Raw genomic sequence first — 72089 nt, forward strand, 5'->3', positions numbered from 1 at the left:
TTCTCTTTGCTATGTCAGGTCGCATGTCGCTCTCATAGGACATTACACTTTAGAAATGAGTCAGAACACTTTTTATTTCACCGGGTGATGAGGCAGTCTTGAGATTTGGTTTATTTGGAACAGGTGTTATTTAAGTAGGGATTGTGATCAAATATGTCATATTATATTTGTTATCCATTTTGGGCAATTGAGTCAATTGTAGATGTGATATGTCAAATGTCTTGAATAATGTTTCATTGTGAAGAGTGTCTGACAGATGGATTTCTATGATCCCAGAGCCCTCGTACTCCCTAGAGCTGGCTTGAATTGACAACTTTCTCCTGAATGAGCATGAACTGATTTGGGATATTCCCAGTGTTTGCTTGCAGTGGGCAAGCCTCAACAGGCCTGATATGTATGCAAGTACTCACAGGATGGCTGCTGTCTCAGCCCCTGCACCCTCCCACCCCCGTCTGGAGTCTAGAACCATCATTGTACACTATTTCAGCCAGGGCTTGAGGTCCAAATAATGCTGTGTATCTCAAAACATTCTGCTAGCTTTTCAGCATCCTCTGAGTCAGTCAGTTTGATATGTGATACAACTCAAAAAAGCAGGTTTATTGAACGTTCATGAAATGAAATCAAATGTGAGGCATGTTGCTTAAATAAAACCAGATACATAAACTTAGTTTAAATAAAATCAACACGAAGATCAATAAAGATTGATAAAGAAGATCAATAAAATCCAAGCTAGAATATCATTGTTTAGTGTTAGGCATGTTTGAAGAATACTTTTTCATCAAACACTCAACTTTTAAATAAAACAACATGAATAAACTTAGTTTAAACAAAACAAACTGAAATTAAATAAAATCAACACACAATGAAGATCAATAAAATCCAAGCTAGAATATCATTGTTTAGTATTGGCATGTTTGAAGAATAATTTTTCATCAAACACTAAACCTTTATATAAGACAATTATATGCAATGCTCATAATTCTACTCTTTAGTTCAGACTTTAGAGATAATATTCATGCTAATAATTGTCATATGATGTTAAAACTGACAATACTAATATGATAAAATATATATAAAAATAAATGTTAAACGGACAGTAAAAATGATTATATCTTCCAAATAAATCATATATATCCAAATAAATAAATGTTAAAAACAATGTTGACAATGCGTTCACACGAAAATGTCTTGTTTTTCTAAATAGCTAAATATGATAGGAAACATAGGATGAATTGTAATATATATTTTTTTTTAACCAGTCGTAGTTATATATATATATATATATATATATATATATATATATATATATATATATATATATATATATATATATAGTTAATATATATATATATATAGTTAATATATATATATATATATATATATATATATATATATATAGTTAATATATATATATATATATATATATATATATATATATATATATATATATATATATATATATATATAGTTAATATATATATATATATATATATATAGTTAATATATATATATATATATATATATATATATATATATATATATATATATATATATATATATATATATATATATATATATATTAACGGGCACTTAAAAGTATTATATCTTATTTTGTTTAATGAGTTATTGAATGGATTAATGAATATTAGGTACACACTTGATATGAATGATTTTATACAGTTATCTAAAGTCTAAACTAGGGAGTAGGAGGAGGAGGGGAGGGTCCAGACAGCGCTGCGTCTAGCTGGATTTCATCTCTACTGTTGACTTTCCACAGACCTGAAGAGCTGAGCAACGTCCGGCAATGTGCCTCTAATGGGCATTAAAAAACAACTTTTTCTTTTTGATCTGGGCATTTAATAAAATCCTTCGACGCTACGTCTTGAAAAGCACAGGACTTTGATAAGGAATATTTTTTTTCGAGTTGCTGTTGATTTACCAAAGATGTCTATATTGCCTTTCACTCCTCCGATTGTGAAGAGACTGCTGGGCTGGAAAAAGGGCGAGCAGAACGGACAGGAGGAGAAATGGTGTGAGAAGGCAGTGAAGAGTCTGGTGAAGAAGCTGAAGAAGACAGGACAGTTGGAGGAGTTGGAGAAAGCCATCACCACCCAGAATATCAACACCAAATGCCTCACTATACCGAGGTAACGTTACATGCTGTAGGACGTGTCTCAAAACACAGTGGGCTGCCTACCTGGATGGCGTTTTGGGCATCAAATGCGCGTTCTGAAGGCAAACTCGGTTTCTAAACAGGGTGTCTAGGTAGACTGCACACTAGTTTTTTTGAGACACACACATTTACAACCAAGAACCGTGAAGCTAACGCTGCTAACTAGCGAAAGCCAGCAGATATTCTCATTCTAACAAGCTTTTCTACCACTGGTTAAATTGCTAATGTGTTATTTAATACTCTAACAGCTGTTTATTTTGTTTTATTAGTCAGTTAACCACCCATTTTTTTTGACAGTTAATGTTACAGTTAAGTGCGCGCATACGTTGACTAACGTTAGCTTGCTAAAGCCATTATTGCTTTGCATTGTTGATTTTCAGTGTCGTATCAATTGTCCTACCGTCAGTTATTTGGAGAAGAAAAACATGTGTTGGTTCTTAATATTATAATATCAAGTTTGCGTTACGTGTTTAACAGTCTCGGTATGTCAGCTTGCCGGACTATGATTACAGCTAACATGGTGAAAAATACTCGTTTCTTTTAACTGTTGAGTTGGTTTTGAAAGCTTATATGGTTGACCATAAAATTCACCTATCTAAGTTATATTCATTACAGACAGACAGTTAAAACGGCTGCGATAAAGTTAAATGGCCAGGCTCGTATAAGTGAATAAAATGCCAAACACCACTGTGTGCCAAGCAAAGCTGTTGTTATATAACAGTATGTGATATCTGGGGCAGACTGGGGCTGTTTTGACAAATATCAATTTTGATAGCTGGATTGCGCATTCATTTCAACACCATTCAGTGTTATTCGATTAGTCAGTGAGTGCAGTGGTTGGGTTAAAGTGCATCTAAACAATTGCAACCAGTGGATGTGATGGCATGATATTGGGTAAATTACATGTTGTTTTGTGTTTTTTAGTGTTCCCTCTAAGGTGCATTGTCCCTAAACTGTCTTGGTAGTGTTATTAAATTTGTCTGAATCAGTGTAAGTGCCCTGTGTCCTAGATGATGGTGATGTTGGAGAGTAAAGCTGGTTATATCATAACCACTGTGGCAGTTATATCCAATTGTACTCCAGACATCTGGTAATTTGGTAAAAGCATTTGGAGAATAAGTAGCCCTACAAATAAAAACGCAAAGCCTCTGTGGGTTTTTTTTTTTTTTTTTTTTTTTTTTTACAGCATATGCTTATTTTACTTGATCATATCAAGTATTATGAGTAGAGTACAGGTCATTTTCATTTAATAATTTGGATACATTAATGGCAAGATACAATTGAGGAAACATATTGAGATCACGTTTGCAGTATAATAATAATTTGATGTCTAAATAATAATTGAAAATTAAATTTGATTATTTGCCCAGCAGCATTACTAATGATGTTTAGTACTGCATTGCATGTCTTTGATGAGAAGTGGAAGGGGTTGTTGCTGGTTACTGTATGATGACTGAAATCGCGAAAAATGCCCTTGAACAACTAAATAAACTGAAAAGCGTTGTGTTTTCTAATACATCAACGAATTGCATGTATTCAAACAGCTCTGCATGAGCTTGCGGCACCAGGGTTAAAAGTCCAAATAAAATCTTATTATTTGCCCAGCAGCATTACTAATGATGTCAAAAAGTCATGCTAAGAATGCTTCCAGTCCATACGGGTCTGTTTAAACAGAAAAATGGGTGAGAAACAGGTCAATCTCAGTGGGAATCCCCTGGTGACTAACATAGTGTTAATAAATAGCTGTGATATCAGCAAGCGGCATTTGAGCATGGGGTTACATACTTCAGCACGTAAGTGCATACCTTACCTTCTGTGTAGTCATGGGTGGAAAATTTATTTTTTGAAAAATATGTATCAGTTTGTATCTTATCTCGTCTTCCAGCTGTTACACACACACACACACACACACACACACACACACATATATATATATATATATATATAGATCACAGGTTATGACAGGTCAGCAGGAACTTCATAATCATTTCACTGTGCTTGCTTTGAGACCTGTATGTATTTTGCATAGCGGGTGCGCATTTGGACCTCAAAGTGCGCTGGTACGATTTGTCACTCTTAACTATGCAAAAACCTGCTGACGCCTCTGTCCACGCACAGTACTCAAATCAAGCAACAGCAAAAGAAGAAGAGTTCGACCAATAAGAGCAATTAAAAAATTTATTTATTTTTTTTAAAGCTGCAGTAGGGAACTTTTGACGCTCTAGCGGTTAATAAACAGAACTGCTTGCGTCTTGCGGAAGAACATCGTAGCCGGAACTACTTCTCTCTGTTTATGTCTATGAAGAATCACAAAGGTACTGGGTTACTCCGCCGTGGTACCCCCGAAGCAATCAAAAATAGTCTGAATATAAACACTTATTATAGGTGCACCCTAGTGATTCAGGACAAGCCAAAAACAAGGTTTGGAAAATGGATTCATGGTGTACTCGCTTATTATATACATTTTTCTACATTTTGAACACAAACAAAGTTACGGACCGCAGCTCTGATTGGTTATTTTTTTACCGGGAGCGATGGAGTTTCTGCAAATGGCAATAGGACCACTGGGAGGAGCAAGAGGAGCTTGATTTTTTTCACAGATTATCTGTCTCATATTCTACTGTCGGGACATAATGACAGGTTTAATAAATAAATAAATATTTTTTTTACAAAAGTTCCCTACAGCACCTTTAAGTGCTGAGTTGTAAAGCTATCAGAACCAAACCTAACATGTTTACATGTGTGTGTGACTGAGTGCAGACCTGCTAAACTTTGGAAAATATTTAATATTAAATCTTGCACAATATATAACCCCCCCCCCCCAATATCCTTGAAAAAATTTCCAAGGTCTAAAATTAAAATAATTGTTCACCTGGAAATTATTTGCTAGATGAAGTGTTTGATTTGTGCATATTTCTCTCCTGATTCAGATGAGATTACTTCTTCCCTGTAGAAAGTAATAATGTGGATAGAAGACTAGCTAGAAGTAACAGTTAAAAAAAATTATAATGTTTTTATAATGATTTATTTATTACAAACACACAGTTTGACATCAAAAGACATCAATTGATGGATTGGAGTCATGTTTTTTATCAGCTGTTTAGACTCTCATTCTGATGGCATGCATTTGTTTTTATGAACCATTTCATAAAAAAATATTAGCCAAAATATTTTAAATTAATAATAAAATATTAATAAAAAATTACTTACAGATGTTTTCGAATTCAATTAAGATACCATTTTTAAGAGTGTATTGAGACTGCTAACAAGGAGAAAACTCGAAAGTGTGTAGCTTTTACAAGTCACTTGTGCAAAAATGACTTGCATTTGGCTAGTTGCAGGTGTTCAACACCGTGTGATAGTATCAGAAGTATATGCATCATTGTTGTACCTCTCTTGAACATTGGGACTTGTCTAGGGATGCACAATTGCATGTATTCAAACGATGCTGCATGAGCTCGTGGCGCCAGGGTTCAAAGTCCAAAGCACTGAAATAGTGTTATTCATCAGTTGCTTAGTAAAATGTATGAATTTTTACAAGTCATGTGACAATGCAATAGGTGCAACAAATGTCTTCCCGAATTCGTAATGAGAATCATTTATAAATCTGCTGTTGTCAACAAAAAGAAGCACTGAAGTCTTCCTGCGGGTTTCTGCCAAAATGAAAGCTGAGAAAAAACAAGAACTCCAACATCATTAATAAATTTTATTATTGTAATTTCACTGTTGTTCTGTAAAATGAAATAAAAAAGACAATTATAGGAATAATAATATTTACAGCAGCTCTATTAATACATTTATAATAGCGTTCACACATAGTGTTCAGACTGGGATCTGTAATATTTTCTAATGCATTAAAAGAAGTCTATTCTGCTCAGGAAGGCTGCATTTGATTTGACTGATTCAAGAAGGGGGTCTCAAAAATGGACAAAAATATTACTTAACTAACTTAATTTTAAGTGAAATTGTGTTTTATTGGTATAATGTCTGCTATAATGTAAAAAAAAAAAAATCAGCTTTAAATAAATATTTTTAAAAGCACATTTTGACTATTTAATTTATGCAGTGGTGAAAAAAACATTGCCAAAATGGGGGAAAAAATGCCAAAAACTGTGTTTTGGTATTCTGCCTTCGTCCAAGTGTTTCATTTTGTTCAGCTTCGGCTTTCGGCCAATCATTTCCATTTCAGTGCATCCCCTAGACTTGACTTGTATTCTTTGCTATCTCTGTTCTGGTAATTGTGATTTGGGCAGCATGTACTGTACATTGTCAGTATTGAGCATCTTGGGTTGTTGAGTTTTGGCATTCTACAGTTTGACCACATACATCCTGCCCCTTTTAAAGGAGCTTTCACACAGGAAATTAATGTTTATGTTTCTTTACTGCATCTCTTGTCTTTACTGCGCTGTCAAGCAACTCCTTTTGATGAAATTGTGGTTGAGTGTAAAAGGTCAGCATTAGTTTGGTTTGATGTCATGCTCTATAAGGTCCTAATGCTCCCTATACTGATTTGTTCCCTCTTCTTCTTGTTGAAATTGTCTCTGCATTACTGGTTATCTGGGTGTAAAAGGGAAGACTACATATGTGCAACGGAACCAGGGCAGGTTCATCTGCTCACAGGCTCTGAGTTTCTGAGGTTACACTACTTCCTGCTCAACACGCTTATTCAGATAGAGCACATGTATGTGAGAGCCTCTAACAGAAGCAAGACATGCTAACCACTGAAAATGTCTTGTAATAAAGGGCTATTACGTGAGTATATGTTTAAAACATAGAAAACACCTTCATTAAATATGTAAAAAAGTTAACATTTTATGATGATATTTAATCTTGATAAATAATGTTTAATTATATAAATATTTTAATTTAAGCACGTTTACTTATTTGATCAAACATATCTGAAATATTATAACAGTTTTCTATTTGAATATATTTTAATATGGAAAATTCCTTTGATGGCAAAGGTACATTTTCAGCAGCCATGTCTCCAGTCTTGTCACATTTGCATACTGAATAAAAATATTTATAAAAAAAATTAAGTTGTTCTGAGGGGTTTTAATGTGTTTAATTAGAGATTGTTAGTATTAGCTGATAGATATGACTATTTGACAGATTAGTGTATATATGTGTGTGTGTTTATGAACAAGGTATGCTCCGAAGTTTAATATTATGGGATAGGGAATCTCTAAATGTATTAATAACGATACATAATTGAATATTTTATTTGTGTAATTTCTGATTTGTCTCTTAGGTATTTTAGCACAATGATAATTATGGAACAATTTCCCTAAATGGATTAGTCAACAGCATAAATATTCAGTGGCAAAACTGGTTAGAAGTGAGGTCAGGGGCTTTTTAGGGCCCATGATGATGCCTAATGTAGGAGAGAAGACAACAAACACTGCTGCTCAAATAGGTTATTGGTTATTATTCATCATATCTCGCCTAGTATAGACCCAGCTCTCAACCCAACTTTGAGAAAAGATTAATGACAATGTTTTTTTTATCGCCCGATAAGAGTCTCCCATTAATGCAGCATATTAACGCCAATAACGGCTCACCACTAATAATAATAGAGTTACAATTTGACTTGAACAGAAGGAATTGAAATTGTGCGTATTGTTTTCAGCTGAGCTGTGACTTTAGGAGACTCAAGTACATTTCTTTGTCTCCTTGAACTGAGTCAGACAGTGGGATAGTCTGTCTTCTCTTTGTCAGGTTGCAAAACTCACAGAGGGTCTGGTTAACAGCATTTTGTGTCTTGTCTGATCGTGGATTTAACTTCTTTATAACATTTAGTCATTTAGCAGGCGCATATTTCCAAAGCGACTTACAAATGACAACCCTCTACATTGTGAGTAAATCACTCGCATATGCGACTGAATTTTACTCTAAATGATAAAACTAATAAATTATTTGATTTTGCTCTCCAGTGTGTGTTTGAGGCTGTTATAAGATTTGCACAGATACATTTTCACTTGCTGAGGCCATCATTAAAAATATTCTTGTTTGCCATAACCCGACCGACCCTGTCAATTTAGGACCGACTCAATTGTTTTTTCTTTTTTTTCTTTTAGTCCGACCGACTTGTACATTTGCGTTAAAACCGACCATTTTTTTTTTTTTACTCTTCAAACAACTAATATAAAATCAATAAAATAATATTAATTATATTTTATATTTAAGTATTGTAAATATATAAATTGCCTAGGCCTACATACAAATGAAGGCTACATTCTTTCTTAAAAAAAAAAAACCTGTGACGTCATCTATTTTTACACTGATGTCACACTATGGCCTGTGCGTTAGCTTTGTCTCCTCTTTCACTGTCAGAGTCAACGGTTCGCGCTTGGTAATGATGGCTGCGGCTGCAGTAAACAAAATGTTCAAAATTGTTCAAAGTCATACGGGCAATAGGAATAGGAATAGGAAATGAATAGAGCAAGCTAGTGTTAGAGGTCTTTTTTTATAATTGTAAAATAAATAAAAATAAAATAGAATACAAAAAGGTTAGAAAGGAACCGTATTTTTCGGACTATAAGACGCACCTGAGTATAAGTCACATCAGTCCAAAAATACGTCATGATGAGAAAAAAAACATATATAAGTCACATTGGACTATAAGTCGCATTTATTTAGAACCAAGAAGAAGTTCATTTATTTCAGTTCATGTCAAGTTAATTTTGATAAATAAGTCGCACCTGACCTTAAGTCGCAGGACCAGCCAAACTATGAAAAAAAGTGTGACTTATAGTCCGGAAAATACGGTAGTTAGAATTAGATTTTTTTTTTTTTTTTTTTTATTAGAATAGAAATAGAATAGTGAGTGCTAAGTTAGTGGGTCAAATAAAGATGGAAGAAATGTGTTAAGCTGATTCTTGAAGATTGCTAAGGACTCAATCCACCAGGAGGGAACATTTAATTTTAAAGTCCGCAAAAGTGACTTTGTGCTTCTTTGGGATGGCACAATCAAGCAACTTTCACTTGCAGAATGCAAGCTTCTAGAGGGCACATGAGTCTGAAGTAACAAATTTAGGTAAATGGGTGCAGAGCCAGTGCTGGTTTTGTAGGCAAACATCAATGCCTTGAATTTCATGCGAGCAGCTATTGGTAGCCAGTGTCAGTGCAATTGATAAACAGAGGTGTGATGTGTATTCTTTTCGGCTCATTAAAAATGTATCTTTCTGCCACGTTCAATAGTCCAGCCTGGACAGAACAAGAGCTTGAACAAGGAGTTGTGCAGCATGTTCCGAAAGAAAGGGCCTGATCTTCTTGATGTTGAATGAAGAAAATCTGCAGGACCGGACAGTTTTAGCAATGTGGTCTGAGAAAGTCAGCTGATCATCAATCATAATTCTAAGGTTTCTGGCTGTTTTTATTATTGTGATTGATGTGACTAACTTGATGGTGAAATTGTGATAAGATGATGAGTTTGCTGGAACCACGAACAGTTCTGTCTTGGCAAGGTTGAGTTGAAGGTGATGGTCCTTTATCCAGCAAGAAATGTCTGTTAGACAAGCTGAGATGCGAGTAGCTACCGTCGGATCATCAAGATGGAATTGGAGGTAGAGTTGAGTGTTATCAGCATAGCAATGGTATGAAAAGCCATGTTTCTGAATGAAAGTACCTAATGATGCCATGTGGACAGAGAAGAGAAGTGGTCTAAGAACTGAGCCCTGAGGCACCCCATTAGTTAAATGTTGTGACTTGCATACCTCACCTCTCCAAGATAATTTGAAGGACCTATCTGATAGGTAAGACTCAGACTCTTGTATTCCGCTCTTGCCAGTCTTAGGGCTTCAACAACTGAGAGCAAGGCAGTCTTAGTTGAATGTCCACTTCTGAAGCCAGATTTGTTGATGTCAAGGAGGTTGTTCTGTGTGAGAAATGCAGAGACTTGGTTGAACACAGCTCGTTCAAGTGTTTTTGCAATAAAAGGAAGAAGGGAAACTGGTCTGTAGTTCTCTAAAAGAGATGAGTTGAGTGTGGGTTTCTTAAGTAGTGGAGTTATACATGCCTGTCTAAATGATGAGGGAAAAACACCAGTGTGGAGGGATGTGTTAATGATGTGAGTGAGTGCAGGTACAACTGCAGGAGAAATGGCTTGAAGGAGACAAGATGGAATAGGATCAAGCGGACAAGTAGTAGGATGATTAGAAAGGATTTGTTTGGAGAAGAGAGTGCCTCATAGAGTGAAGAGAAGGATGTGAATGAGTGTATGTTTGCTGATGATAGGAGCTTGACGGATTGTGGTGTGGAAAATTGTGCACTGATATTTTTTTATTATTAATGAAAAATGTGGCAAAGTCGTCAGCTATTAGAGATGAAGCAGGAGGGAGAGGAGGAGGACAAATGAGCGAGGGAAATGTTTTAAAAAGCATGCGAGAGTTAGATTAATTGTTAATTTTGTTAAGTTATTATGTAATATTAGCTGTGGAGACATTAGCAGAGAAGGAAGAGAGGAGTGACTGATACACAATAAGGTCAGTAGTATTTTTGGTTTTGCGCCACACCCTTTCAGCAGCTCTAAGCTTAGAACGGTGTTCGCGTAGAACATCAGATAACCAAGGTGTGGAAGGGGTGGTACGAGCTGGCCTGGAAAACAAGGGGCAAACAGTGTCTAAACAAGATGTAAGAGTGGAGCAGAAAGTTATCAGTAGCACTGTTAGCATTAAAAGATGCTAACACTTTAGGGGAAGGAAGTGAAGATGAAACCATTGCAGAAAGCTGGGAGGGTGAGAGTGTGCGTACACTCTTAGAAAAAATGTGTTAAAAATGACACAACCTGTGTTAAACACATTAATGGGTGAGTTCTGGGACAATATTTTTTGTGTACATTTTTACTCATTCATTGTGTTGATGATTTTAACACAGTTATTGTGTCAGAAATGTTTGCACAAAGGTGTGTAAACGTAAAATTTAACACATTATTTGCTGTCCTTCAATTTAACACATTATGTGCTGTCCTTCACTACATACATTATATTAAAAACCATTCATGAAAACCTAAACAAAATGTTTGTGGTTGACAAAATGAATGGAAAAATCATTGTCAAAATATTTATTATGATGAAATTTCAAGAATTACATTCATAGAACTGCAGAATATGTAAAATTTGAAGCAGTCAAAAGGGAAATGTCCAACACAGGCCAAAACAGTTGTATTCATCTCATTAGATAAAATGACATAACTTCACCTTCATAATCATTACACTTGTGGCCAAAAGTATTTTTAAATAAGTATTTTTGATGCTTAAAAAACATTTCTTATTATCAATGTCTGTACTCCTATCTTTTCCACAGTATACGAGTAAAATTCATTATCAAAATAGCATTTTAAAAGCCAACACAACATTTTGGTCCATCTGTGGGAAAAAATGAACTTCTACGAAGATTGGCTCCTGATCAGAACTTGACTGACAACATCAGAATGTTCCCTGGTCTGTATGCGTGTCCACAAACACAAAGGTCCTTCAGTGGAGATCCCGGGTTTCAACACTATATTAAAACAGAGGAGAGAGGAGAAAATCACACATTAGTGTCAATTTATTTTTAACCTACATTTTTAAACCTTTCTTCTCTAACATAAGAATATATATTTGTAAGTGACAGCTTGTCAATAACATATACAAACATTTCAGCTGAACCGTAAACTAAATTATACCAGATTTAATTTTAATACTTACATATCCTAAATTCTGTCCAAAGATGATGAGATCCAGAAAGACTCCAAATGAGGATTTAGCCTTCAGCTTGTCTGCAGTGAAGGGGTAGCTATTTGAGACAAAATAATTGAGACATCTCCTTTTTATAGTAGTTATCCCACCTGTGCGCTGATATCAGGTATAATGTTAGACTTCACATATTTGATGTAATGTTAATGTTAGCAAGTTTATACCGTAAGTTAACGTTACCTGGTCTGCACCAGTGGCTCACTTATAACATATTGCTAATCATGTCTGCAACTTTTAAATACTTTAGACATAATTAATAAATAGCATTGCTAGCACCATTTCTTATTGACAGTCAATAAAGTGAAGTGCGGTCACACTAATTAACCATGCTTGGCAAAATTCCGCATACTAAATTCAGTCATTTGTAAAGATCTCTTCACTCTCGGGAAGTTTAAGTGAAAGTGAGAAAAGATTGTCTATTTGAAAACAGTTTTCAACACGTTTTTACCACACTAAACAATAGAAAGCTGATTGATTTACTGTAACGTACAGTTACATGACTTATGTGCTTCAGCTAACGTTATGGACACAAAATTTCACAAAATGTGCCTGCAGTATTAAAAAGACGGCTGCAGGAAACATTGCTTTTGTTAATAAATGTAAGCAAAAAGATTTAAAGAGCCAGTAAGATGAAAATTCTAAGCTTCCTATCACTATTTATAAGTCCTGTACAATAGGTTTAAATCCATCCGAGGTTAAAAAACATTGTCATTTTGTCAACATATCATTTTAAAATTACCTCAATTCTCAGAGATCCCCAAACGGTTCGTGCGAAGCTGTTCAAAAGATTCAGTTTCCTTAAACCACACCTTTCGATAGCATACTGTGTTCTGATTGGTCATCTGACATAGTCAGGTTTGATTGGTTGTTCCGCACACAACTTCATGGTAAACAATGCGTTAGCATCTTTTTGGGGTGAATTATGTCTTATTCCTCTCATCGTGAAGCAAACAGTAAAATAAAAAACTTGAACAGTCTCGCTGCTTTTTCTTCTGTGTGTGTGTATTCAAGCTCGCGCGCTTCAGTTTGAATCTGAATAGCGTGTTCAGCGCGGGGGCGTGGTCACATTAGATATAATGAAGGGAGACGTGAAAAACGGACATCGTGTTGTTTTCATATGTATTACTTTATCACAGAATATCTGTTAGCAGCACTTATTTAGTTTTAAAGTAGACATGTCAAGCTTTCTATAGATCTCTCTCTCATGTCTCTTTGTTGAGTATTCACGGAGTTACAATTCATTTTAATGACGTGTTTGTAAATGAAGATCAGCCCAGAGAAAGGCTGCAAACAGCACACATACGGATAAGACGCTCGGGAGAAAACAAACACATAACTTCATAATCATACTTCGCGTTGTGATTCGGAGATGCTTGTTGGTCTAAATAAAGTTAGAAATGAACCCTCTTCTATGGCCAAACGCTTTGAAAATCCCGCCTTGTACTCACCGAGATTAGAAAAGCAGTCATCAGTGAAATGTTGTGAACACAACAAAAGGGATTTGTTGTACTGCTCTGGTATTGTGGTAAAAATGGGCAAAAAAAAAGCGGGCAGGTCAGAGTTCCGTTTCTCCCAACACGGTAGGCGGAGATTATTATGCAAAGTGTTCCTAGTGACGTACATAGAGATGGGCAAAAGATTTGAAATCTATAACGACTCGTTTCAGCGATTCAGAGTCGACTCCTTACTTCAGAAGCCAATAACTTTATACATCGTGTACTTTTTGGTTTAATTACTTTGCACATTGTTTAAACTGATGGACAGCTACATCATACACTGTAATACAGGTAATTTTTGATTTCCCATCTGTGTGCCTCATCTTACATCTTACCTCAGGAATCTTGCTTGCAGTCCAATCGGCGGGAAATGGCGATAGTCTCCTCCGTAGTAAAAAGGGTATAATTTTGGACATGATTCCTATAACAGGAATATGATACATTTGACAAATAACTGATGGTCAGGAATGTTTCAAGACAGATTCAAACACATACATACTAATCATGAATATGAATCCTTAAGCTATCCAATAGTTATTAAAAGACATACACAATAAGTGATTATAAACATGGTAGTCAAATGTGTGGGTTACATATAAATGAATATGGAGTTAAGCAATGGACTGATATTCATTAATACGTCTTTTTGAGTTCATTTTGGTGAATCTCCATCTATAAAAGACAGTTTCTGTGCCATTCTCTGACATAAAGATGTTCTATGGAGACTAGAGGTTAAAAGGTCCCCTTAGGAATTTCAGTGTGGTTCTGCTAGGTGGGGTGGGGTGGGGGAAGTCAATCCAAGGATCTTGTTTACTCTCATGGGTTGACATTTGATGGTCGGATGCGCATCTCTTTGACCATCAATCTTGATTACTTGCCCCAAATTTGACAATCTCTTCTCCGAAATGAATTTGTCAATAATTGTTCTAATGCTGTTAATGTTGAAAGCTGTTCTGTGAAAAAGTTGGTTGGTTGGTTATCTTGCTTCTGACTTGTGGCACTAGGAATTGATTCACAACATCCTTTTGCCTTTCTGAGGAATTCGGCTCCTCATGTTTCAACCGTGGTCCTGATTGAATCTTTAATTTGTCTGGTTCGGGTCTGATACGCTACAAAGTTCATGACCTCTTTAAAGGAATAGTTCTTTAGGTAGTTAAAATCTCTTCTCTTCTATGGCACTCAAATCCAGTAGTTTGATGATGTCATTGACATTCAACCTGATTTGGTGCATTGAAAGATGCAATATTTTGAAGCTGCAGTCAAGGGCGAGATTTGTAGTGACTAGGGATGTCAACGATTAATCGATGATCGATTAATTGTCGATAAGAGATGCAATCGATTAAGGCTATCGATGGTCGGTTAACCGATTCAATGTTGGGCTGCGTGCGGCTCATGCGCACTCAACACGTGCGAGCGGCTGTGAGTGACGGTGACGATATATAGAAGCATCATCATTCATTCACAATGTACAAATTAGGCTTTTAATGTGATTTAAACTTTAAAGTACATTAAAATAGAAACAACATAAAAGTTCTTCAACATTAAATGCAATAGAAATGTAGTTACTAATCATTTCATCAGATAACTGTTTTATATCGTGCGCTTTGCAGGGCTGCGGGACACAGTGACAGGACAGGTAGTCTATTCATTCCTACAACTTGTTAATTCATTCCTACGAATTATTAATGTGGCAATTGTCCATGTTTCATTAATTTTGTTCCCTAAATAACCCATGATTTAAGTGAAATAAGGGAACAAATTAATAAATCGAACAAATTCTTAATTCATGAAATCTTTAATTTCCCTTCCCATGTTTACCACAGTAAGAGATGCGAAAACAGTTATTAAAAGCGAAAGATAATAAAATAAACCTGGGAAATTAGAGGGTTAGACTATGAAGATTTAGGAAAAGAAACAATGCCTAAATATACTGAATTTGTGGAAATTCGTGACCAACCGGCAAACCAGAACAAAGCCGCGTAAATGAAGACTATGGGGTCCAAAAGCATGGTCACGATCTAACATTTTCCAGTTAACCTATTATTCCTCTAATAAACAAAGCTTTTATACCACACTTGTCATAATCAGATCTTACCATTTCTAAATAAATAATTGCTGGATTCAAAACAGCGATTAATAGGCGCTGTGACCGACACATTCCTGGAGCATTCACTGCTGTCACTAAACGGTGACGCCGAGCATCGTTCACAAGTTTCTGCATGGACCTGACTAGGGCACAGGTTCTAAGCCCTGGGACAAAATGGGATGTTTTAAGGAAATTTTATAGCCTACTAAGTAATAGGCCCAAAATAAAAATAACAATTTGTTTTCATGTTTTTTTTTTTTTTTTTTTTTTTTTTTTAAATCGGCTATGCGAAATATATCCGACTTAAATAGGCTAATTAAGATTAATGGATTTAAAACAGAAGTGTGGGCACGTTTTTGCTCATATGAAGAGGATCATCTTTTCCGTCTATATGCGAATGCGTGTTAAGTACAAGCCTAGTTTACATTATAAATAATAGTTTAACATTCAAATACATTGCGAATATGGAAACATTTCGATTTGTGCCGAATGAGACCTGATCAATAACCTCCAAATAAATCTAGCCAAAGCCGCGCTCGCTCATCCTCGTCTGCACGCATGCACTGTCACGATCTAATGCGCTGTATGCCGGATTTTTAAAAATCTGACATTTTCTAGGACAGAATCCAGCAGGATCAAATTAATGTGAGCAACTGTGTTTTGGTGCAGCAGCGCCGATGTAGTTCACTTTATGTGCAGCGCAGTCACACGCGCTCCACATTTCGATAATTTTATACAATAATGTCAGTTGAAAACATTGCAATTGTGCTTTAAAATAAAACAACGAGCACCACAAAACCGTTTAAAGAGGCACGTTCAGCGTTCTCCGTGCGGGATTGGAAATTGTCAACAAAGTAAAATGACCTCAAAAGCATGGCGCGCTTTCTTCATTTTATCAAATGATCATAATCGCATCTATTCATTTTATAATCCTGCTACTAGCATTTTATTCAGACTAAAACCTCTTTAATTCAAGTGAGAAAGCGTTGTGTGTGTGTGTGGCTTTTGCACATCCTGTCATACCGCTGACTGCGTGCCTGCAATAGACGCATTTTGCAGTATTATGGTTAACGATTAATCGATTAATTGATCGTTAATTTAAACGACGATCGATCATGGAAATAATCGAAATTTGACATCCCTAGTAGTGACTGAAATTTTACACAAAACTAAGTATGTTTTCACACCTGGCTCATTTAGTTTGGTTGAATCGTACTAGAGTTCGTTATCCCCTTTGTTGTGGTTCGTTTGGGCAGGTGTGAATGCAGCAATCTCACTCGAGTGCACACCAAAAGTGGGATCAAACAAGCGTACAAAGTGGTTTAGGGTAAGCTTTCAAACGAACTCTGGAGCGGTTAATTTGTGGTGAGAACGTGATCCGACCTCGAACAGACCCAACTGCAAAAAGTAATGATCATTTTGGAACTAAACCAGCTGCCATAGTCAGCTGCGCTGTGCATTATGTGACGAGGAAGTTTTTGTTGACAGTTTGCACTTGAGCATGGGAGCTCTCGGACAAACTTGGAATTGTGAGGAGGTGCGGAGCCTAATAGAAAATTGGCCTAATGACCATATTAGGTCCAAACCTTCAAAAACTCATAAGAACAGTGCAATCTTCTCATTGTTATGCAGCAGTACATACAAATGCGGAATGCACTTAATAAAACAGGCAGCTCGGGTAAGGAGAAAGACAAGTTCCCCTGGTATGATGACTGCTGGAATTTCCCCTGACCAAGTGAAAAGCAGTTTAGAAAATATGCCATGGCCAGTGAGTGATGTGGATGTTGTCACATGGCTGCATTGGTTCATTTCAACTGGCTCAGACCACAGCAATCAGCATGGTGTGAAAATAAAACCAAAAAAAGCTGAAAAATGCTACAATGTATAATAGTTTGCCCTTGGTTCGGACCAAATGAACTGAACTACAGATGTGAAAGCACCCTAACATGTGGCTTCAGTCTGCTTCAGACTGCTTTTGTGATGCTTATTTTGTTATGCATTTGTTGTAATTCCTAGAGTTTGACAGATATATTCATTGTGCACTTTTATTTTCAACCACTACTTTTAAGTGCTATTTGTTAAAGCTGAATTTAAAAAACATATTATATAAAATATTATATGGCAGCACATTAATTTCTGTGTTATTTTTTTTGTTCTGACTGGCGAATACGGATGTCATCTGTATTTCTAGGGCAGAATGCTGGTATTCATACATCTGGTGCATAGCTGAATGAATAGGTAAACATCAGACTGGAAAAGTGTCTGCACTGCCTCGCCGTCTTTCCCCTCCTTCTGAACCCAAGTCTGGTATTTCCTCTAGATTCGCTCACCCGCTTTCTCTGTTCCTCTTGAGTCTGAGCTTATTTTTAAAGAATTAGGATAATCCAGATATAGGGTGAAAATGAATTAATACGTTGAAATTCGTTAGCACTGGCTGTCATTATGCATAGACCACAATAGCATGAGGATGATTCATGTTTTGTCTGTGGCTTTTTCTTCTCACAGCCGGTGACGTCTCCCCCCGTATAAAAATAAGGCCCAATTCACTTTCCACTAAATTAGGCTTTTGCACCATTTGAATACCCCAACTTGAGATCAGCAAAATGAATGATCAACCTAGTGCAAGCCTTATAAAAAGACTCCCAGGGCAAGACTTACTGGGCTTTCAAATTAATTCCATTGTTTTAGAAAGAGTGTGGTTGTAACATTTTCACTTATTATTAACATATTCTACAGTTTAATATATTTGTATAACATTAACTCAGTGTTTTGTAATGCCAATTTTATTTAATAAAAAAAAAAGAATGATTGTTAACATTTCTCAATGTTTATTTTCCACTGTTATGTATAGAAATAAGGAATTGAATTAATCTGTTTCAGGTTCTGTTCTACAAAAAAATACCATTAACAATTACTTACAATAACGTAATTACGCTGATTTAGTAGATACACCAGGGGTCTCCAAATTTGGTCCTGAAGGGCCGGTGTCCTGCAGAGTCTAGCTCCAACTTGCCTTAACACAACTGCTTGGAAGTTTCTAGTATGCCTATTGCCTAATAAGACCTTGATTATCTTGTTCAGGTGTGTTTAATTAGGGTTGGAGCTAAATTCTGCTGGACACCTGCCCTTCAGGACCGAGTAGTGTTGTCAAAAGAAAGTCAATACTAAAAAAGTGAAAATGTCACTGTACCAGGTTTCTTTAAGTACCGGTGGTACTGAGTACCCAGTCAACCCGGTTCTTGACGCATACAGTGCTATGATTTCCGCGAAGCAGAAAACGCGGATGGAATCTCAAAATCCAGTCATTAAAATGAAACTTACATTTTAATACGTGACCATAGGTCACGGAATTTGTCAAAGTTAGCATAAATTAATCAAATCAAATCTCCATATGGACCAGTATCTGTAAATGTTAAGCCGCAAAGGTTGGTTGAAATATGAAACCCGAATGTTCTGCGCATCTCTATGTGAATGAATGAATGGCAGAGACGTGCGGGTTTGTTTACTACATAGACTGAAGCGCGAGACGCGTGCAGTAGTTTCAGCATCTGCCGTCTCAATGAGGACATAAATGTATAAACAACATCACCAGAACTGTTCTGAGTCACTTCACAAGCATTTTACCATTTGATTTCAGTAAAACCAGTGTCAATTTAAAGGTATTCACGGCAACCCGTCAAAATTTAAGTTAATTATAAGTTAATTAAAAAAGGGATTGTGCTAGAAATATTACTATTATTTAGTAGAATGTATGTGATACTGCTACTACTGTTAAAAAAATTATGAAAACCTTATTTTTTTAAGAAATAGATCACACACTATTTCTTCCATGTTTTAATTTTAATAGCAAATCCCCTTTATTTACCAAAAAATAAAAAGTGTTTAAATTTAATTAATTAAAAGACAAATTAAATTTGGGTGAAACTTGTTTACCGTTTTTAATAATTATAATACACATATAAAAACTTTAAACACAATTGTAAGTAAGTATAAAGAATAGCATTGTTTTTTTTTTAGTGATAAAAAGTGTGTGTTTTTTTTTTTATTACTGTAGCATATTTTTGTGTTTTGGTACCAAAATTGGTACAGAGAACTGTGGATTTTCACTGGTATCGGTACCGAATACTGAAATGTTGGTACCGTGACAACACTAGGACCGAATTTAGAGACCCTTTTAGTTACACGGATTCTAATAAGCCCTAAGTAAAAAGTAATGCTTACTAGCTGTTGTTTTGAATTGGACTTTGCTTCAATTTAGTGTTTCAATGAGCATATGAATCACTCAACTGATTCAAACCAATAATATGAATCTTTATAAATATTAAGAAGCCAATAAGAGTCATTCATTCTTGAATGGGACTTTCCTTGTCATGCTGTATGTTTACTGTTCTAATATGTACATTTTTATTTACATATTAATCATCAACTATTTTTTTTCAATGGCCTTATTATAAAGAAGGTAGGATGGTTCTTGCATTAATTGGTAACTTTTTTTTGACCAGTTGTTTCATTGTCTACTTGAACGATTTGTACAGGTCTCTGGATGGCCGACTGCAGGTATCTCATAGAAAAGGGCTTCCCCATGTGATCTACTGCCGGCTGTGGCGCTGGCCTGACCTGCAGTCCCACCACGAGCTGCGTGCTGTAGACTTTTGTGAGTTTGCCTTCCATACGAAGAAGGACGAGGTGTGTGTGAACCCTTACCACTACCAGCGTGTAGAGACACCAGGTAAGCCTAACAGGTGTTTTACCTCTAGTTATTCAAAGACTGTTTTCTTCCATAAGCAGTTTTGTGAATAAAACTTATTTGAAGGATTTTTTGGGAGATAAACTAAGTTTTTTTTCCTTGTGTGCATGTTCAGTTTTGCCTCCAGTCCTGGTTCCTCGGCATGCTGACATTTCCACAGACTTCCTTCCGCTGGATGATTTCATCCCTGAAAACACCATATTCCCCGCGGGCATTGAGCCTCCGAGCAACTATATACCGGGTGAAAACATGTTTTCTGTTCTCTCTCCGAAAATCACACATGAACTTTCACCCAGACATGCCCTCAATACAACACCTCAGGCATTACTCACTCTAACACACACACAGGTTCACAGACACACTTCAGAAATACAAGCACATACTACAAAGAAAGTTTTAACTCATTCAGGTTTTAATTCTGTGACTAGGGTTGGATCTAGGGCTGGGTGGTATGACAGTATATATTGTGATGATGGAATAAAGTGTCATTCATTATAGATTTTGCTATATCGTTTATTTTGTGGTATGTGAATATATCAGCGTAGCGCAGTACTACTTAAGAGTGAAACTAATGAGCAGAACGTTATTTGATGTTAAATATAGATTTTAATACATAAAAATAAACCTACTATAGCTAAAAAACTTTAAATTGTATCTTTGTTCTGTTGTATGTCATATTGTTTGTAATTTGTGAATATCGCCCATCACTAGTTGGATCTAAATGATTTGGCTTTGATACGGTTTCAGCCTCAGGCTATAAATAAATGGCCAACTCACAAGTATGTGTTCTGCAGGGAGAGAAAACTGTCTTGTGTGTTTCATAATAATAAAGGTCTGATTCATGTTTCAGAGACCCCTCCTCCAGGTTACCTGAGTGAGGATGGGGAAACCAGCGACCACCAAATGAACCACAGCATGGACACAGGTTAGAGACCTGAGATCACAAACATGTTGTTTCTATTATATACCCAATTATATTTGTTTATACATTTCTAATTCTTTTTTTAGGCTCCCCAAACCTTTCACCCAACCCTGTCTCTCCTGCAAACAACAACCTAGGTAAGAACAGGCATTTATTCATAATGTTTCACAGCCAAATATATAAAAATAGTGCATTCATAAAAATTCCAGATTGTCCGAGGGCTATAGATTACCAAATGTTTGTACACATCTACTCATTCTTTACTATTTTTCTAACTAGAGGTTGACCGATAGTGGATTTTACCGAGACCAGAAGCTAGGGAGGACTTTATCTGCTGATACAATTAATCAAATATTTTTACTGATAGCCGAAAGTTCCGGCAGTCAACGATCAGTGCAACTATCGGTCGACGTCTAATTCTAACGTGGAAAATAGTATTAGTAAAGTTGTCAAATTGATAAAATAACACTGAAATTAATATAGGAATTATACTTTAAAAGTTCAACAAAATCTTGTCGAAGATGTCTCATGTTTAAAATGTTTCAAAATTGCCACCTTTTGTGAAAACTTCGGCTTTCCTGTCAGCACCTTTTGTTTTTAATGCGTGGCTGTAGATTTTGTGAAAACGGTCATTACTAAAAGTGTTTGTTGTGATGGAAACCCTGCAGAGTCAGTCTGATTTCTGTAAGTACTCCACCCCACTGTGAGTTTAATCTGGCTGGATTATCTCTGATTTATTACCTCTGGAACGCTGGTCTGCCTGCCTGGTCCTGTGTGAGGTGATTTAGTGTGAACGGAAGTCCGCTTCAGTGAGCCCATGAGAAAACCCTAGGATGAGTCACTGCCAGTAAAACACATGAGCAGAACGCCACAAGCATTCTGTACTATCCTCATTAAGTGAGTCCATCTATGATAGAGAAGGCCTGGCAGAAAAAAAAAAAATATTTTATATTTTCAAAACCATTTAGTTCGGATGTTTGTCTGAACAACTAGTCACACTACCACCATATCTACATCGGATGTGAGTGGTGCAATGTGGAGCGAAAAAATACAATATAAACCCATTTATAATCAGTGATGCTAAGTAGGATAAAAAAATGTTTTATTTAATTACTAAGTATAACAAATAACCAAATTTTGTTGTAAAAAGAAATTATCACAGTCCTCACAACACATAATTAACAATACTGAATAAAATATTAATACAGACACATTAACCCAAAAGTGTTAGCCTCTTAGCTGTACAAGAGGAAACCTCATATAAAAGGGATCTTTGTCTCTGTCCTCTCAGTCAGCCCAGATTAATGTAATAATAATAATAATATTAATATCCTGTCACTGGGTTGTTCTATCTCTGCAGAGACACCAGGAGGCCCTGTAGTAAAAATAACAAGTAACCAATTTCACATGGACAGCCTGCTGTTTTCAAAGGGCCACATTCTGTCACAATGTGACAAACTACACACTGATTTTACACCAGAATCCAAAGTCCAGGGCTTTTCCTGTTCTTTCTTTCTTTGTTCTGCACTTGTTTTGTAACTGATTCTTTCTCTTGCTCATTTATGTGTGTGTGTGTGTGTTAGATCTGCAGCCGGTAACTTATTGTGAATCAGCATTTTGGTGCTCAATTTCCTACTATGAATTGAATCAGCGTGTGGGCGAGACTTTCCATGCCTCGCAACCGTCTCTGACTGTAGACGGCTTTACAGATCCCTCTAACGCAGAGCGCTTCTGCCTGGGCCTGCTGTCCAATGTCAACCGCAATGCAGCTGTGGAGCTGACGCGCAGACACATCGGTACATTAAGATCTTATTTATAGTATTTATTTAAAATCTACTGTACAGTATTGGAATCAGACTTTCTGAAATGAACTGAATATGTTTACCCTCACAACTTTCTTCAGGCCGAGGTGTGCGTTTGTATTACATCGGCGGTGAGGTGTTTGCTGAGTGTCTGAGCGACAGTGCTATTTTTGTGCAGAGTCCGAACTGTAACCAGCGGTATGGCTGGCACCCCGCCACAGTATGTAAGATTCCTCCAGGTGAGTCAGACCATTTGTATACTGATTGGATGAATGTGCAACTATGTACATCCTATGAGTCACTCAAGCATGTACTAGTGTCATACTTCCTGATTCTGTTTCATGGAAGCACTTCTTAGTTTGCTTCTGACTTTGTCTCAGGCTGTAATCTGAAGATCTTCAATAATCAGGAGTTTGCAGCTCTGTTGGCCCAATCAGTGAATCAGGGATTTGAGGCTGTTTACCAGCTAACCCGTATGTGCACCATTCGCATGAGTTTTGTCAAAGGCTGGGGGGCAGAATACAGGTAAGCCAAGACACTCATCTTAAGCCCCTTTCACACTGCCATTCCGGCAATTACAGGGGTAAAGTGTTCCAGCAATTGTTCCCGGGTCGCTAGATTTTGCACTTTCACACTGCCAGTAATGACCCGGGATATGTGCATGCTTTCACACACAACCCGTAAAGATCCCATAACGACACGTGACATCAGCGCGTGACGTGTAATGTATGAGTCGAAAACATTAGGCACGTTATACTTTCACTGAAGCAAGCGAACGATCTCGGCGTCAGCGCGGAAAGTGAGGAACTAACTGATCTCTGCTTCATTACAGTTTGCATATATTTTTTCGTCGCGAACGTTGATCTTCCTTCAAAACAGCCGGTAAAAGAGTCACACAGCGCTTGTCCCGGGTTGAATCCGGCAATGTTACTAGGTCCCCGACCCGGGTTCAATGTGGGAATCGATCCCGGGACGTGGTTGCTTTCACACAGAAGGCAACCCGACAATGTTCCGGCAATATGCAGGGTCCGACGTGCAGTGTGAAAGAGAGCACTTACATTACCATTCACATATATATATATATATATATATATATATATATATATATATATATATATATATATATATATATATATATATATATATATATATATATATATATAATATACATTCCTATTGTTATAGTATATATTCTATACTATAATAATTTACTCATCACAGGTAGCACATACACTACTGTTCAAATGTTTGGGATCTATACGTTTTGTTTCATTTTGAAAGAAATTAACACTTTTTCTTATATTCAGTTGTATATTACTTATATATACTCTACCATTTAAAAGTTTGGGGTCAAGATTTTTTATTTTTTATTTTGAAAGAAATATACTAGAAACATACTTTTGATCAGCAATGACACATTTAATTGATGAAAATTCATCCCGTCGCATCACATCTGTATCATGGATTCCACAAAAATATTAATCAGCACAACATTGATAATAAGCATATTAGAAGGATTTCTGAAGGATCATGCATCAAATTGATTAAAATAGAAAACTTAAAGTTTTTTAAATTGTAATATTTCACAATTTTAATAAATTACACAATTAAAGTTTCAACTTATGCAAAGATAGAACCTGCTTGGAGATGTTCTAAATCTGTTCTTCATAACTGCATCACTTTCACAAGTGCTTTATAGTCATAGGTGCTGAGTATTAAACAAACAAATGTACAGATTGCATTTAATCACTTTTTATTTATGTGACCGTAATAAAAAAGCTAATGGCTGCCCTTCCTGGCCGGTCTGTAGTTAGTTAAATATGCTGGGCAGGCATGGAAGCACATTAGTGACTCCGATTCTCCTTCCTGCAGGCGGCAGACAGTGACCAGCACCCCCTGCTGGATAGAGCTGCATCTCAATGGGCCCCTGCAGTGGCTGGACAAGGTGCTCACTCAGATGGGCTCTCCGAACCTCCGCTGCTCCAGTGTGTCATAGGACAAACCCTCAGCCCGTTTCATGTAACCATACCCTTCTAATGACATCATCTATTGCTGCTGAAAGCCAAGCAAACAAACAGAGCAAAACCAAGAACGGGGGAGACAAACACCTGCTGGACTACTCAGTGTCACTTTATCATTTACAGATCATTATATTTTGCCGTGGGCAAAAATAGGCACGTACAGTTGAAGCACTTTGAACAATGACACTCGAGGAGTGGATGATAATCCACAGTGTGATGAGTTTAAAATGAGGCACTTTCCTCATTCTGAATTTAAATGTGATAATGAAATTATGATTTTGTCTGTTTTTGTTTTGATCAAGAAGTGTGTCATGAATTTAATTTGATCTGAAGGTATTCGAATTATAGGCTCGGAATATGATTGCTTAAAGGGGGGGTGAAATGCTCGTTTTCACTCAATCTCCTGTTAATCTTGAGTACCTATAGAGTAGTACTGCATCCTTCATATCTCCAAAAAGTCTTTAGTTTTATTATATTTATAAGAGAAATGACGTGTGTGCGGAGCTAAAGAATCACCAGCGAGAGTAGGCTTTTGCGTTGAGCGTGTCTGGGAGCTGTGACATTACCGTGAGGAAAAACCCATCATCCAAAACAAACCATGGCTAACAGTCAGATTCAGCCGTTTATTTATGATCCAGAATCAGATCCCGAGGCTGAAACTGAACAAGAGCGGCAGCATCAACGACTACAGCAGGACGTCTCTATGTGGTATGTATTTAAACTGTATATATTTGCTTAGCGGTTTTGGAAAATGACTAAGTTCCACTTTATGTCGTCTTTTTTTTTCTTTAAAGGTGTACAAGGTTTACTTGATGTGCTTATGTACCGATAGCTAAGTTAACAACGCAGAGATATTTGAAGCAGTTTTACTCACCCCCTGCGGTTCCAACACACGATCGTGACCCATTTTCGGTGGGACTGCATTATCCTTAAGAAATAAACGATGTGCAAATCCGGCGTCAAACTGGGCCTTGTTTGTAAAACAAGCATCTTCGAAATGCAGGGAACAAACACAAACACTTGCACAACTCCGTTGATGCTCTGTAAAAATAAACTCCATCCACTGGTCCCTTAATGTTTTTTTTTTGGTAATCTGTGCAGGGTTGTCTTGCCCTCGCACACTCCTTTTGTGACATTTCGCTCTCGCTCTGATCAGTGAATGTCTCTGCTCTGCTATACGGGAGCGCGCGCTCTTTTCCGGCAGAAGTGCCCTTAGGACCCATATAAGGAAATTCCGCTCCATCTAACGTCACACAGAGCCATACTCGAAAAAAAACTTTCCGAAACTTATGACAAACTGGAAGGAGTATTTTTGAAACTAAATATTTGAAACTTTGTCCATGTTTAGCATGGGAATCCAACTTTTTAACAGCATAAAAAACTCAGTATGCATGAAATAGCATTTCACCCCCCCCCCCCCCTTTTAAAATCATAAACATCCTCATAGGGGGCCTCAAAGAGTGCTTTGTTTCCACCACCTTCAGTGAAGGGGTCTTGTGTCAACTTTTACAGCGTGTTAGCCTGAAGCTAGAGCTTCAGGAATCTGTTTGTGTAGGTTTGCTCGAGTAAACTGCACTGCACTGGACAGGTCAGTATACGGTGTGATTGCCATTGGTCTCATGCACAGTCGACCATGTTTGTATACTTCTGACAGGAACCGTGTGTGTCGAATTATAACAGAGGTACTTAGCCTTGATTATGAAAAGCACTTATTTTTTTACAACCAAGTGATGGTGTGAACTGCAAAATAGCATTGGAAATTTGTTAGTGACAAATGCTAGTAGCTAATACTGCCATTTTATTTCTTTAACTTGATGGTAACTGTTCAAATTTTCCTCAGCAAAGACATTTTTGTATTAAGTATTTTTGCATTATAAGCAGAATGGAGATCGTGGAAGTATATTTTTACTGCTGCCCTAGGGTATTCACCGTCATGTTACACATAGATATAAAACAAAAAATGCTCCAGGGCTTTTGAAACTACATTTCAAAGATAAAGATTTCTACAGAATTTTGACTGTTGTCAGTAATTTAGTGATGATTTATAGCATCAGATTTTCAGCGAACTGCACCAGGTTTTATCGAAATGACAGGATTTTGCCTGTGAAAAATTCACAGAACCATTCATGTGACCACACCATGTCATAATGATATATATATATATATATATATATATATATATATATATATATTTTTTTTTTCATTTCAGCAATCGCTTGATTTCATTGTCCTTTTGTTGAATCTGTTCAGTGTATGATTGGCGCATCAAAGGGATATCTCCAACTCAGGACTATCAATCCATTCTCAAAACTCATGAAACAACTAACAGCATTTCATATCTCTACATTCTACAATATTTTACTGTCAGTGATTTCGGAGAAGTTATTGATGGGGTTTAGTTTTTTTTTTTTTTACAGAAAAATTGAGTGCAAAGTACTGCTGGCAGCTCTTGGAATGCTTGTATTTTTATGTAAAAATGTATTTCACAAGACAATAATGTAAATGACTAGACTTTTATGTGGACCCTTTGCTCATCGGGGTAATTCTGATTCCTTGATTTGTTAGTACTGACATTTAACAACTCAGTGCACGGCCTGGCTTTTAACAACATAAATCAGCAATCAAAAGCATGTTCCTCATTTTTATTGGGTGATGTCTGGTCTCAAGAAAAAAAGCTCTGAATCACCAATCATAAAGATCCTGACAATCTCTGCTTGATTTTCGAAAATCATATTGATGTTTCACTGAACAACTTACGCTTGTGTTTGATTCCCCCAAGCTGATTTTACTATGAATCTTACCGGCTCTTCATCTGTGACTCAACAGGGCCAAAGCACACAGTGGACTGTTGATATTTTATTGAAATTTGTATGGAATATTGCTTCTATACTGCTTATTTTCTTGCACTCTTGATTTGGAAGCAAAATGAAACATTCTTTGTCTTATAGTGTCAGTAATTTCATTCATATTCTGAAACTGGTACTTCGTTCTTGTTTGCCCTGAATTTCCCTTTTGCTTTTCTGTAACATACACTCGCATTATCTTGCATTCATGATCATATTGACTTTTATGTAAGTTTTAATAATAAAAGAACATAATTTCAGACTTTTTCTTATAGTATGTAAAGGATCATTTCATCATGTCAAAGAAATTTGACAAAACGTATTTCCAAAACAAAAGAACATTAAAACTGATTTGACAGATCATTCTTTTAAGTGATGAAGAGCTAATCCTTGTATGTGGCTGCAGACTTGCACCACCACAGAGCAGACAAGATTATCTTGCCCTCTGCAACCTGTCCCATGGTTCTTGAGAATACAACGTTTGAGGCTGAAAGCCCATAATGACTCTGTACTGCCTGATTGAGGTGTTGGACACTGATATTATGATAACAGCAGTATCATGAAAATCTCTTGCTTTTTTGCCCACATTCTTCCATGTTATTTGAGTGGGACAGGACTGGGCTGGGCAGATTTGGAATGACTTGGGGTTCAAAGGGTGGGCTGAGTATCAGCAGTGGAAGCTGGTTAAGAGTCACTAGGGCCTAACTCTCCTCCCCTGATGACAAGCCGTCAATCTCATCCTGGTCTCCACCAATAGCCATCCAGAATGCTTTAGCAACCTGATTAAGGGTAATTCAATTGTCAGTGCAAAATTTAGATCGAAAAATATTACCATTAGTGTGAACATTTTAAAGGTATATCACCTTTTCTGCATGTACTTTCCTCTGTTCATGTGGTAACGAAGAAGCCTTGTCTACAAATAAAAAGGAGTAATTAATATATATATATATATATATATATATATATATATATATATATATATATATATATATATATACACTGAATATAAGAATATAACATTTGTTTGTTTAAAAAAAAAAAAAAACAGGGCTTTACTTAAATTGGCCAGTTCTGAGTTTCAGTAAAGTATTGTATACAGGTGCATCTCAAATTAGAATGTCGTGGAAAAGTTATTTTATTTCAGTAATTCAACTCAAATTGTGAAACTCGTGTATTAAATAAATTCAATGCACACAGACTGAAGTAGTTTAAATCTTTGGTTCTTTTAATTGTGATGATTTTGATCTCAACAAATGAGAATATGGTGGCATGCCAATCAAATAATCAACTCAAAACACCTGCAAAGGTTTCCTGAACCTTCAAAATGGTCTCTCAGTTTGGTTCACTAGGCTACATAATCATGGGGAAGACTGCTGATTTGACAGTGGTTTCACAATTTGAGTTGAATTACTGAAATAAATGAACTTTTCCACGACATTCAAATTTATTGAGATGCACCTGTATATCTTCATATAATAAAAAAGAAAAAATAAATTAGACAAGAACAATTAAAGTTGATTGACAGTGACCGTAAAGATACATTAAATAAAATGTATACCGGTACAAAAAATATTAAGCAGCAACTTTCAACATTAATAATAATTTACACTGCAATGATATTTGACAATATGACTGTTTTTACTGTATTTCTGATCAAATAAATGCAACCTTGGTGAACATTAAGGTATTTTCAAAGACATTAAAAATGGATATATAGGTCGTATACCTTTCATCTCTTTCAATTTTGTAAAGAGTCGTTCGAAATTCTCCACATCTGCATCCCCAGATGTTAGATTAGCCAACTCTTGTATGTCGAAGTCAATCATGGGATCTGTGACAGATTAGCAAATATCTCATCAAATACAGAACTGTAGAAGTACCTTCAAAATATATAAAAAATAGCTCTCATTACACTTTGTGATAATATCCTATTTTATCATATTAATTTACCTCCAAAATAAGTATAAATATATTGCCCTTAAAAAAAAAAGCACTTACCGACTGCTGCATCTACTGCATTATTCTGGTTATTCTCTGCTCTCTGCCTCTCAGTGCCTTCATCTGTACTGTTGGAAGGGGAATGAGAAGCCTTATAACGAGAAAAACAATAGTCTGTTACAACGAGATGAGTTTAAGACTCTACTGTAAATAATGTTAATCTACAAACATTAAAGAGCAGCCAATTAGAAAAGACTAACCAGTGTCTCTTGACTGGGTCGTGGGTTGTTGTGATGAGAAGCCACCAGACTGCTCATTAGCCCAAATCCCTGATTGTGTTCTGAGAAGAGTAAATGACAATTAAAGGGAAAGTTCATTAACATAACTTAGAATGAAACTGTGAATATTATTTGTTGTGGATGCCATTGTAGATTTCGCATTAGGGCAGTACAGTCTCACCATCTTTCATCTCAACGCTGGACCACACATTGGCATTGAGGGCCTGCACGATTCTTTTTACTCCAGTGGACTCTGGGAAGTCATCTATGGGGCACACAACATAAACAAAAGACTGTAATCAAAATTATTAATGTACATAACTGCGACTAGACTTTGTTTTCTCTCTCACCATCTTCATCAGGTAGATCTTGAGGGTTGAGCTCTACTAATTCAAATGCGTGGGCCAGACACCACTGCTGGGCCTCCTGTTTGCTAACACCTGCAACGGCATATTTACACCAAACTTAGCCAAAAACTGCATGCGTTGCACCCAAACCACTGAAAAAGTAGTACCAAACACACACTCACCACTGTCACCCGCATGGTCACACACTAGGATCAGCACTTCTGGAGCCAGATCCTCCACTACTGATAACCAGGAGTTGACACTGTTAAGGCTGTCTTTCTGAAATACAAAAAGAGTTGAATCAAGGCACAAACACTGAATGGGGAATTTGTAAAATGATCGTAATTATCATAAACTCACAGTTTTGCTGTCAAAGTAAACGATGAACGCTTGCATAGACCGGGCAATCTCTGTATTCATGTCAAATGGACTTGAAACAACACATAAGCTGACGTTTGCTGTGTAGTACTTGTTATTGATTGTCCATGGATACCAAGAAACACTTTCTTCTATTTTGGAAGCTTGAGGTAGTGATTCTAAGCCCAAGATCTCTGAAATAAAACACATAAAACTGTTAACGGTCAAGTGTGTATCTGATATCAATAAAAACACTGTCAGTGACAACAAAATCTAAAATAAACCAAAAAAGTGTAAATGAACCGAAGCTCAACACTGCCGCCTGCTGGACACAAAGAATCTCTAGCTATAAAGAATTACTACTTTTTTTATGCATAAGGATTAAAAATGGATGTACCAAATTGTTAGGCTATATTTCACACTTATTATGTATTGTATCCCTGGATCAAGAATACATGTAAAAATAACAGCACCACGATTCACATTTATTATCCAGCTGGATGATGTTTTATCAATAACTTAAAATTGATGCGATCAGAAAACCAAAATATAAGAGACAAACGTGTAAAGAAAGCACTTTAAGCACTATTACGAAACACTGCATGTAACATGAAATGAGCAAAAAGCCAGATTAAGATTCATAAATTGACAGTCTGGCAATCTCTACAAAAAAAAATGTTGCTTTTATCAATGCCCAGTATACTTTATGCAGTTAATAATTAAAACGTTATTCCGATCGACACATTTTAATCTGTAAATAATAGACTGCACGATGAATGTTTCTTGTTGACAGCTAACGTTAGCATAGCAGCAAGGCTAACGACTATAGAATAGATTCCCCCCTTTTACTCACGTCTAATGAGCTCCTCTTCTTTAAAGCCGGGATCACAGCTTGTGACTAGGATACAAGGCAGGATAGGTACTTCATCTGCTTGGTCATCTGCCATTTTAAGCTTTTGGATACTTAAAACCAGCTCCTAATGAAAGTTAGCACGTTAGCAACAGCTGTCCACCACCTCCAGGAAACCTTTCACCTCTAACCTTATTTTACTTCCGTGGCTGCGCGCGCGCGCGTGTTTTAGAATATCTCAAGCATACCTGTCAAGTATCCCGTTTTGGCCGGGAAAGTCACGTATTTTACCCTTCTTTCCCGCCGTCCTCCCGTATTAGTATTTTCCCGTAAATCTCCCGTATTTTTATTTATTTATTTTTTTTACCTGCGTTATTAATTAATAAAATAATAATAATAAAAACATTCCCAATCTGAGCTCTGTCACTAGTCTCGTGATAACTCCCACCTGTAGTAGCCTGTCGCGAGGGGTGTGTGAGGTCAGATGACATGAGTTATAACGTGGGAAAAACAACAACAACAAAAGAAAAAACAGAGACGGATGATGGATGCTACGATAGAGAGTGAAGGCACACCTGCCAAAAAACCAAAACCCATGTGTAAATACCGTGATAAATGGGACAGCGAATTTACTTTTTTTAAAGAATGCAAAGTCTGCAACAAATTGGTACAACAACTCACTAAAAGAGTAAAAGAAAAGTTATGTGAAATGAAAAGAAAAACTGTTAAAGAAAAGCAATATGAAATGAAAAGAATGTGTGGAATTAAAATAAAATGTAAGTAAAGACATCAATGTTAAATTAACAGAAAATATGCAAATAAGCCTTTAAATAAATGCTCTTCATATATACCCTTTTGTGTTTTAATTTGGGCTATAACACCTGTCTTAAAATGTAAGGGATACTGGAGCTTTGTTGGGGTGGTGGGACTGCTCGCAATGGGCGCTGGAAAATTTCCCTTATTTTCAAATCCAAAACTTGACAGGTATGATCTCAAGTTTAAGCGTTTAGGCAAAACACTCAGCTTTCTAGTGAATAGCTATAGAAATAGCGCCAGTCAGTCAGTGATACACCCTGATTATTAATGAAATGGTAATAATAGCTAATAATACTGGGCTGACTGTGTTTATTGGCAGGGACTGTACTGCCATACGCGTCGTGTTGCCATAGTTACGGACAGACCTTTGTTTGCAAAACATAAGACTTGGAAGCGAGAACGCGCAATTAGAAAAAAATATTAAATGTAATCTGAATTATTTAGTAGAAAAATGTCCGACGTCCTTAAAAATAAGGATGAAGTTGGGCATATTTTAGTACAGATAATGTGCTCAAGAGCAAAATAATATAAAAGAAAGCTTGACAGCTACTGTTGAAGTTTTAATTGTTTGTAAATAATTTTGTACTATCAGTTACTTTGAAACTAAAATGGTTACATTATATAAATGAATATGATATAATGTAACTATTGTAGTTTCAAAGTAACTGATAGTAAAAAATTTAACAAAGTAATTAAAACTTAAAAATATGCCCAACTTCATCCTTATTTTTAAGGACGTCGGACATTTTTCTACTAAATAAATCAGATTACATTTAATATTTTGATTGTGTCTTAAGGTGCAGGATTATTTAAGACAATTAAAAAAGAATCTTGTTCGACTGACTGTGCTGTTATGGACATTCAAGCGTTGGATGCAGCCATCAGCAGGACAGAAAATGGAATAAAGGTAAGTTATCTAAAGCAAACTTTATGATAAAACTGACTTGAATATTTCTTTATAGTTGATTACATAAATCTATCAATCTCTCTCTCTCTCTCTCTCTCTCTCTCTCTCTCTATTGTATATATATAATTAAAATAATCTGAGGTCATCTAGCAGTCCCTGGCTTGCAAGATTTATGGATTCATGCAATGAAAATACAAATATGTGAAATGTGGATCATGGAAGAATGATGCTTGTAAACATTTGTTTCCTAATTCACAGAGACATGCAGACGATTATCTGAAACTATAATTAGGTTTTGACTCTTCCCTGTATTGAAGAGTCTGAAAAGAAGCCTGCCCCGCCAAGCTTGTGAAATGGTATTTAAAAGGAAACTCTGATACTGATATAAATAAGCAAATAACCTCTTAAACATCAGCAGGATTTCCATTAGAGTATGTAAAATCATATTAAATCTAAATTATTTTCATAACATTTTCGTAGGCACCCACCATATGAGACCCAATACATGTCCTCTGAGATGCCGGATTGCTGGTACATCACCAGGGGAAAATGTTTCCATCTTTACACTTATTCATAATATTTGTTAAGACAAAAAAAATCTGTTTTCTGTTATCTGTCGCTCCAACAGCACAAGTCAGTATTTATCATGCATCTACTGTATAACCTCTTTCTCCAAAAGAACAAGGAGATTGTGCAACAAAATTATGGGATTCAGCTTCCTCACCTGCACAAGAGAGCTTTTATTATCATTAAAGAAGGTAAATTAAAGGGACAGTTCACCCAAAAATGAAAATTCGGGACATCGTTGACTCATCATCATGTTGTTCCAAACTTGTATGACTTTATTTGTTCTGCAAAACACAAAGAAAATATTTTGAAGAATGCTGGTTAGCCAAACAATTATATGTGACATTTCTCAGAATATCTTCTGTTATGATCCATAGAAGAAATAAAGTCATACAGGTTTGGAATGACATGAGGATGAGTAAATAATGACAGAATTGACCAGCAGCTTTTATGATTAAGGCTTATTGATAGTGTTGATTATATGGTGGCCAGCTCTGACTGTTGTCTTAACACCAGCATCTGTCACCTGAACCTCATGAAAAGAAATGATTTGACTGGCATGTAATAATAGATGACTCCGGTCACTTTGCTTTCAAACAGGAGGTGTGGATTTGAAGGTCGCCTGGTTTGGCAGAGACAGCTAAATCTGTCTGTTGGTAAACAAATTAATCTTTCTAAAGGTCACCATTTGATTTGGTGCTCTGTTTCCCCCCTTCTGCTTTCCGCTGGGTTCTTCCATTATCTCCTGCATCCTCTGCCTGTCACTTGTGAGGAGGCTGTCATGTTGTTGAGAAGAAGGTATGAGACTTGGCTGCCGAAAGCAGACAGACGCAGATTGCGGCACATCAGCATTCTTCAGAGGACGGCCACTGCCTGATTGCAGTTGTATGGGCTGCTGCTTTACAGCTGTCTCAGGACAGGCACTGGTACCTGTTCTCGCATGCCAATAAGACAGTCGTAGCTTACCTGGTGCTCTGCCAGCTGCGTCTATACCTCTGTGCTGTCGGCTAGTTCTCCACTGAGTCTGAAGGAGCTCACACTGTTTTTTTTTTTTTCTTTTAAATGCCCTCTTGTACCACTTAAACAGCTGCCTGCCTCCAAAAACCGCTTCCAAACACCTGGCCGGTGCTTGTGGTTTGTCAGGAAGCTCAGTGGTGTGACAACAGACAGGCCAGAGAACATCAAGGGGAGAATCCAGAACAGCAGGATGAGAAGAGTATACAGAAGGGCTCTGTCTGGCATGTGCCCACAACTTGACAAACTTGCAATGTACTCTAAATTATGGGTTTTTCGGCACTGAGGAAATTACCTTCTCTGAGTCGTTCTTTGATGCTGTTTTGTGTGCTATCATTAATGCATGTCCTACACTTTGCATTTTTCTGCACCAAAAAAGTTTATCTTGTCATTTAGCCAACTGGCTTTTAATTGACTATAAATTGTCTGTAGATAACATGTTTTTATTGGGCTTTTTGTCTTTTGAAGCATCTTTGGGAGTGATTTCTGGGGCTTGTTTTTACCAAAATGATTGTAAAAATTAATGATGAATTATATTAGTCGCTATATGACTACCAACGAAGAATCCTAATTATTGCAACACATCCTTTTTATGGTGGAATGTGGAGCATGACTTTCTTTTGATTTATGAACTATTATATGATAATGAGGAGGTGCAAGCATTTTAGGCATTGGTCTGATGGAATTTAATTCTAGAAGATTTCAAGCAGCTGTTCACTTGAGAGAAGGTGCGAGACAAATAAACCGGGCCGTGCTCAAAATATCCAGAAAGCATTGCCAGCATATGATTGATTGCTTCAGGGAAGGGGGCTTATTGGCCAGTTTACAATGTCATTAACTGTGTATTTTAGCTCCAGCTTTATTTTAATGAATGCGGAAAATCTGTCGGTTATAATCACACAACATCACAGTGCTCTCTCTCACAAATGTGCACGCACTTGTGATTCACTACAGCGAATGGAACTGAGAGAAAGAGAAACCATATTTCTTGACATCTACAAGCTGCCACCAGCCTGATTAATGGATAGTCGACTCCCAGCCTTTTACAACAAAGTTTTGTTTGGAGGGAAAAATTAGATCGGTGACCCAAAGCTAATAGCATTCTCCATGAGCAAGTTATTGAGCGAAGTATGTTCCCCCTCTCTCTTTTTCTAGTATTGTGTGAATGGTGGCTTTCTTGACCCAGTGAGACATTGAGTAGGTTAATACCCTTTGTTCTGTCACTTTCAATACCTCTGACCTTTGACCACAGATCTATCCTTTGGGGCTCAGTTATTCCTCCATGTTTGTTTAACAATGTTTTCTTGCCTTTTTAAGAAAAGCCCATTTCTTAGTTCAAGGTTAAAGGGATAGTTCTGCCAAAAATGTAAATTTCATTTTCCCTGTCACTGAAAGTGAATGGTGACCATGTTTCTCTTTCACATCAAAAAGGAGTATACTCATATTTAAATCATTCAAATGAGATTTCAGTGCTACAGTAAACGTTTATCTAAAATTATGAATAAAAGTATGAAGTGTGTGCTTTTAAAAATAAATATAATAACTATTATAATAACTGTTCCAACTTAGTTGAACCACAGTGGTTAGAAACGGTATAGTGTTCATTAATGCAATGAAAACAACATTTGTTTGGCTTGGTTTTCCAGGTTGGGACTCAAAGGGTGATCACTGGCCCTGCTTTGGGGAGTTTAACTACAGCGCGTGAAGGTCTGCCTAAAAACCTTCAACCCAAACCACCACCCGAATGTAGAGACATGAATGCAGGTATAAACCTCTTCTAACAACTAATACAGTATTTCTTTGTTCATTATATACACTACTGTTCAAGAGTTTTGAGTTTGTAAGACTTTTTAATGTTTCTTAAAGTCTTCTATGTTGACCAAGGCTGAATTTATTTGATCAAAAATAAAGTAAAAACAGTAACATTGTAAAAAATCTCCTAACAATTTTAAAGAACTGTCTTCTATTTTAATAGATTTTAATCATTTATTTCTGTACTGGCAATTTTCAGTAGTCCTTAATCAAGTCTTCATTAAGTAACATGATCCTTCAGAAATCATTAGAATATGCTAATTTGGTGCTCAAGAAAGATTTATTTTTATTTTCACTGTTAAAACAGATGTACTGCTTAATATTGCTATCCTCAGCAGCTGACCTCTATCTTCCTTGCAAACCAGCCCAAAGCTGTCCATGTGCTCCAGAGAGAGGACAGTGGCCAAAGTTAGATGAGCCAGTCTGTTTCCACAATGTCATCACACACTTGCAGCCTACATATAAAGTTAAAAAGTCTATTGTATCTATAAATAGATACAATATTTGTTTTGTATTCGATACCAACATGTACATAGGAAGAGTAAACTGAATTACTGTGGAAAAAACGGTAGCACTTTATTTTACAGTCCTGTTCCTCATGTACATACTATGTACTTATTATAGTAATTACAATAACTAGGTACTAACCCTGAACCTACCCCTAAACCTAACCCTACCCCATGTAGTTACCTTGTATTACCAGAACTTTCTTAGATAAATACACTGTAAGTACACTATAAGAACATGTTAGTACATGCACTGTAAAATAAAGTGCAACCGAAAAAACAAGTAGATAAGAGTATTGCATTTTATTTTCAGCAGATAATTTTGTTGTCTGTGATATTTTAAGTCTCAGATATATTTGTATTAATATCATTAATGTAGCAAGAAATGTTCACTTCTGATACAAAATGTCAATCAAATAACTAGAGAAATATTACACATACTGTATTTATATTTATTTTTTCTTATCCTTTTAATATATCGGTTGCGTATATTATACAGTCTTTGATTGTAGTATATACTTCTTATCTGATGATAGATGAGTTAGAAAAGGCTTCAGCTTTCTGAGGTAACATTTTAAATGATTTGGACACTCTGTCTTGTTTCTAATACGTTTTATTTTATGATGTGAACACATACTAAATATGCAATCTGGTCATGAGAGCTTTAGAACTAGCTGAAAATAAACTGTATTTTTCTGTGTAAAGTGCACTGCTCTATATAGTGACCTTTTACCCCGACATAATGTTAAATGTGTCAGGAATAGCTTCAGGGCAGATATAGGGAATGATTTGAAATAGTCACCTTCTGTCACCTTTTGTATTTATGACTTGTTGCCAAAAATACAAGCTTCTACACTAGTTTCCTGATCGCTTTTAGCAGTTTTAACTGTTTGTTTATTTAGGTTACTAAAGCAGCTTTCAAGGACAAAATGGGGGGGGGGGGGGTGACATAACAATATGAGCCATAATAATTTTTTAAAGGGATAGTTTAAAAGGGACCCAAAATTTGAATTTGGTCATCATTTACACGTCGTTTCAAATCTGTATGAATTTCTTGTCTTCTGTGGAACACAAAAAAGATATTTTGAAGAATGTTGGTAATTAAACACTGGTTGCACTTTATTGTACAGTACGTGTACTAACATGTACTTATAGTGTACTTACAGTGTATTTATCTAAGAAAGTTCTGGTAACACAAGGTAACTACATGGGGTAGGGTTTAGGGGTAGGTTCAGGGTTAGTACCTACACTTAAAGTGCTACACTTTTGGTCCCATTACATTTGCCTTAATTATAATATGCATTTTTCTCTTCTTAGAGTATTCCAGTGCCAGCTGCTATCAGCAAATATCCTTTCACAGTAGTCGATGGTCAGATTGACCTGGGCGATCCTGACTACTGTAGGTTTAAAAAGCAATACTTGTCTGTATTGGGGTGCAGTGGTGGAGGCTCTGGACCAGCTGCAGTGGATGCTATAGGACTTTGCGGTGCCACAGGCGTGGGTGTGTGGGGAGAGGCTGGCTGTGTGTGTGCAGAGTGGGGAGCTCAACTGGAGAGACGGCAGGGTCCTGGGCACCCATGTGGAGAAGCTGCTCTCAGTGCTGGAGAACAGGGATGAGGTATGGCATCGAGAGGCATTGAGGGACATCAGACGGCAGCTGTGTGCATCCAGACCTGCTGGAGGCATTGCTCTGCTTATACCGCCTACCTGCTCCAACTCCGGCACAAATGGGCGGCGCAAATTATGTCTTTACTGAAACATGAAAAAACTAGGCCATGTGAAGAGGAATCTGCAGGCCTAACGTCTCTCTCTGCCAACTAGAAAACCACTGCATCAGGGCAGAGGTGAATAAAATACACATTTATCTAACTGGTCTTTATCTGGTCTTCAAATTTGATTGGTTGAGCAACATTCCAAGAACATTTCTATAACTGTTTCATTTTTCGTTGTTTGTCTCATTGTATGCATTCCAGGCTGTCAGTTTTCTTTTTGTTTTTCATCTACTGTCTAGTAGGAAAGTAGGGATTCTTGGACACAGGGATTTTCTTGATTAGTGAGTCATTAAATTATTTGTTCAACCAATCTTTGTTCATTCAGGAAAGAAACAATTGTTTCAGGAAAAAAAAAACTGTTCATACTTGTAAGTCAAAGAACCATTCATTCAAATTAACTGTTCAGAATTGCTGATTCATTTGCAGCTGTCTTTATGAATTAGTAATTGAATCATTTAACTGATTCATGCAATGGTTCTGCTGTGGCTTTTCTTGAAACTTTTGTCACTGGCGGGGCAAAAACAGACAAGTAACTGGCAATATTGTTTCTTTGCTCAAGCAACTTTTCAAAAATGTCTCAATCTTTCATTGGTCATATCTTTTGAATGATCATGAATCCATGGCATAAGAAAGTACAGTGGTTTCACTCATAAAATGTTGTATAAATAATGTGAAAATAATTGAACTTCCATTGCATAGGTGCTTATGCAAAGAGTGATTGTGATAGCACAATCTCACGTTTAGATTAAGTTTCTATTTTTCAGAACAGATGTTTCATCTGTTCTGTCATTCCTGTAATATCTTTATGAAACAAGCATGTCTCTTAATTAGTGCCCACATGTTCATTTATCCTCACCGTCACTCACTGTGAGAGGAGACACAAGCTTGTGTATGTTTCCACCCTTTAAACACTCACATCCTTTTAATTAAGCCTTAATCTTCCCCTGGCAGAAAGCTTCATGTAGCCTGCTAATTGAATTAATAGAGGGAAGATGTTTCTAACTATGCACTTAGCTGATTTAATTAATGTGATTTATGCTTGGTTTATCTCCATGAGACCAAGGGAGAAAGACGAGCATAATTTCCTCCCTTTTTGCTGGCATCGGTGGGCCGACAACGTGATAAATCCATGTGCTGCTGGGTACTGTCTGTCACCGATCACTCTTATTCTCTTTTATTCTCTGCTGCCTTTGATTCACAGAGTCTGGCAGCCAACTGGAAACACATCACCTCCGCCAAAAGGACTATCATCACATACAGTATCATCAGTGGGTAATTCTTTTCTGTTATGATGGCTTCTGGTCACATACAGTAATATTTAAAGGGGAAAAAATACATGTATTTGGGTGCATCTGATGAAAACGCAGAAAATTTATTTAGGTACTAAAAACTTGTCATTGAGGCCTGTGCTGGCTATTGGAGATGATGATGTGTATGAATTATAATCACCAGCAGATGGAGTGTGATTTTTGCACTGGGGTGTCTGATGAGAGGCCTGTGTGAGCTCAGATAATTAAGAAGTTGAACCCTATTGTTTTTATTGCCTTACTCTTTTTCTTTTCATGCATGTAATCATTTCATTATAGAGATTAGTTTATAGTAGTCTTTTTGAGGATTCTTAGTGTCTTGACTTAAAATAGTCATTAATTTGTTGTTAAAATATTTAAAATCTCATTACAATTAATTTTGTTTTGTTCAGTAGGATATTCCCAACATCCCCTCAGTCTCAGGGGATTTGATGTACTCCAGAATACCCAGATGGGCCGACTGTGTGACATCAGAGGTGAGGTTTTTAATCATCACATGATCAAATTGGATTGGCAGCAGACACATGAAAGCAAGCGCTGTATTGCATGTGTTACATATAGATGAGAACATCGAAGTCATCTATGTGTCTCCGGTGCGCCTGGGTGAGGATGTTCTCCAGTACTACACATCCTCATGCCAGAAGCACTGGAGTGTTTTTTTAGTATGGTGCCACACACATACACACACACCTAGATGTTGATATGCAAACCTTTTTTTCTCCCCTCAACTTCTGGTGATGCACATGAATTTGTTAACAATTTTCATTGAAGAATTAGATTTATTTCTCACCTGTAGAGGGCGACAGAGGTGACCTTTGCATTTACTACTCTGTGCTGCTGATCTTCCATAAATGATTAGGTTTCAGTAAAAGGATCTACACTTTTACATTGACTCATTTAGCAGAAGCTTCTATCCAAAGCCACTTACAATAGAATAACAAAAGCAATTAGTCACAGAGCAACAATATTCATAATAAACAATGCAGGATTATTAAACAGTTAGATTAGAAAGAAGGCTAGGGGAGAGGAGAAATGCAGAGAAGATAAAACATAAAACATACATACATATATATATATATATATATATATATATATATATATATATATATATATATATATATACATATATTGTTGATATTGTTCAAAACTAAACATAAACATTGTCAATATATAGACTTTTTGATATCAGGGACCCCAAACTATGATTCTAATACTGCTATATATTTATTATAATAATTATATATATTTTTTCATGTAAGCCTTATATTTTATCAGCCAAATATTACTCATGATATTAAAATTGCAAAATGTTTCCATTATTAAATAATTTGCTTTTATATAAATATATGATACAAATCTAAATAATTAATTAAAATATTTATTTTTTTAAATATTTACTATTTGTAATATTTACTTATTATTTATGAGAACTCCTGATCAGTCTGAAGTTAGGGGGATTTGTTTACAAAATTTTAAGAGCACACATTATTTTAACATTTTATTACATACAGTATTTTAATGTAAGTGGTGCAAGCCGTGCTTGTTTTCTCTTGTCATCATTTATGCAAGGTTAGATGGTCAATTCAATTCAAACTTATTTTAAAAGATTCTTAAAAAAAAAAAAGTTACATTAAAACCCTAAAGAGCAAGTGGAAAGTTCAAGTCATGAATAGAAAAATACAACACAAAAGTAAACTAGTCTTGAAAGGATTTTTTTTTTTGACACTATGCAAATTTGTTTCTTATATAATTGTAGGCCTAACTGCCTGGATGAGTGGCATGCGCAGCCTCTTCCTTTTCGATTCCTCTCTCTGTCTAAACTCTGCCAGACGTGTCAGTAGGATAAATCTCTGTTAGCCATTGCTGCCAGCATGGCATGCCAATGACAGAAGGGATCATTCTGTTTGGATCAAACATACAGATGTGGAGTAATTAGTGCTTTCCCCACAGAGCCCATCACTAAGCACACAGTATGGCCCTCCCCTGACTCTCCTTTATCAATTTAACGTGTTGGAGTACAGGAGAGGTCATGACCCCTCTAGCTGCATGTAATGGGCCCAATGTGTTTGTTCACGTTCATAAATTACACCCATAGACAAAGGGAGGGACAAGACATTAGAGCTGGAGTGGAAAGGACAGATATTTTTGTACACAAAATCACACCTTTTTGGGGGGTTATACATAATAAATACATATCTGTTATGCATACTCTTTGTTAGAGCTTATTATGTTATTATGAAACACACAGGATTAATTCTGCAGCTTTTGTGCTCATCAGATTGAACTCACAACAGTGTATTATGTTCCTCTTTTAGACCCGAAACGTGTCTAGCTTCAATCCTGAAGTACAGCCCTAGAACACTACAGCGCATCAAGAATTTGATCCAGGGGAAACAGGCATACATGATCTGCGGTGTCACCCACATCAATGACCTGGCTGTGGCAGATCCAGATGAGCTCGAAGTTTCACTTTTGGGCACAGAGCCTTTGGTGCAGCACTAAATCCGGAGGAAGAAGGATCTGCAGTAGTGCAGGGGTCGACATGCCTCCATATATACACCCTGGAGCAGGTCTGTGTGCCAGTCATCTGTTTAAATACCTCATGTGAAACTTACATTGATGATGTAGAAAAATAATGGAATATTAGAGGTAATTCATGTGTCTTCCAGCTTCATGAAGCTCTGACCAGCCTGATGAAAGAACACATGGAAGTCCAGTAATGGCTCTTCAAGATAGTTGAACTGTGGGTGGACTGGGAATAGCCTATTGTGACATTTGCCACCTAAAATGCCACCCATGGGTACAACAGGAGTGGAGAATGTCTCAGCCTTAAGTAAAGGTACAATTGTTTTAGTTTTAAATAAATTTACTTTAAATAACCTATGCAGTTTTTTTTCTCTTGTATAATGTTTTTATTTTTTATTATGTTTAATTTAATTATATTATCAGGATAATCTACATTCATTATATTGGATCTTATTTTACATTTAAGTTCCTTTCAGTTTGTAAAATACCAAATTGTTTAATAAAACCCCAAATATTAAGTTGATATTATTAAACATTTTGTAAAAGCAAAAGACATGACAGAGATTTTGCTTTTGAAACAAAAATAATAAATCTGTTGAGAATTTGTTCTGATTTGTCCTAATCGCAGTTGCACCATTCAAATGCACAGTCTGCATTAGTAAGTGTCTGTTGAGCAACAGTAGCAATTCAGAAATTTCAAGTGGCTTGTTTTTAAATGCGAAATAAAATGTGCCGTTTCTTTTATTTTGCAAATGCAGCAACACTTCAGTCACAAGCCCTGTTCATTTTAATTTCCGCTTTTTCCTGGTTTTTATCTTCACGTTCTGTACAAAATGCACCCTTGTCTCAGTGACAAGCCTGTCATTACTGACCAAGGCCAAACTTTGATTCAATCACCATGATTTGTCTAGAGAGTGCTTATGACTCAAATTCATGGGAAATTAATTATGAGTCATTTGTATTCTAATTTAAATGCGATGTATTCAACAGTCTGTCGTGTGCTTTAAAAACACATCGGTTTTATCCGCCTGTAATCGTGTTCATAACCCTCTAATGTAGCATATTCTTACAATTTGGCCCTTGATTTAAATACTGTGTTTTGCCATTACACCGTGAGCCTCATGTAAGCTAATTACAAGGTTATAATCAACACGGCTGTGTGCAAAATCAGACCTTGCTTCTTTTATTGCAGCCTTTTATTGTAGGGTTCTATCCCGAGGGCAATAGGAGGCCGTGTGTCCTACCTCCAAGCTATTAGCTCAGTCCCTAATTCACACTGAGGCCGAGAGAGGAATCTGGGGCTGTAATTGTGGTGGCATTGGTGCTGTTAATTACAGAGGTAAGCGGTTGAGGCCCAGCCAAGCTCCATTATGGTGATGGCAGTGAAGGAGCTTTAAATGGGGGGCTCTTCACCAGCTGGGGTGCCAGTGAGAGGAAAGGGAACTGGGGCCTGATGAGCTGGCCTGCACCCTAAGGGCTTCTGGGCCATATGGAAGCCAGTCCGGGCCTTTATTCTACCTCTTCAACCTTTTTAATCAATGGCAAGCTTTGCTAACCGAATAAAGAGCACAGAGGTTATTTCAGTGTGTCAGTCATTTTCTACAGATCTGTTATAACTCTTTTAGTGGCAGTCTTGCCATTCTGCAGCACCCTTTGTGCCTGAATTTTGCTGAATGATTTGCGGTTGCATATTTGCGTGTTATTTGTTTTATTTGCTAATATCTGCTTGATGTTACATTATCTTTATTACTCTATGCTAATAAATTCAGCGACAAATGCTGAAATACTCTAGAACGCATATATCAGTCTAATGTTGCAGTGGGTAATAATGGGTTAAATTTTGCCTTTTGTTCTTTAAGTACAATAAATTAGTATGTATGGCATGTATTTGCATTTTTTTTTTTTTTTATATGTGCATTTAGAGGCTGTTATCCTTTGAGAAAAATATTACAATGATTTTGTAATTATCAGAGTGCAATTATCAGCGCTCGGTGGCTTCACTTAAGTTTTACGCTTGGCTTTAGTTATAAGTCATAGAAGTTGAAATGATGTTTTGCCTCTCTAGGGAGCTGTCTTTCACTAGAATGCATCCTTTAATTTCCCTCTGTCAAGCCCAGGCCTATGTTCAGCTCCCCCTCTATTTACCCTGTTTACTGTGTGTACGTTTAATTATTGATTGCATAAAGAGCCTTTTCTAATGCAGGAGAAAGAATAACCCGTGTGTTCCTATAGAGGAACAGCCGCAGATAAGTGTGAAAACAGACCTAGAGGCAGTTTAAAGAAAGACTGTGTGATTCTTTGCAGTGTGTTTGGGAGGCCCACACCCGAGGGGTGTTTCAGCCTAGGGCAAGCCTTACAGCTATTCAAAAAAGATGGGTTAAAGACATGTAGATCTCACTCTATTCAACGGCTGGGTGGACTCGTACACGCTACACTTTACACATTACAAACATGCACGTTCTGCTAGCACACGGGTCATTAGACACAAGGGAGCATTATACTAATAGCATCAACAGATAGACAGATTGTCTCCTACTTATTTTATTCAATGCATGTGGGATTATGTGTTGTACCACGTTTATTTTATTAGATTTTGAATGCAACAGCACCTTCTGTATTCCCCTTTGGTTAATGTTGCATTTGGGAAGCAATCCGCAAATATGTCCATATTATAACCAGGCTTTATTTTCAGACAATGTTTCACCTATCTCTGTCCATATAATGAAAGCTAATGGTGTCCAAAACAACAATGGACCCGACTGACTTTTATTGTATGGACAAATAACAACAACACTTTAGGCATTTTTCTAAATATCTAATTTAATTTTAGAACAGAGAGTTAAGGATGGCAGACAGGTGAACTATATCTTTAAGGAAAGCCCCATATTTATTCAAATTGTCTATCTATTAAAAACGGTGATTTACGTATAGTATCATCACTTCATATTTGTTTAGGATTTTTGGTATTTCTAATATCGGATTTATAGGAAAGGTATATCAGAGGGATAACAAAAAAAAAGAAAAAACAATGCACAAAACACAAAAGTATAAATAAAAAAAAAGAATAATAATATTCTGTTTTTGTTCATAAAAGAAAAAGAAAAAATCTATTTAATGGGGTCCAAAAAAAACTGAATTTGTTGCACGAAAAACAAAAACAAAAGAAGATGGAAGAATATTTGTTTTCTGATGAACTATCCCTTTAAGGAAAGCTTTTTTTAAAAAGCCCCATATCCCTCTTAGGAGGTTCTGTATGCTTTTGACTATGCTCGTGACTGCAATGTCGCTCTTCCTAATGTAGAGATCATACAGCAATCAAAGCACACAAGAGACGTCTGCTTTATTTATCTATTTTCAAATAGCTCATCTTTATGTGGAAGCCAAGCAAGGCCTGAATCCTCTCTCACAGTACAGCTCGCAGTTTAAGTCCAAATAAAGAATGGCAAAAATGATTCCCTCTCGCTTTCCTTCCCTCCCCGCTGTTTGTGTGAAGTGCACTGGCAAATTCTCAGAGCGCGCCTGCTCTTTCTTGGGGAACGAAGGCCGTTTCCTTACACTTTTTGCCGCACCATTGTGTGCTTTATGGCTTGTGTCGGGGGTGAAATCACTGCGCAGCGATTGACCCTGGCTCTTCTGGTACTTGAATATGATGATGACTGTTTCATGACTTGAATATCAACAACATAGTATCTCCTCGTTTTAAGACTTCCTTAGTTGTGTCAGTTTTTTTTTTACCGTTATAAATGTACTTGAAAAGGATAAAGACTTTATAAAAGATCAAAAGTGGATTAATCCTTACATCTTCTAGAGCATAACCTGCACTTCTCAAGGTTGTAAAACTGGACCTATTGAGTTGTTAAATGCGCTTAAGTAAAAAAAGGCCTTTTTTAAATAGTTTCCCACCAAAAAGATTCTATTCACTTTTATATTGTGCTTAGTAAGAAACTGTTTTCTATACATCTCACTGCAGTTGTAAGCACAAACTATGCACTTATGTGCAATCCGTAAGTGCTCTGTCCTTTCTTCTCTGCTTTGAGAGGTCCTTAAGGTGAAATTCTTTCTCTTACTAACCAACAGGTTTTAAGAGGCACTCACAGAAAGTCAAACATTGCAATTAACAACATAATTAAGTGTCAAAGACATTATGGTGTTTTCTAGTTACAGAAACAAGGGCTGTATTGATCGCAAACAGACCCCGATTGATCTACTGATCGATTGGCTTGCATGGGTATTTATCTGCCAGCATGTGTCAGTTGTTATTGGGGACAGGTGCAGTTACCATTGCCTTCAGTTAAAGCTATTAGACTACTGTGATGCCTTGGCAATGAGCTGTCAATCAACACCAACCACCACCCCCATACACATGCACCTTCTGTGCTTTTGTAAGGCATGTCAAATTAAGACACACTTCAGTAGTTACTGCCTCATCAAGAGTATTGACACTATGTATTATATGTGCTATGTTATAAATATATATTTTTTAATGTTTTTTTTTTTTTTTTTTATCAGCCCCAGACACTGGTTGCAAATTGCTTTATGGCGTTAAATTTGAGATATTAGTTTTATTTAGGGCATTCTATGAAGCTGATTTTGCATGTATCTGTCATTTTAATGCAGGCTCGCACTGGCCCGACAGTGGAAATGTGGCTAATGTACATTTGAAGCTCCAGGAACAATGGAAGCACTCAGCTCTATATATCTTTTATCAAACAAGCTCTCTAAGAAACAAACTGACCCTTAAATGTCAGCGATCTGTTTTACAGCTCTATGCAAACAGAACCTGCCATGTTAGGAAGTTGTTGAGAATGAGATGGGTTCTGACATGTGGCACTCTTCTGTCACAGCCCGTAACACTGTTCTCACCTTAGAATATAGGCAGTGTAAGAGTTCAATCTACTGGTTCTGGACTCTTATTGAGATGTAATAGGACACTCCTATTGGTTACCCTTAAGAGCTGTACAGATGATAGAATGACCAGGGGTCAATGTGCCAAAAGGCTATCTAATAAACTGTCAGGTCTTATTGTGTCAATAAACTAATTCCCCTTTTAAGGCCTTACCCTCTGACCTTACAACACCCTTGATATGTAGTGGTGTCAGACAGGAGGTCAGGCTGGAGTGTCGTTTCCTCAGACGTTGGGGTTCTTGGTCACTGTCAAGACTGATTGAACACTATAGTGTTTTCACCTGCACATTACTGTCGATGTTCTTTTTGGCTTGGTTATTTGTGAGATTTTCCCATTATTTTTTCAATTTCTGCAAAAACTACATTAAGACAGTACACTGAGTAGATTTAAGAGACTATGTACTTTATAAATGAATATGTGCAGTTATCTAAACTAAAGAGTATTTTATTTCTAATCTCTTTGACAGCATTAGCTAATGTAATAAGGTTGAAAACAGTTAATTAAGACCTCATGAAGCTAATTTTTAAAGTTACCTAAATAAAAAAATGTTACAGTGCAGAGTCACCCCTAACAGTAGGGGGTTAACTAGCATTCGTTGTGTTTCAGACCATGCATGGTTTGCTTTACATCTCTGCCAAAGGACATGACAACTGAAAAATCTCTGCAGGGAAAAACTGAGGGGATGCATTAAAATAAACATGAGTCTAATGTAGAAAAAACGGTATGGATTTGACCTCACTGAGCTTGCTGTGTTAGATATTGATTTAGTTATTTTTCAAAACGTGCTTCTAAATTTAGGTCTGTTTATTAAGTTGTGGAATGTGAATATCCCCTGTGGAAATGTTGTACATAGTGCAAATGATAAGTGAGCAAAGAAGTGATTATATAACTAGGCAACATGATGCATAATTAAATAGAGTACTGTGATTTTTATAAATGATCCCTGCTGGCAGGCTTAAGATAGAAATGTGTCTTGTCACATTGTTCTTTGAGTGATTCCCACTGCCACTAGAGGGTGGCAGAACACATTCACTATATCTGTCACTACTGCGAATAGAAGACCTCCTCTCAGTTGTTCTTAATGTTTCAGGGCCCTTTGTGGGGACGGACAGCCCTTTTGGTGTGAGCTAATGTTTTTGTTTGTGTTGTAATCATGTGTGTATGCTCTTGAAATGTCATTTACTTAACACAGTGAAAGCAAGAGCCCCCATTGAGTCAGTGGTTGATTTTTACAGCTCCATATGCACATTATGCTATTTATGCTTCTGAAATTGCGAAATAGTATAGAACTGATATATTTTCAAATGAAGGTCACATGCTGCTGTTTTAATCATTGACTCAGTTGGCATGCTGTGATTTTAAAATAGATGATTGACTTTGGAAGTCAGAGAACGGCAGCTTTTTTATATATAAATTACGCATTGAGCTGAAATGTTCTCTTCCATAGAAAATCACACTTGAATTTTCTATAGTCTCCTGATATGGATTTTACTCCTGCAAATGAAAGTAATCCATAAATTATTCAGTTTGAATAGCACCAGGATTCTCTATATTGTGAATTCACAGAGGCACAGGATGAATTTTATTCAGCGTGTCTTACAGAGAATAAACTGCACACACAATTAAAACCGACAAAAAGAATTCAGACTGAAAAATCCAAACATTACTGTCCCATCTCTCCTTGCACAGAGGCAGACAGATCTGCCAAACTAGTGCTAACGTGTCTCTATTTAAACATCAATTTACATTCAAACTTGTTGCTAAAAGCAGTATTTTTTGTATGTGTGGGGGAGAGGTGGGTCGCATGTGTTTGTCCTTGCAGGCTTGCTTCACATTGTGTGAGAAGGGAGGCTCAGCTGCAAGATTGCAGTTTTTAATGAAAGTGAAGGAGCTATCAAAGACAGGTACAATCTGGGCGTATATATCAAGCGCCTTTGTTCAGGTTGACAATGAAGCAGGCTTGGCTGATTCTACGGACTGGCTAAATGGTCCCAACTATCCAACAAGCAGAGGTATTAACTATGGACGGGAGGCACTGCTGGGTGAATTCAGCTCTCTATACTGATGTCTTCTGTAAGCCTGGAGTCCTATTTTAAAGGTCTTTGCTTTGCCATTTATAAGAGCTTATTTCTTAAAGGAATTTATTTTTTGGTTGCTTAGTTTTTAAAAGAGCTTTACATTTTTTGGGAAAGTCAAATTTTGAATGAAAGAATAGTTCACCCAACAATGTAAATTTGCTGAAAATGTACTTTCCTTCAGGCCATCCAAGATATAGATAAGTTTGTTTCACTTGCTCACCAATGGATCCTTTGGAGGTAATGGGTGCCATCAGAATGAGAGTCCAAACAGCTGCTAAAAACAAAACAATAATCAATAAGTAATCCACACGACTTTAGCAAAAGCTGCATATTTTAATAATAAATAAATCAAGAAAATAGTTAACTGTTGCTTCTGGCTAAAATACGGAGGGATTTCACTGGAAGAAACATTATAATGAATTATAGACTCAAATTTTGGCAAGAAGTGAAGGTATAATGTTAACATTATACTGATTCTCTCATTTCATCACCCATTCACAGTTAAATTTCCCCACATCTGATCCGATGAAGAAACAAACTCTCTACATCTGGCTTGAGGGAGAGTAAAAACAACAGAATAAAACAAGCATTTTACATAAATAATCCTTTGTTCTGTTTTTTAATAGTTTTATATACTGAAATGAATCAGTGTTTGCAGATTAAATCCAGTGTAAATAGATGATTCGGTTCACTGTATTTCACCATGTGAACGTAAACTGTGATACTGTGATCATAAAGTGATTTCAGCAGCTGGAACACCATTTGCATTCCCTGGCAGCAGCGTTTAGGTTGACAAATAGGGACGACAGGAGAGTCAGCCAACTGCCACTTAGTTATTAACAACTCCTTCACTGGTGATTTATTTGCCACTTTTTGAAGAGAGGGCATAGCTATTAGATTATTATCAGGCAAAATTAGCCCTGTTTAAGCATAAGGCCACGACTGGGTCTGACCCCTTAATATCCTTATAATGATGCCATTAACCATAGAGATGTGAAGAGAGTCTCCAGTTGGGCTTTAGATGCATTATGTTACTCTCTCTCTCTCTCTCTCTCTCTCTCTCTCTCTCTCTGTCATACACACACCCTATGTCTGTTGAGCTCTGTTTTTTTTTTTTGTGTGTGTGAATACAGTTTTGAAATATCCATCTTTCTATTTGTTTTAAAATTTCTGTTATTGTCTACTTGTTGGCTGAAAATAAGTGAATAGTTATTTTGATGTATGTTATGTATCTGCTGACTTATATCTGTGTGCACTGGTTTGTATTTACTGTAGGTATGGGCTATTGATCCTGGGCTACATTAACCAGTTGGCCATGACCCAGCTGATGCCCATGGTGACGAGGGGGATGCTGGACTGTCGCACCAGTAAATTGGAGGTTCCTCCTCCAGTCAGAGAAGTGAAGTCTTCCATATGCAATGCTAGAGTAAAGACCAAAGCTGTAAGAATCTGTAAATTCAATTAAAATATCCACTTTCTCTTTCAGCATTAAGAAGACATGGTTATTATATACTGGATTTGAAATATGGTGTTCAAACATATTCAAAACTTTAGAATACTTCATTAACCGCCTTAATGTAAATTCACTAATTTTTTCTCACTCATGGCATTCTAAATCGACCTAAGGTTTGAGATAGGTAAGATTTAAAAAATATATTTTTGAAAGAAGATTGTTATGTAATAAAAAAATACAGTAAAACAGTAATATTTTGAAATATTACAATTTAAATTGACAGTTTTCTGTTACAAATTGATTCCTGTGAAGGATCAGGGTCGCATAATCCTTCAAAAATAATTCTGATATGCTGATTATCAGTGTTATTAACAGTTGTGCTGCATAACCTTTCTGGGAAACGTCTTTGATAAATAGAGTTTTCAAAAGAACTGCATTTATTTGAAATATAATTTTATTGTTACAATATAAAAGTCTTTACTATTACTTTTAATGAATTTAAAGTGTAAATAAAATTAATGTAATAAAGTACACTGTAAAAAATAAGTGTAATTTTAACTGTAAAATTTTGTAAAAACGCTACGGAAAAAAACTGATAATAGGTTAACAGTAAGTTCCCGTACTATATACAGGGAAAAACTGTAAAAGATCTAACAAAGCATTTAATGTAAATTTACAGTAAAATTCTGTTAATTATACAGCTTTTAGAAGTAAAAAAAGAACAAATCAATGTATAATTTACAGTCTAAAACTGTAAACTGATATTCCCAGAATTCCCTGCGTGACACTCCACGTTTGAAAGTATTTTGTTTAAATAATCATGTTTTTAAATAGTTCTTGTTATCAGTTATGTACATTTGAGCTTTATGTTACATCTTCTGTTGCTTAATGAAAGTTTTTTGCATTATTTAAGTATCACGTGTGTTACCATGATGGTGTTTTGTGTTTCCATAAATGTGCACCTTCTATATGTTAATATATACTTCTGCTTGTGGTGAAGCTACTTGTGATGAGCTTTGATACTTCATGTGGCTTTCTCTTATACAGTACCATCTTTATTATTATGGTGGTTGTCAGTATTTTCAAGGTACAAAACAGATTTAATTTTGTGTGTTGTTGAATTTACTGGTTTATATTCACATTTTCTTGTTTGTAAATTACAGCTTTATATTGTAAAATTAACAGTTTTTGACATAAATGTGTTTACAGTTTTCTGTATTTTTACAAAATTATTCTGGCAACCACAGCTGCCAAAAAGTTTTTGTAAAAACAACAAGAAATTTTTTACAGTGTAGATGGGGACCAAGGGATGTAAAATAAATATCATGAAATCACTATAAAAGTAGTCTGTCCAACTTGTGGGTCATCATTCACTTTCAATGCATAGACAATAACAGCATGGACATCGCTATAATTATATAGTTTCGTGTTCCACAGTAGAAAACAAAAGAAGGTTGGTTCAACCTTCACTTTAAATTTTATTCTCTAAACTGTTTGGGATTCCTTAAGCTCTTTAAAGCTCAAGATTGCCATTATCCTGAATGTGTTCCCTGAGACCGGACCAGAGAGCAATAAAAGTCCTCTGCTGAATATTATCTCGATAAATCAAGGCATCCATAAAGATTGATCTAGCTAAGCTTTGTTGTTTTATTTTGGTTAAATACAACTAAACACTGTAATTACGCTTCCGACCTGACTGGTGTTTAGAGGAAGCTGAATTCATTATCATTTTAATAGATGAGCCTAAATAATCAGCCCATAAATAATGCATACCATATTCATTATGCATGTGTATGCATGCCTGAGCACCTCATCAACCTGATGCCAGCCACAAAACAATAGACTTCCTTTATTAGTGGCAAACCGGAGTTTACGCTTGTTAATCTGCGACTTGTATTATTTTATCAAACATTCATTTAGTTTATATGTGCTTATCACCCAGCTCTGGCTTTGCCCATCAGTTAGGCTTAGAATATTAGAAACACAATTAAAACCTTGCAGGAAAAGTTTGTTATTGTTGTTTGAGGATAGTGTGTCTGACAGCTGAAAATAGAGTTCCAAAGAAGAGAATTACTCATGCCTCGCACACTGTGCAAAGGTTTTACCCTCCGCTTCATATTTGTCACTGAGAATATGGCTCATGCCCGCTTCGAGTCCTGTGAGTCTTGCCACTCTTAACTAATCCAGTCTTGTGGTGTTCTTCTTCAAGACATGTCTTTTATCTGCCATGTCTGTGAGGGTTGTTGGGTTTTTACCTAAAGTAAACCTTTCTGTTTTCTGCAGTGGTATTATGACCTTATAATGCAGGTCTCTGTGTCCCCTGTGCCTTTTATGAGTATGAGACTAATGCCTGTTTCTCCGTGTGGGCTTTTGAAACCCTTCTGTTTGTTTCTAGCATGGCTGTTATGTCTGTCCCCGAGAGGTCAATTTATAATTTAGATGTACTGATCAAATTTTTAGCAACAGTTTTACATGCAGTTTGTTGCTTAACTTTAAGTGTGTTTGTTTTCTCCTCAGCAAACCTCAGTGACCAATCGCTCGACTTCTTCAGACCAATCTTTCTTTAGTATATGATGTCAAGGTAAAATGTTTGCTTGTTTTGCAATAATACAGCTGGAGTTCTTTGATTGTGGAGCAAGTGTTTCAATATATTTTTTACGTGTTTCAGGCAAGACAAGGCACTGTGTTCGCCCTCCATGACAGCAGAGATCGAAGACGCCTTGGCATGCTGTGAGTTCCCACAAGAAGCAGGCAGACGCATTACCCTTATCTTTCTCCAGTTCTGTTTTCCCTTCCTCTGTCCCCGTTTCCATTAGAGATATATCTAGACCTTGAACACACTCCCAAGAGCTGATTAGACATTATGTAGAGAATACCTCAACCCGAAATGTGTCAGGGCACAAAATACTGCCAAGTGGAATTAAAAGGCATTCATCACATAAATCCTATACCTTTCCCATTGAAGCCCTGCTTTCCGTCCTCATTTCTCCCTGAAGAATAGCACATTCTTTAAGGCTGAGAGTTCTCATTAAGCTCCTTACAGCCCCACAGCCAAACAAGGTGATTGTTTTTTTGTTTTTCTCTGATGATGGTTCTTGGGGATCATTAGTAAGCTCGTTTGTTTCTGCGTGTCATTAACAGAACAATCTCGGAGGATCTCCAGGGAGCGCTACTGACCTTTGCTCGCAACCTGTCAATCATTCATCAGGAAATATCAGCTCCAAATATGCAAGGAACAAACAATTGTATGGTATGCGGATGTTGTTTTTCCTTAACCTACTCTTAAAATACCAGCTAATGGTTTGTTCTTCGCTTCACATTAGTCATAGAAAGAAAAAATACTATTCAGATGTTTCACATTCACATACAAAAGTACCTTTATCTACCCCTAAATGCTACTTTTGAAAATTGCATATTAATACATATTAATACCCCTAGTACCTTTTTTTTTAAGTGTAGGACATTAATCACATTGATTCTGAATGGTTTCACCATATTACTTATTATAATGTTTTTAGCTCCTTTCAAACACTCAGGGTCACTTCACAAAGACAAAGAATGAACTATGACCATCAAATAATTAACAAAAATATATCCACATTATATCAGTCAATTGGTAGAGAAGTTGCCTCCAGTTCACTATTCCACCACTTGCTCCAAAAGGCTCTGCAAAACTTCATCTTTCATTATGTTCAAGGTTGTCTAATTTCATATTAAGTTGTACAACAATTGTCTGCATATTACCGTTGGCAAGTGATGGATAGACTGGGCCATACAGGTGCAGTGGAAAAAAGGGTTAAACTTTCAGTTTGCACAGAACTGTTTTTGCAGTTTTGTCTAAATGTGCTATTTTAAATAAATTGTTGTTAGTATTTTAACTAAAGTTTATTATTACCAGCATTATACCAAAGTTTTGCTGAGACTTTATGGGGCAAAGAGTAGTGAATTTGAGCTTTTGGGCAAATTCAGGTGAGGACACATATGATCTTGTGCACATTTTTTGATAAATCTTCAGTTCTGTGTCATAACATCTTATACAGTGCACAAGGTATTCATTTAGAAGCGTCAAGGCTTTATCTCTGGCTAAATTATCTGCAGCTGAAATCATTCAAATGTAGGACACTGTAGATGTTGGATACTGAATTGGAGTTTCATTGACACTTGCTGAATTACTACATTCAACACACTGTTACTTAATTTGATAGAGGCATTCTCATTCACTGTTCAGTGGCTAGAGGTTAGGATCTGTAGTCAGACATGTACTGACTGAATGTCTGCTATTGTTTGCTTTTGTAAGGACCTTGTCAAGGACATTGAGGAGGTCTTGGGCATTACAATACAAAACCAAACCACATCTCAGGTATAAAAGGAGATTACTGCACCCTAAAGCAAACAGTTATCATCTCATAAAACTTACAGATCAACCCCAGATTAATCAACATACTTAGAGACTATCATACAAAAGCATTTACACATTCAGTTATAATTGCTGTCACCAAACATTTATATAGACTTCAATTATGGCTGTAATGTGGCTAGCATTAAAAGGAGATACACGCATGTACAGTATGAATCTGCGTGAGTGGATTTGTCTGTTATTACCTTGTCCAGGTCACATAGTTATAGTGATCTAAAATGTTGTACAATATTTCTCTCTAGAAAGACTAACAATGCAAACAGGATAATTACAGTTAAGTTACATGTGCCATTTGTGACATTTAGCTCTTCATAGCTAGAGACTGCAACAGAGGAATGTTGCTTAATCTGTACACTGTATAATGCATAAATATATTGATACATTTTTTGATAGTTTTTAAATAGATATTTATCTGTACTTTACAATGCACGCTGATTCTAAGCAGCAGCAACTATAGTAGCGTTACTGTACATACAGTATTAGAGGATCTAGGGCAAATTGGAACAAAAAAGTGCTTGGTTGTTTATTCCCAAAGAAGATATTAATCATACCAGTGAAGGTTGAATTTAACTCCTCTTATATTTCTGCAGAAAACAAACCCATTAATCGTTATTCCGTAAAAGCGCTGGAGTAGTATTGTAAACATTTTTCAAATGAGTATGAAAACCACTCCGGTAAGTTTCACTGACAACCAAACTGTTCTTTCGAGTGCGGGACTTGATTCGGATTTTTGTGATTCACATCACAGACAGCATAATTTACCCGCTGATTAAATGTTGCACAGCTGCAGTTTGCTTGGGTTTGATGTTCTTTGTTAATGAATTACGTTGCTTAATTTTTTTTTTTCCTTGTGATGAAATAATGAAGTGACGCGCCATTAGTTGCTCCTGAAATGTCTTTAGATACTAGAGTCTAGACCACCTGACTTTAGGGTTACTCAGCAATAACAGAGATTCTACGCAGAATCCACAGTCCCTTCCTAAAAGTGTCCCTGTTCCCCAGCTCCTTTGGGAGTAAAGTGCCTCGTCCTGCTGCCTTTGAAGTACTGAGATGTCACCTCACTCAGAGCATGCTTCCGCATCAATTTATTACAAGTTTAACAAAAATTACATGTTTAGGGCCTTATGAAATGTTTTTTTTTTTTATTATTGTTACCAAATTCTGTGTTTTAGCATGTCTAATTTTTGAATGCATGAAACAACTCAATTCATAAATTGTTTTCTTTAAGTAGCCAGAAATTCTGTGTGGTGTATTTAAATGTTTCTTCTTATCCAATGAAGGCATAAAACATACATTTTATTGATATCTTTTGCAAGGGAAACAGGTAAATTTAACTCAAAGGGAATGATTTAAGATTTTAAAGGGAATTTGAACACAATCACAGTTTCACGGCTGATCACTGAGATGGCGAGCGATTAATTGAACGAGTCATATAACATCAACTCTGCACTGGATATTAATATCCAAAGTATAGCAAAAACACTATTAATTAGCACAGTAACAAGATCGGCAGGTTAAGACATTAACTTGTAAGCACAAAACACAAGATACTTCTCTTTTCAATATGAATAAAGCTTTATTAGATATATCTAAGACAAACTAATCTATGTCTATAAATAAACTAATAAATCTAACACATAGGTGCAGGAAGATAGAATGTTAGGAAGAATGAGTTTAAGAGAATGAAAATGTGAAATTCCAAGTTTACAGTCAAGTCAATCCAAGGATCTTGTTTAGTCTCATGGGTTTACATGTGATGGTCAGGCTGTGCATCTCTTTTGACCATCAATCTTGATTACTTGCCCCAAATTTGATAATCTCTTTTCCCAATTGAAATTGTCAATAATTGTTCTAATGCTGTTAATGTTGAAAGCTGTTCTGTGAAAGAGTTGGTTGGTTAGTGGACCGACTTGTGGCACTAGGAATTGATTTACAACATCCGGTTGCCTTTCTGAGGAATTCGTCTCCTCCTGTTTCATCCATGGTCCTGATTGAATCTTTCATTTGTCTGGTTCGAGTCTGATACACTGCACTTTTAATTATTGAAAATGAAGCAAACCTTTTTTTATGGGGGCAAACAAAGGGGATATTCAAATTAAAACATAGAACAAATGTTGTGTGATTTTTCCTTCAAAAATAATGTTTGTTTAATTTTAGTAGTAGTAGTAGTAGTAGCAGGCTTTGTATATTCTACTGAAAATAGTAATAGGCACGATGTCTTCAGATCAAACTGTCATGATCTCAGTGGGGGCTGAGGCCTTTTCTGTCCTGGAGCACATGATTTGGGTTTTGCTGGCTCTCCAGGTGTTTCACTATTCCCGCTATGTTTTCTCCGCCCCTCTTGTTATCCCTGTTAACGTTTTCTCCCTCACCTGCACCCTGTCTTACTCTGATTATCTTCCCTTTATCTTACCCTTGTGTTTGCTATCTTGTGTCAGTCCGTAAGCGTTGCTAGAGTAAGCTTCTAGTTGCTTGTCTTAGTTTGCCTGACTTCGGTTTTTGTATCTTTTCTCTATCTAGTCGGCCTGCTGTTTTTTTGTTTTTTTCCCCCCCTGCTTTGCCTCTCGTACTCAGTAGTCCACATCAACCAGGCGGCTGTCTCGACTCACCTGTGCATTGCCTTCGGACGCTTCGGCTCTCCAGCGCTGATCTGCCACCTGTTCCTCCCTGCTGTGCGGCGGTCGCCGTAGGGATCTTCGAGCTGGCTGTACATGCAGAGCGCTGACTCTCTCATGCTCCAATGGATTAAGTCCTCTGAGTAACTCAATAAAACGCCTCATTCATTCTACCGCAGTTGGGTCCTGTTCCTTTCCCTGACAGTACGGACTGACCAGAAATGGACCCAGCGGGTGAAGAGTTCGTTCGATCGGCTATCGCTCATCAAGGCGCTCTCCTCGGCCACCAAGCCAGCCAGCTTTCATCCACCGCTCAGGAGGTAGAGACACTCACTACCCAAATGGCCGAATTAAGTGATCGCTTCCGTGAACTACAAAGTGTTCTGTCATCCGCCGCCCCGATGGGTTCCCAGCCTCTCGCTCAGCTCGAGCCCGAGCCGCACGCTAATAATCCGCCCTTGTATGACGGAGATCCGAATTCATGTCGGGCTTTCCTGTCTCAATGCGCGTTGGTGTTCGCGCTGCAACCGCGCCGTTACGCTACAGAGCGTTTGAAGATCGCTTATGTCATCACACTGCTGACGGGAAAAGCTCGCGACTGGGGAACGGCTGTTTGGGACGCGAGGGCCCATTTTTGTTCAAACTTTGAAGATTTTCGCTGTGAAATGATGAAGCTGTTTGATCGCTCCGTGAAGGGGGATGAGGCTGCTTCCCGACTCGCACGGCTCCGTCAAGGTGGGCGTTCTGTTACGGAGTACGCCATCCAGTTTAAGACTCTAGCGGCCTCTTGTGGTTGGAATGAGGAGGCGCTGCGGGCTATGTTTCGGGAGGGCCTGAGCTTTGACATTCAGGACGAGATAGCTACACACGAGCTGCCCAAGACCCTGGAGGGTTTTATTGACTTGGCCATTCGAGTCGAGAGCCGTCTTCATCTACGTCAACGACGTTTGACTTCCCATCCATCTTGGGGGCTAGAAGATACCCAGCCATTCAAGCCCCAACAACCGCCTCTATCACCCCAGGTGGATTCTGAACCCATGCAGCTGGGGCGACTGCATTTGTCGGCCCAGGAGAGACAACATCGGCTGGTGAAGGGCCTCTGCCTGTATTGTGGAGGGTCAGGTCATTTTGTTCAGTCATGTCCATTAAAAGCCAGAGCCCACTAGTCAACCGGGGAGTCCTAGTGGGCGTTTCTCCCCTCATCTCCCCTCAGTCACGTACCCAACTGTCTGCCACCATCAAGTACCAGGGCTCAGATCACTCCTGCAAGGCTCTTATTGATTCTGGCGCTGAAGCCAGTTTCCTGGACTATTGCACTGCAAAGAATTGGGGCATTCCAGCCGTCTCTCTTCCTTCTCCTATCACAGTCTGGGGTCTTTCTGGTCAGCCGGTCGCCACCATCACTCACACCACTCCTCGTGTAAGTCTTGTTGTTTCGGGCAATCACCATGAGTCCGTTGTGCTGTACCTTCTGAAGTCCCCTCATGCCAGACTTGTTTTGGGACATCCTTGGTTGGCTCAGCACAGCCCTCATGTGGATTGGTCCCGCAGTCAAATTGTTTCATGGAGTCAGTCGTGTCATGCATGTTGCCTTGGTTCTGCCTCTCCTCCTGTGTCTGTGCCTCCTGTTTTTCAGGTGGAGCCTGCTGACCTCACTGGGGTACCGGCGGAGTACTTCGATCTGCGGCTGGTTTTCAGCAAGTCTCGAGCCACCTCGCTCCCTCCTCATCGACCGTTTGATTGTGCCATCGATCTCCTTCCAGGCACTTCTCCGCCCCGGGGGCGCCTTTTTTCCCTGTCAGGTCCTGAACGAGAGGCCATGGACTCATACATTCAGGAATCCTTAAGGGCCGGACTCATCCGCCACTCATCCTCCCCTGCTGGTGCTGGGTTCTTCTTCGTTAAGAAGAAGGATGGCTCTCTACGTCCTTGCATTGATTATCGAGGGTTAAACGACATAACTATAAAGAACCGGTACCCCTTGCCGTTAATGTCATCTGCCTTTGAACTTTTGCAGGGAGCCAAGGTCTTCACTAAATTAGACCTCCGCAACGCCTATCACCTCATCCGTATTCGTGAGGGCGATGAGTGGAAGACAGCCTTCAATACCCCCACGGGACACTATGAATACCTGGTCCTTCCGTTTGGGCTTACTAATGCTCCGGCTGTCTTCCAGGGCATGGTCAATAACGTGTTGGGAGACATGATTAATAGGTTTGTCTTTGTGTACCTTGATGATATTCTCATCTTTTCTCCCTCCCCTCAGGTACACACTCAGCATGTGCGCCAGGTCCTCCAACGGCTTCTTGAGAACCAGCTATATGTCAAAGCGGAGAAGTGCGAGTTCCACGCCAAGTCCGTTTCGTTCCTGGGGTTTATAGTCTCAGAAGGGGAGATCAAGCCTGATCAGGCCAAGGTCAAGGCTGTCGCCAAGTGGCCAGTCCCCAACTCCAGGAGGGCTCTGCAGCGGTTCTTGGGCTTTGCCAACTTTTATCGGCGATTCATCAGGAATTTTGGCCAGGTAACTGCACCCCTAACGGCGCTCACCTCCATTAAGGTACCGTTTACCTGGAGTACTCAGGCTCAGGAGGCCTTTGATAATTTAAAGTCCCGGTTTATCTCTGCTCCTGTTCTCTCTGTTCCAGATCCTGAACGGCAATTCATTGTTGAGGTGGACGCGTCGGAGGTTGGGGTAGGCGCGGTCTTGTCCCAGCGCTCCAGTAAGGATGGGAAGATGCACCCTTGTGCATATTTTTCCCATCGCCTTAACCCGGCTGAACGAAACTACGACATAGGTAATCGTGAGCTGCTGGCGGTGAGGTTGGCCTTGGGTGAGTGGCGCCACTGGTTGGAGGGGTCGGCGCTGCCCTTCTTGGTCTGGACGGATCATAAGAACCTAGAATACATCCGTTCGGCCAAGAGGTTGAGTCCGCGCCAGGCCCGCTGGGCACTCTTCTTTGACCGTTTTAACTTCACCCTTTCGTACCGGCCTGGGGCTAAGAACGTCAAACCTGATACTCTATCCCGTCAGTTCGAGCGCCCGGGGGAGGAGATGCCTACCGAGACCATACTCCCGGATGGAGTGGTGGTGGGGGTGCTCTCCTGGGACGTCGAGCGGCGGGTGGAGGAGGCCGGACGAGGGGTGGAAGTACCAGTTGAGTGTCCAGCGGGTCGGTTGTTCGTGCCGGCAGTGTTACGCCCCGAGGTCCTTCAGTGGGGGCATGAATCTAAGGTCACCTGCCATCCAGGAATCAGGAGGTCTCTGGCTGCCATCCGTCAGCGATTTTGGTGGCCCTCAATGGGCCAGGATGTCAGGCAGTTTGTATTGGCTTGTTCAGTTTGTGCCCAAAACAAGGTCTCTAACCGTCCCTACATTGGCCAACTTCAACCCTTGCCCATTCCTTCTCGCCCCTGGTCACACATTGCCTTAGATTTTGTCTCTGGCTTGCCTGTCTCAAATGGTAACACCGTTATTCTCACAGTGGTGGATTGCTTTTCTAAGGCGGTTCATTTTGTGCCCCTCCCCAAACTCCCCTCTGCCAAGGAGACCGCCCAACTGGTAATTGACCACGTCTTCCGTATCCATGGGCTTCCGGTGGACGTAGTCTCTGACAGGGGTCCCCAGTTTGTCTCCCGGTTTTGGCAAGAATTTTGTCGACAGATTGGGGCCTCTACAAGTCTGTCATCAGGATTTCACCCCCAGACCAACGGTCAGTGTGAACGAGCCAATCAGGATCTCGAGCGAGTTCTCCGCTGCCTGGCATTCCGTAACCCTGCCTCCTGGAGCCAACAGCTCACGTGGATTGAGTATTCCCATAATACTCTTCCAGTAGCATCCACAGGTATGTCACCCTTTGAATGTTCTGTTGGTTACTCCCCTCCCTTATTTCCCTCTCAGGAACCCGATGCTGCAGTTCCGTCTGCCCTAGCCTTTGTTCGAAGATGTCGCCGCATCTGGAGGAAGGCTAGGAAGGCCCTGGCCCAGGCCTCTAGGCGGACCAAGGCAGCGGCTGATCGCCACCGGACCCCAGCACCCCGTTATGTCTGTGGTCAGAAGGTATGGCTGTCTACCAAGGACCTGCCTCTCAGGGCTGTCTCTCGCAAACTGGCACCCAGGTTCATTGGCCCATACCAGATCACCAAGGTCATTAATCCGGCTGCGATACGGCTCAAGTTGCCCTCCTCTCTTGGTCGGGTTCACCCTGTTTTCCATGTATCCAGGGTTAAACCAGTTTTAAGATCCCCTCTTAATACCAACAGTTTCTCCCCTGCCCCCCCTCCCCCTCGTCTAGTGGATGGTTCTCCTGTCTATGCTGTTAGGAGATTACTAGATGTTCGTCGTCGTGGCAGGGGCTTTCAATACCTGGTGGACTGGGAGGGTTACGGCCCGGAGGAGAGGAGTTGGGTCCCAGCTCGGGACATTCTGGATCGGTCGCTGATCGACGACTTCCGCCGCAAACATGGTAAGCCCCTTCCTTAGGTCGCCTGGTGGCGTTCCTGGGGGAGGGGGTACTGTCATGATCTCAGTGGGGGCTGAGGCCTTTTCTGTCCTGGAGCACATGATTTGGGTTTTGCTGGCTCTCCAGGTGTTTCACTATTCCCGCTATGTTTTCTCCGCCCCTCTTGTTATCCCTGTTAACGTTTTCTCCCTCACCTGCACCCTGTCTTACTCTGATTATCTTCCCTTTATCTTACCCTTGTGTTTGCTATCTTGTGTCAGTCTGTAAGCGTTGCTAGAGTAAGCTTCTAGTTGCTTGTCTTAGTTTGCCTGACTTCGGTTTTTGTATCTTTTCTCTATCTAGTCGGCCTGCTGTTTTTTTGTTTTTTTTCCCCCCCTGCTTTGCCTCTCGTACTCAGTAGTCCACATCAACCAGGCGGCTGTCTCGACTCACCTGTGCATTGCCTTCGGACGCTTCGGCTCTCCAGCGCTGATCTGCCACCTGTTCCTCCCTGCTGTGCGGCGGTCGCCGTAGGGATCTTCGAGCTGGCTGTACATGCAGAGCGCTGACTCTCTCATGCTCCAATGGATTAAGTCCTCTGAGTAACTCAATAAAACGCCTCATTCATTCTACCGCAGTTGGGTCCTGTTCCTTTCCCTGACACAAACTGGATTTTTATTTTGACGGATTGTCTTGACTACATTTACAAATCATAGGGCCCTAGACAGTGAGTATTTCAAAAGGAGGACTTGAGTTTCACAGGCAATATTTCTCAAAGAATCTCTTAAATGTTATATGCATGGCCAGGTGTGACTTAGAATACACAAATGCACTTTCGCACAGATTAATTATCTTTAAATTTATCTTTTACTTTGAAGTTTTCTTTTGAGTATAACTTCTATATTTTATTTTCTATATTTTATATAAAATATCAGATTGATAACTACAAATTGATTAAAAAATAAATTATTTTTAGTTAACATTATTTAACAATAGCATTTAACAAAAGAAATTGGGAAATAAAGTGACATGACATACAGCCAAATATGGTGACCCATACTCAGAATTCATGCTCTGCATTTAACCCATCCAAAGTGCACACACACAACAGTGAACACACACACACTGTGAACACACAGCCATAGCAGTGGGCAGCCAGTTATGCTACGGCACCCGGGGAGCAGCTGGGGGTTCAAGGGCACCTCAGTCATGGTATTTCTGGCCTGAGACTCAAACCCACAACCTTAGGCTTAGGAGTGAAACTCTCTAACCACTAAGCCATGACTTCCCCAATAAGTATAACTACATAAATAGCCAACTAGATAAACGAAAGAAAATAAAACAAAAAAAAGCTAAAGGCGTCGACCTTATTATATGTCTTGTTATATGTCTTTTATTATTTATCAGATTGGTTATTGTGTCACTCATCCACTTGCTATAAGTATATTTTGAAATTTGACATTACCACATCTTTATTTTTATATTTTTAATTGCTTGATTAAATGAACACGTGGTATGCAGATTATTATGGCGTTACATAATCATTAGGCATTATTGTGAAGCTTACAGGCTCTGCAACTCCTTGTTTTGCCACTTGTTTTCTTCCCTAAAGCTAATGCAGATTTTTAAATACCTTCAGCTCATTTATTTAAAGTCAAATTAGAGCTCACGCCCTGCCTGGCATATTGTCAATATGAAGCAAGAGGGATTGTTTGGAGGACAGGTCTGATAAAATGGTTTTTAATTACAATAGAGGAAGCGTGGCCTTCGCTCAGGACCCACCCTAACCCCCCTCCCCCTGTCATTCTCAGATGCTTTGATTTCTGATAATGTACTCTGCTGACTCTGGCTCTCTTCTGCAGGATGCTTCGTCACATTACCTCTGAGATTGGCTTTGACAAACTACCATATTGATCCAATAGACTTCTCAAAGCTTTCTGCTGAGCACATTTATCAGAGGTCTCGATTTTCTGGTAGTAGTACCAACGTAATAATTTAATGTATTACATGCAAATCAATGGACCTCTTGCCCTTTGTCTTGCAAACTATAATTCCAAGGGATTTTTTTTTTCAGTTGATTTTGATTCAACTGAGCCATTGTCTAATGACTATATCTATTATGAAGTAAGTCTATTATGCATTATATTGCCATTTCATGTATATAATAGGATTTCAGTGGGTCTTAAAAAATAAGGCCTTAAAAAGGTCTTAAATCAGAGCAGTAAGTAAAGTCTCTCTCTCTCTCTCTCTCTCTCTCTCTCTCTCTCTCTTTCCAAAATAAATATTAATTACATCCATTATGCATTTAATTGAGATGCAAAATGAAGATACAGTATGAAGTTGAACAAAACTGAGTTTACACTTAAAACAAGAAGAAGAAAACTTATTTTCCGACACTGGTCGAAATTTGTTCTTGTTTTAATCATAAACGTTATTTTTATCAGTATTTCAGAAAATAAGACTTATGTCATTTTGCTTCTAAGTGTATCTTGATTTAAGAATCTTTAGACATATGCACTAGAAAGTCTTTTCAACTGTGGAAGAACATCACTTTATACAATGTGATCAGAAGGTACAGTTAAAGTTATTTCCATACTTTAGTTAAAGTGAAATGTATTGAAAATCTTTTGGATGTCTGAAGTGGTGCAAAAAAACACTTCTCTAGGTCTTAAACGTCTCAAAAGTCTTACATTTACATTCGAAAACATGCAGAAACCTTTTAGCCTATAATTAATTGCCAATAATCCTTATGAAGAAATTATATCCAATTTGAAAACAAATTACATATCACTGTTTCATTGATTTTATCACATACCTGCCCCTTACTCCCAATATATATTCAGGCAGTTAGGCCCTATATTACATAATTGGTGAGGGGGCTAATTGGCCTTAATGGAAATCATTTAGACACCCTGCGAAATCTGATCAGCACTATTAGCCTCAATGGCTGGCTCTTCCTTTTCATGTGAGTTGGCGTGAGTGTTGAAATGCTGCATGGAGAATGCTCAGGGAAGCATGTCTTAAATCCCAATTGACTCTTTGACCTTTTCCTCATCACTGATACTGTAGCAGACCTGGAGGAGGAGTAGAGTATCACAGAGTGGTGACAGTCCAGGCCTTTGTGGTTTTGACGGGCTTACGTGAGCTTTGAGAAACACAAGCCCATGATTGGGTGTTCCTGTTTTTGGTCAGGCCTGCAAGTGTGGTGCCAAGCCACAGGAGACTACATTAATCTGAGCGGGTGCTTATCACTTCACATTGGTCAACGGTCTAGGATAACGGAGCAGCAAATTGCCTACTGTAAAGTAACGGAAAATTGAACAGTGCCATGTTAAGAGATCAGTGTCTTGTTTTAAGGGCCGTGCAATCAAGACTCGTGTTTGTAATTGGAGGTTTAAATTACCCTCTCTTGAATATAAGGTACTAATCAACAAAGGATTAAGCTCGTGTATTAACAAGTTAAATTACATGCTAATAAAGTAGACCAAGTTGAAATCTTTAAATACAAACACTATTTACATCTTAGGTAACTAATGAAAATGTGAAAGCTGGATTTGATTGTGATATGAGAGGGCAAAATTCAGAGCTACATAGTGCATAATCTATTATTTAGCGAGAAAAAAAATCACATTAATTTTTGGTTGACATGGAGATGTATGGGTTTGGCAGAAACAATTATTGTATGAATAACCCCTGCAGCTAATTCGGTGAAGGTTATCATTGAGCTCTCAGACCAACAGGCTCCTCTGCCTCGCAGGGTGCTCTATCAGCAGGGGGATGTCAGCTGTTTTGCAGTTTGTGTCGTCTGTTTCAGGTACGCCATGATCTTCATGTCAACAGAGGTGCTGAGACAAACAGGTTTGGAATTGAGCTTCTTTTGTCAAAGTCATTAAATGATGGTGACAAACCAAGGTAAACAATTATAGCTCACTGAATCACATTCACGAGGACATCTTCAGGAATGTCACAAATCTGCCAGTGTATTAATTGCATTCGTGTCTCATGATGTTACAATATTGGCTGCAGTCCTAAATTCTGATTAAATTCATTTTAGTGTGGAAAGAGATTTTCTTATATAGAATAGGATCACTAAGAGAGTAATTTCATTTAATGAAACTACCATGTGACTGTCTTGTAGATAAATCTACAAAATATATTTATAATTTATTTACTCATATTTTTGTCACTTGCTTGGTTTGAAATAACTGAACACACAACTTCAGTTTTACAAAAAACCATTGTCCTGTTGGTTTACTACAATATATAGTATCCTACAATATAAAGTTGGAATATATATATATATATATATATATATATATATATATATATAGATTTTTTTTTTTTTATGTCTGCATTTCAATAGGCGTATGTGTTTGTACCAGTTATATCAACTTTCAAGAGTTTATCTGCCTTAAAGTAAAGTTTTGAAATCTTGAACTCATACCTAAACTGTTAATTAATGTCAAGTACAAAGAGTGCTTTTTCACAAACTGAGTTGTAACAGTTCCAGTAAACATGAACAGTTTACATTTCTAGATGTGAAGTCCCTTTCCTTCTCCCACACCCTATTCCACTCTATACATTCCATTTTAAACTGCACAGCTATTAAACTCCTCAAACTATAAATAATAATTGTAAAAAAAAAAAAGAAAAACACATGGCCTAACAATTAAAAAAATGCATAGCCAGTGTTATGCCAAATTTACGCTGCAAAGCTGGCACAGAAGCACTTCTGAAGTGGCAATAGGTGTTTTTACACAGACTGTAGTCAGAGGTGACTTAAATGCATTTACACAGCAACTGCAACTGTATACTTTGATACTATGGGCTGAGGCAGGTCTGGTAAGGCAGAATTTAGTCTTTGAGTAGGCACAGAGGAACATTAAACAACATAATCTGATTCAGGTGATGCCATTATGTCATTTTACATGCATTAACCTGATTAAATTAGAAATGTTACCTGAAACACAAACAAACATGTAAACCCTTTTTATATTTTATATTCAACTGCCAGTTCAGGAGGTAGTTACCTACAGTATGATGGTGATTTCCTCGTTGTACTTTCCAAGTGTTGTTGTTGTCACAACTGACCCCGTGCTACAACCATTCCTGGTCTTCCCTAATGCCCTGTAATACTAAGTATATTTTAATAGAGATTTCCCTTATTGCATCATGGTAGCATAGCATTATCAGACAGAAAAATTAAAATGGATTTAGTCCAATTGTTAAAGCCTTTATGATTTCTGTGTATTATAATTGCTGACCTCACACCACTGAGGCTGGAATTACTTTATGTTTTTTTTCACATGCTATTGGGTGCTTAGAGTGGTTCTTATAGAGAGGGGAAAAGCTATTAAAAATCTATTAAAGCAGATCTTTTTACCCAGAGGGGAAAGCCTTCTCATTACTAAGCAGATTGGAAGGGATGACAAGTGGCGCTATATTTCTATTTTGTTTTCCTTTCTCCTACTTTTTTTACTCTCTGCATTTTGTATCTTGAAAAGGCCAGCTGAAAGGCAGCATGCCCATTGTGCCAATCAGTATTTCTACAGCTACAGGCTGCAGGTGGCTCCAGTGGCTGTCAGTCATGCGAGGCACTAACCGCTAAGTCAAGCGATTCATGATTCACATTGAGCAATTCCTCAAGGCCGTCTCTGTAGCGCTCTTTAGTTCATTTTTAAATAAATAAATGCAACATTAATTAATGCAGAAGTTCATTAAAAAAGTTGTTCATTTGAAGTGCACAGTGCAGATGATGTTATTTATGAATGCGTGTTAATACGTGCTTTATGCTAATGGCTCATCATCTGACTGACACATCCCTGCAAATGTATCTCTAAGGCGTTGTCTGCATTCATGTTTTCTGTTTTGATATTTTCGAACATTTAGCTTAATGCATTGTTTTTGGTTCTCCTTCGAGCTGATTACAACTTCGCTTTTGCTTCTCCCTTGGAGCTTGGAAGATGCCTCGCTCATATTTACTGTTTACAGTGTTGACATTAAGAATAATGGATACTAATGGAGTCTCCATGAATTGTTGTGAGAGTTAAATGAACTCTCTATTTTATTATATATTATGCATTATTTAAAGTTTTGGGTCATTAAAAACCAGACGGCCCCATCCCCCCGCCCCAAGTTTGTCTTTTACCCCCTGCTAGTGTGCAGCGATGCCCTTGTTGCCACAGGCTACATTATATCTGTTCTTCAGAAAAGCATTATTACAATATTCTAAACTAATGCTTTGTTTTTGATTCTGCATTCAGATTCTGTTGTAGATTTTATTGAATTTATACACTAACCTGAGGTGATACGACTTGTTTAAAGCATGAATATTGTAAAACTTGTGTCTGTGGTTTACTCCACTTCCACTTTCTCTTCTCGGTTTTTGATGTAGGTTAAACTCATTTGACCCTTTTGTTGTGATGAAATTCCTTCACCTTATTTGGTAATACTGGTCAAAAAACCCATCCTTTTAAAATCTTGTCATCTTGTTTTCTTTCAATTAGAACAGGTTTTGGAACCGACTGGTTGTAGAGCTCATTGATTTGAGCTAATGTACCTCAGTTTTTGAGTGAAAATAAGCATTATTTGATCATCATTTTAGCAGTTTTCATTCAAAAACTGAGGCACAGATCAGTGAAGTACAATCAAATACAAAGCCTTTACTAACTGACTTTGTTACTTCTCCAGGCCAAAACATGTGGAACACAACATGAGGGTGAACACTGATTCACCTCTTGAATGTTTATTGAAAGTCTGTAAAGTTCACACATCTGTTGTTCCAAGGTCCAAGGGCATGTTCTCTCTGTTTGGAGGTCAATGGAATCTACCAAAGGTCAAGACTGAGGTTGTGACTTTTATTCCTCTGAAGAAATGTGTATGTGTGTGAGTTTCTGTGTTTTATGCATCCGTATGCATGCATTCTTCTAGTTAAAGCAGAAATCTGTTGTTTAGCCAAAACATATCTTATAGTTGCATTCAATGAAATAGCCATCCACTTTAAATACACCTTTTCAGAGAGCAACCAGCAAAGACCAATCTTTTACAAAAAAAAAAAAAAAAACCTGGAGGAAAGAAAGTGAAATAAATCATTCCTGTTATCCACTTTGATACTCATTCTCTTTTCTTTCTTTTTTTTTTCTTTTTTTTTCTCAGATGTGATGTTAGATCTCCAATCTTTCTGCAAATGAGCCCTGGCTCTCTGTAATGGCTTTCTGCTTCTCATGGGAAGTGCGAGTCGTACACTCAACCCAAAAGCTGCTGATTGAAGAGGAAAATGTAATACAGGTATAAAGCAGACTTGATGGGGGTCTTATGCAAGGGTTATGAATTTTAACCATTTTCATCTACACACATGTATGTACATACATATCGAATTGGATATGAATGTGCTGGCTGGACTGTTTGCTGCTCCACAGAGACCAAAGGGTTTCTGCTGGGCTGTCGCTAATTCCAGATGAGAGGATTGCTATTATGCTAAATTAATAAGAATTAAGGAGGATTGAGTTGGTTAAGCAAGCACTTGATTAAGCTTTACACAGTCCAGCAACTTCAAGAATGAAGGTGATGCAGATGACTGTGACTATACAGGACATTAGAACTTGAACAGAGAGATATTTTTTTTAATGCATTGTGCAGTAATGTTTTGATTTTTATCCTTTATTTGATTCTATTTATTAAACAATTTATTCAAATTGTTAAACTATTCATCCTGAGTCATTTGTGATAATGTTGTCAGTACGATACAGATGATCTTGTGTTGCATGTTTTTTTTTTCTTTTATGTATAAAAATTAAAAATAGCATGTGTACCCAGAGTTTCCAGGGATATGATGCCTCTGGTTTCACATTCCTCAAAAAACAAAAATGTGAAAGTTACAGCTACCTGTGTCTATCATGGTCCTTCTTGAGGGATAGAGTAACTGATGAGTGGAGTCTTGCGGCTGCTAATTTATCACTTATATGTAAATGTAATGATGTGATTGGAAGCATGCAGACCTGAACCCTAAGGCAACGAGGTTTATACAGCAGCCCTGTTTAGTTATTGTCCAACAAAGGAGGAATTCACTTAACACAACCTGCAGAGATTAGTGGGTAATTGTTGCCATAATCGATAAGTCATTAGAGCATGAAATAAAAAGTGCTGTTGTGTAAGGGAGGGGATCTGAAATGTGTTTGCAGTGTTACGGCAGCTATATATTGCATATGTTCATTTCATATCAACGCACTAGCCATGTGAAGCCTGCATTTTACATTGAAGCCTAATTTTGTCATGTGAATGTATAGTAAAGAGAGTCTATGTATATGTTTGTATGAGTGGGTGCAAACAGTGGGGCTGGGGCTGCTTGGATGAGCCTCATTGTTCCTGTGCGGCCTAGTGACAACGCTGGCGGGCAGATAGGGATGAAACCTGAGCAGGGTGACAGTGATAAATAGCCCTTTTAATAACAGCTGCCCCACTTGGCCAGCCACTCACAGCTTGTGTCCTCTGTGTATTTATTTCTATGTTTATTTATGCATCTATAGCAAGAAGGAAATCACAACCGTAGGGCTCCAATATGTCTTTTTTGGGGGGGATGGAGAGGAAGGGATCTGGTGATTTCACAGATTTGGATTTTTAGAGGGTGTTGTTTCTCAACCCAAGCAAATCATTCATTTCTTCTCAGGTCTCCAGTGACTTTTTGTTTCTGCATCAAGGCCCTTTCCAGAGCTATGTTCTTGCATATCCAGTATGAGTATCACCTGTGCTCTTTCTTGTCTTTACAATAGTTATGATCTATCTGTCTATCTGCCTGCCCGTCTGTCCTTTGGTCTGTCTGTACATCTTTCTTTCTGTCTGTCTTTCTTTCTATCATCTATCTGACTGTCTGTCTGTCTGTGTATATGTTCATAGATTTGTCATTCTATCTATGTCTGTCCATCTATCCATCGATCGATCTATCTATTTATCTTTCGCTCGGTCCGTCTGTCAGTCGTTCAATCATTCTGTCTGTCTGTCTGTCTGTATATCCATCCATCCGTCTGTCTATCCATCCGTCTGGCCGTTCGTCTGGCTGTCCATCCTTCCATTGTTCTATCTATCACATGCATTCATCAATAAACCACATTAGTACTGTAGAAAACTTTTTAGTCTTTTCCTTTAGAGCATGTGAGTGGCCTGAAGAAGTTCTCTGTTGTATTTAAAGACATGCTGCTTGCTTTTAAGTTGATTTTAACCAAGCCATTAGACTGAGGGCAATTTCTTTTTGTCTACTGAAATATAACCTGGGGCTTGCATGACCGAATAGGGAAAGTCACGGCAGTATATCAGAGGTGTCAGAGCGGGTTCCTTCGGGGCACTGTCTCCCCTGCTCTCATTCAA

At 37.8% G+C, this 72089-nt stretch overlaps 2 protein-coding genes, 1 long non-coding RNA gene and 1 pseudogene across 4 annotated transcripts; 2 read left to right on the forward strand and 2 right to left on the reverse strand.

The window, feature by feature from the left end:
* The first annotated feature begins 1741 nt into the window (after nt 1-1741).
* Nucleotides 1742-28091, forward strand: LOC127934301 (mothers against decapentaplegic homolog 3-like). 2 transcript variants are annotated; one of them, XM_052531588.1, is made up of 9 exons: nt 1742-2147; nt 20025-20218; nt 20352-20477; nt 21087-21161; nt 21245-21295; nt 22742-22954; nt 23062-23199; nt 23341-23485; nt 24833-28091. In XM_052531588.1, the coding sequence occupies exons 1-9, from the start codon at nt 1945-1947 to the stop codon at nt 24954-24956; spliced, it is 1269 nt and encodes a 422-aa protein (XP_052387548.1). In that variant the 5' UTR covers nt 1742-1944; the 3' UTR covers nt 24957-28091. The 2 variants fall into 2 exon arrangements, with proteins under 2 accessions (XP_052387548.1, XP_052387549.1); XM_052531589.1 differs by having other exon boundaries at nt 22868-22954.
* Nucleotides 11220-18529, reverse strand: LOC127934310 (uncharacterized). The gene is made up of 4 exons (XR_008147743.1): nt 18409-18529; nt 13739-13824; nt 11860-11947; nt 11220-11671 (listed from the first exon to the last, which is right to left on the reverse strand). It is a non-coding gene; the product is annotated as an uncharacterized LOC127934310 (long non-coding RNA).
* LOC127934306 (alpha- and gamma-adaptin-binding protein p34) lies at nt 27610-31797 on the reverse strand. The gene is made up of 10 exons (XM_052531593.1): nt 31598-31797; nt 30748-30938; nt 30570-30666; nt 30391-30480; nt 30222-30305; nt 30023-30102; nt 29823-29913; nt 29551-29655; nt 28688-28737; nt 27610-28603 (listed from the first exon to the last, which is right to left on the reverse strand). Exons 1-10 carry the CDS (start codon nt 31689-31691, stop codon nt 28526-28528), a joined length of 960 nt encoding a protein of 319 aa, XP_052387553.1. The 5' UTR covers nt 31692-31797; the 3' UTR covers nt 27610-28525.
* Nucleotides 31798-33263: 1466 nt separating this feature from the next.
* Nucleotides 33264-55693, forward strand: LOC127934110 (IQ motif-containing protein H-like; annotated as a pseudogene).
* Nucleotides 55694-72089: the final 16396 nt, after the last annotated feature.

Source organism: Carassius gibelio, chromosome A18 (assembly GCF_023724105.1).
Source record: "Carassius gibelio isolate Cgi1373 ecotype wild population from Czech Republic chromosome A18, carGib1.2-hapl.c, whole genome shotgun sequence".
NCBI classification, from domain to species: Eukaryota; Metazoa; Chordata; class Actinopteri; order Cypriniformes; family Cyprinidae; genus Carassius; species Carassius gibelio.

Coding starts and splice junctions, on each gene's coding strand:
- LOC127934301 (XM_052531588.1), top strand. CDS start 1,945: ATGTCTATATTGCCTTTCACTCCTCCGATTGTGAAGAGACTGCTGGGC. Junction 21,296..22,741: donor TCCTGCAAACAACAACCTAG/GTAAGAACAGGC, acceptor TGTGTGTGTTAG/ATCTGCAGCCGGTAACTTAT. Junction 23,486..24,832: donor GGCTGGGGGGCAGAATACAG/GTAAGCCAAGAC, acceptor TCCTTCCTGCAG/GCGGCAGACAGTGACCAGCA.
- LOC127934306 (XM_052531593.1), bottom strand. CDS start 31,691: ATGGCAGATGACCAAGCAGATGAAGTACCTATCCTGCCTTGTATCCTA. Junction 30,103..30,221: donor CAGCGTTGAGATGAAAGATG/GTGAGACTGTAC, acceptor TACTCTTCTCAG/AACACAATCAGGGATTTGGG. Junction 29,914..30,022: donor GACCCAGTCAAGAGACACTG/GTTAGTCTTTTC, acceptor TCTCGTTATAAG/GCTTCTCATTCCCCTTCCAA.